Source organism: Tachypleus tridentatus, chromosome 8 (assembly GCF_004210375.1).
Source record: "Tachypleus tridentatus isolate NWPU-2018 chromosome 8, ASM421037v1, whole genome shotgun sequence".
Classification (NCBI taxonomy): domain Eukaryota; kingdom Metazoa; phylum Arthropoda; class Merostomata; order Xiphosura; family Limulidae; genus Tachypleus; species Tachypleus tridentatus.
Window position 1 is genome coordinate 2,516,549 of NC_134832.1, and position 72,089 is coordinate 2,588,637.

The window sequence follows — 72,089 nt, forward strand, 5'->3', positions numbered from 1 at the left end:
GCCCCGCACGCCATAAGTCTGAGTGCAGCAGACCAAGGAAGGCATGAACACATCCAAAGGAGCACATAGGACCTTATAAATAATCTTTGCATCCACATTCAGGAGAGAAATGGGTCGCCACAGTAAAGATCTTCAGACTGGCTGGGTTCCTTACAAATAAGTGTAATTAGGCCATCCAGTGTTTCCGGCGGCAGAGACCCTGCAGTCAGACAGTCGTTAAAAAGTCTGACGAAAGAGGGTCCAACAACACGCCACACGTGGCTGTAAAATTCCACTTGCAGCCCATTCGGCACAGGACACTTACCAAGTGGCATGGACCGAATGGCCGACCAACACTCACCCAAGCTGACGGGTTTCACCAGCTGGTCGTGAAAGAAAGGGTCGAGGGAGGAAACAAAAACGAGTAATGTCGTCCCACAACCCCTCGTCCACGGGTGAAGCCGAAAATAAACGGCGATAGTAGCCAAGGCACGCGTCGAGTATGTCGGAGATGTCAGACGACGATTGACCATTCTCCAACACCAGACTGGAGATGTGTCCGGTTTTAGCCCTTTCCCTTGCCTTTTGGTGAACCGAAACTTTTCACACAAGGTAAACTTAATGATTTTGTAAGAGATTTGAGTATTGCAAATTATTCTTCAGAGATTTTTGTTTTGAATCTTAAGGTTAAAACTAACTTTCTCGCGAGACATCCTTTAACTGGTGCTGAAATATGGAGAAAGAGTTTATATTCTACTTTTCGCAAAAAGGTTTATTGGATTTTTAGAACAAATTGCTAAATTAAAACCAATGCAAGGAGCTGCAATCTATAAACCATGTAGTTGGCGATTAAAAAGAATCCTAAAAGGTATTTTCGTTATATATGCATCTGTTCCTTTTCATTATTCGGTTCATTTCAAGAAAACGTATGGAAACCCTGTGTATTTGTGTAACATTTATGGATATAAAGATATTTAATCTCAATTTCAACGACAATGAGAGATTATAGGAATATAACTAAACAATTAAAACTGAAGTAAAGACTTTTCAAGATCTTCTGTAAATGTAATTATACAAAAATACATATTTTAACTGAGGATAAAGTTAGAACATCCTACCCCCTAATAGCTAATGTTACCCTCTTTGGCTGAAATAACTGCAGTAAGACGCTTCTTGTAGCCATCTACCAGTCTCTGACATAGGTCTGAAGAAAGTTTGCTCCACTCCTCAATGCAGAATTCATTCAGCTCTGAGATGTTTGATGGGTTTCTTGCATGTACAGCCCGTTTCAAGTCACCCAACAGCATTAAGATTGGGCTTTGACTCGGCCATTCCAGGACTCTCCATTTCGAAGTTTTCAGCCAATCCTTGGTGGATTTACTGGTATGTTTTGAGTCATTGTCATGTTGCAGGGTTCAGTTCTGCTTCAGCTTTAATTTTCGTACAGATGATCTCACATGATTTTCAAGTACTCTCTGATACACAGTAGAATTCATGGTGAATTCTATGATTGTGAGATGTCCAAATCCTGCTGCAGCAAAGCAGCCCCAAACCATTACATTTCCACCTCCATACTTCACAGTTGGTATGAGGATCTTTTCCTGGAATGCTGTATTTTGTTTACGCCAAATATATCCTCTGTTCTGGTGCCCAAATAATTCAAATTTGGACTCATCTGTCCAAAGAACATTATTCCAGAAGTCCTGGTATTTGTATACATTCTCTCTGGCAAACTTCAGTCTGGCCTTGATGTTTCTCTTAGAGAGCAAAGGTTTCCTGCTTGCACACCTCCCATGCAAATTAAGCTTGTGCAGTCTCTCTTTTATTGTAGAGGCACGCACTTTCACATTAACAGTAGCCAGAGCCTGCTGTAGGTCCCGTGATGACATGTTAAGGTGTTTGGAAACCTCTTTTAGCATCTTGCAGTCTGCTCTCGGTGTGAACTTGCTTGGACGACCAGACCTGGGCATGTTGGCAGTTGTTTTGAAAGCCCTCCACTTGTTGACTATTTCCCGGACAGTGGAACGGCTGATTTCAAAATCTTTTGAAATCTTTCTAAATCCCTTACCAGACTCATAAGCTGCTACAATTTTCTTTCTGAAGGCCTCAGACAGCTCTTTTGCTCTCACCATGGTGCTCACTCTCACTTCAACAGTTAGGAGCACACCAAACTAAATGTCTGAGGTTTAAATAAAGCAACTTCATTCTAAATGCTGAGTAACGATCTTTTAATCATGTGCACCTGGTGTGATACACCTGTGTGTGAGTTAAGCCATTATAAGTAGGAATAAATGTAGGGGTGTCCTAACTTTTTTCCTCAGTTAGAATATGCATTTTTGAAGAATTACATTTACAGAAGATCTTGAAAAAGGCTTTTCTTCAGTTTTACTTATTGAGTTACATTCCTATAATCTCTCAGTATTGTTAAAATTGAGATTAATAAAAAAACCTCTATGCTAGACAACAGTCACCAACACTGAATAACATGTGGTCTCCTTATAAAGTGCGATTTTTTATATGTATATAAAGTACTTGGTTTGGTATTTTACTTTCTATGTTTGTACTTTGTTTTGGTTAAATTATCGTTATTGTCACTAGGTATTTGAGGTAATTGCTTAAGGGTGATGTGATTCTTACTTTGCTGTAAATGTTAAAAATACAATTTGTAGAATTCTTAAAAAGTTTATTTGTGTCTCAATTTATTGTAAATAAACAATATTGTTCAACTGAAGTTTCATAATTCTTTTTGTTGTGGATCTTTTCATATTTTTGGTGAATCTTATAACAAATTTATTGACGTTTAAGATATAAAAATTAAAACTCTGTAGCGTTATATAGTAAGAATAATAATAATCATGATGAAACTTTGTAGAATGGACAGCAACTGCAAGGTGACTACGAAAGACGGAGGACTTTCGAACCGTCGTCCTCTACACTTGTATCTTACAACAGGCAGTATTTTGTGGTAACATTTTTTCCAAAGTACAATAATTTGATTATCATTTCCACACAAATCATATTATTGTGTGTCCTGTTTGTTTTGTTCATGCAATAATTCGACGGAATGCTTAGATATTTCCAAACATTAATAAGCTGTGTTCTTGGAATTATAGATATGTATTTGATATTGATAATAGACAAAATGTATTTCGATATGAAAACTGTAAATACGAGAGATTTTGTTGTGAAGAAGAAAACGATTGCATTTAAATGAATGAAATTTATAAATCTTTTTTCAGGACCATCACATCACATCATGAGAAAAAAAAACACTATAAATAAACATATCACCAACACTGATGAAAATTTTATCACTTCTTATACTTAGCATAAACATTAACGTTAATTTATTGTCTGATATTTTAAGGTTTATACATCTTCCTTTGCAAGACCGACGTTATTAATGCTTTGGGTGTACATGAATTTTCAAGTATGTCTGGAAAAGTCAGTCCTTGCCTTGTTTATGTTTTAGTAGCTGTCTTAAATTTTCATTTGGCATTTGTCTTGTATCTCGAGGTTATCATAAAGAAGATACACTAGTTACCTAACCCTTCATCTTTTCTGAGGTTTCGATTTTATTTGTTAAAAATTGTTATTCTGGGATTAAACACTGATTGTAACTGACAAATAATAAAGATTTGATATTCTTTCCTTTAGCGTAAAAGGTAAAATATTATATGCTGACGTAACATTGTTTATAGATCTGTATTAAAATGTATCGTGATACGTTCAGCGTTTGTTTTCACTCAGTCTTTAGCAAGTGAAAAATAAACTCTAAACGAAATAGTAATAAGAGCACAATAAACAAAAGTTGATTGGAAGCTGATTTAGTATTTAATGAGTTGAGATGTTTATATTATATTTATGTACCTTGTGTATATTTGTGTAAATAACTTTATCAAATTGCTTGACAAATTTGTGATTTTACGTCGTTGGTGTAAAATGTATTCTGTAATAATAATGAGAAAACTTGGTCTGTTTATGAAATGAAAAATAAGATTGTTTCATTGTATCGACATTTTTTACTTGTTCTACAATAAATAATTCCTGTATTTTGAATCAGAAAATGATATCCATTTCTCTCCATGACGTACATATTTTTACATAACTGAATTATTTTTATTGAAATCAAGTCAACTTTTTTAGTAATTATTAAGTGTTTAGTCTACCTGTCTCTATTAGTATGTTCTAAAACTGCGAATGTTTACTACTATTATTAAGATATATATTTATTTTTGTTATTACAATCATAAACTGTAATTTTGGCTTAATTTGAAATATTTGAAGTATTTTAATAGAATCTGTTGTATATAATTTTGTTTATTTACGCTCTTTCACATTTCTTTTTTTAAGAAATGTTTTAAAGCCGTACAATTGTACTTCGATCTCATGATTTGTTAAGTTACTGATTTGAAATGTCAAATTAAATATTTTAAACACACATCATGTTATAGAATCATTTGTCACCAACTAAATGGGCAGATTCTCAACTGTGTCTTACAACTTCAATAATAAGATATTTAATGTAAAATTTAAAACAAAATTTAGGAAGCTTTCATTACATACCAGTTACTAATATCACCTCACATTAAAGACTTGAGATAAATGATTTAGGCGAAATTCACATGCTACTTAATACTAAGGGAAAATCATAAGTTTCATTCAACAATTTGTTTTTTACACATTAAGGTTGAGAGTCTTTAGCAGTGTAATAGTAGAGAGAAGTCTGCTAGTCATCACCACCTACCGCCAACTGATGGGTTATTCTTTTACCAACGAATAGTTGGATTGACCGTGACATTATAACGCCCCCACGGTTAAAAGGGAGAGCATGTTTGGAGCGACGGGAATGCAAACTCGCGTTTCTCAGATTACGAGTCGCATGCCTTAACCCATTTGGCCATGCGGGGCCTGAGGCTGGGTTATTTATCCTTTTGTCTTGGTGTTGAATTATTGGATATATGTAGTAGCAGTGGCATAAAAATATCATTATCTCTTTCCTTGTTACTGGGACTGTTTGTTGATGTATGTAATTATTTTTTTTGTGAACTACTGACAAGGACTAAAGTAAAGCACAGTTTCAACTAGAGACTGTACTTTAATGCTAAATTGATTTTTTTGTGATTATCAAACAAAACAGCCCGCAATTGTTTGGTGTCTAGTTGCTAATAAATAGATAGAGAAGCTGGGCAGATTAAAAAGAAATACAAATGATTAAAATTTTTCAAATAATTAATTAATATTTGTTTGGGAGAGCACTGTTGTCTACTTTGACTTAGTCAAACTCTATATACAAATCGCTGCAGTTCTAAATTTGCAGACTTAAAACTTAATTAACTATTAATTTCTATCTGAGAATGCCACAATTACTCTACAGTCATAAGATTGTTTAAACCATGCTCAATTTGCACTTGATAAAACTAAATACTTTCTTAAGACTACTTCTTTTTGTTTTATAGGTTGAAGCTAATGAAATTTTTACGTTAAGAGTAAAACTATATTACTTGAAAGAGCGAAAGAAACAGATAAGGTTTTCGTCACATTGTGGTGTAATAAAATTCGTTAGGTATTTGGTTATCAAAACGTTTAAAGTATTTTATGTTATTGATAATGAAATAAATGATAACATAGTGATAATTTGTTTAATATTTTTATTTTAGCACAGAGTTGCACAATAATCTGTCTACTCTCCGTCTTCGACTGGGGATAAAACCACAGTAGATAAGCTGATTGGCTTCGACGGGGGGGGAAGGGAAAGATAGAGACTATTACAGCATTGTGTCATGAAGTGGGATAAGAGGGTGCATTGCTAGGGAAACATTGCTAAGACGCCAAGAAAGAGGGAAGATCAAATTGTGTCGTGACTACTGATAAAGAAAGTTTCTGCGGACAGAGAGTGGATCGACATTCAAACAAAAAACAAATTAAAATAAGAACATTGTCCAAGATTTATGCAAGTTTGTTTATTCTGATAAAATTATATCTTTTTATGAATGTTTTTTCGTAACTTTAATGAATCATTAGTTATACCCCATTTTAGTTTCTATAGAACTAAAAGAAACGTTCACATTATTTTGTATTTTCAAATAATGTAGTGTGTAAATATAATTTAATATTCACTATACATTTATCGTATTTATACATAAAATTTTGATATTTTATTTGTTTTTAAACATACAATAGAAAACCTGCATTAATAATATCTTCTAGATGAAAAATAAATATCTTATTATGAGTTAGCGATAAGATTTAAACAACGTTAAAATTTGATGATAAATCTATAGTACTTATTAATCGTGTTTTAGGGTAAGCTTTCCAAACAACATAAAAATCTAGTTGGGAATCAAACAAATAATATTTTATCTCTTGTATTTTTGCCGTTATCTTAAAATACCTTTGTCTCACGTCTGTAAATAAAAATTTTCAGTTTGTAGTTGTTGCTTTTGAGACAGAAGCAACTATTTTCATGGTTAAGCCTTATAGTAAACAGGATACGGAAACATGGAATCACAGAAGAAAATATGTGATTCTAAGTTCAATAAATTACAAAAGACACATAAGTAGTATGACTATGAACATATTGATTTAAGGTGACTATAGCGAAAGAAAAAATCAGAATCATTAATTGAGCATTTGAAGACTATGCTTTATTTTCAGCAAAATTGGACAGTATAGTGTAAAGTACAATCTCTCATTCAAGCTGTGTCCTAGAGTGGCACATAGGAGTATCTGTGGGTTTTAGAACACTAGAAGTCGTATTTCGTTACCATTGATGGGCAGAGCACAGACTGAACATTGTGAAGCCTTATACTAAACTACAAAAGAACATTCAAGAGTTAATATAAAAGCTTGTCATCAAACAAACATCGTAAGAATAACCTAATAACCTCATTATAAAGTATGTTCGTAGTTATAATTTTGGGCTCTCCCCTTGTGATTCTGGAATCTAACAAATTATTTATCATTCAACAGAGGGAAATAGATTTTTTAATCTTTATTTTTAATACCATATAGCGATAAGGAATCGATACCAATCTAAACAAAATTGAATAGCAATGATTATGGTTAATGTATGCTGTTTAGCAATATTATAACTGTTTAGACAGTTTCTGTGTTTATAAAGAAAAAGATAACCAATACTATATACAAAATGCCCTATTGTAATGACTTTCAAATATCTACTTTTTCATAAATGTCGTTGTGGAGAGTTGTTTTATTTCCCTGTTAAAATAATAATATTATAAAGAAGTGATTATAAGCAGCCCCACTGGAGTATAAAGAAATGTTTGAATGAACCCATGATGAAACATTCTGAAAAATAACTGTTACTATCCACTATTTGCTGAAGTAGTCACCTTAAGTAGTATTTGTTATTGTAAAATAATGGTTAATATTTATCTCTCGTAAGCCAGTTTATTTGTTTATCTTGCTGCACACGTGTCTTTGCTATTGTTGACTCTTATTGGAATAATACACTGAGAGAATACAGTTAAACAACAGTACCGAACATTAAATCTTGTTCTACACTTTTCTGACTAAATACAGAATCTGAGCATTATTTAGAAAATGCGCCAATCTCTCCAAAGTGCACGGTGCAATTTTTTTTAATATAATAATTATTCTCAGACTTGCTCTTCAAATAATTTCACAAAACAACTTCTTGTTGTATTGTAAAATATCATCAAGGACATTTTATTTTCGTTATATATAAAATGTCAATTAAATTCTTTATATAAAATTCTGTTGAATTTGTGTTAATTTGCCTAATTCAGTTTAACATGTTTTAATTTTAGTAGACTGTACTGGATTGTGCTGAAATGTCTTTTTTTTTTGTAACCGCTGATGTCAGGAATTAATAATGTACGTTGTAAGAAAGTGTCAAGTAGTTAAAAAACTCACCCACTCGCAAAAATATAATTAAAATCATAAGTATTTTAAGATCACATCTCACTAAGAATCTTCTAAATTTTGTTATTATTGATTTTTATCCCAAAAATATGTTCACTCTGTCCATCAAGTATAGCCAAACCGCGTGATTTAGTTTTGTAAGTACGAAAATATGACAGTGACGTTGTTAAACTACGAACTACGAACACTATTGAACACAATTTTATCACCTTATATCTCAATACAGTTTTTATCAGTTTGAATATCAAATATCATGAAATGTAAGCAAGTTATTGCAAATTTATATGAAAATTTTATTTTCTGTAATTTCTGGTTTTATACCACATATTGCTAGAAAATAGAGCAAGTTTTACATTTGCATTTTTTTCTTTATGATAGTACATCACGAAGTTACAAAATAGGCTTAGTGTATTCTGTCAGCCGTTTGGTAGATAAACGAAAAAATTATTCTTCCTCCCGTTAAAATACCAGAGTGTGGAAACTGCAATAACGAAATGTGATTGTGTAAAAATATAAACATCTAGGCAGACAAATTAACACAGTTTGAGTAACTGAGAAGATGTAGGCTTTATAATTTTTATATGAGCCAAGAACATGTATAAAAATGTATAAGGACGTACATTATGTTATGAAACAATAATAACAGTCTTTGAACATTTTACAGTCATACAATTATTATATTTTTCTTTAACTTTTATCATACCAGATAAAATTATTTCAAACTAAAAATGTTTGTGTACCTCTCTCTGTACATGCTTTAACATTTCTAACGTCTAATGTGTTTTAAACACACTCTTTTGGCTTATAACTCAGTTACGCAGTGTCGATACACACGACAACGGAGAAAAAGTAGGTCGTAGTGTAGCTTTATCCTTTAGATGTATCTAACATTTACCCAGAATACTTAAATGATACACGCTTCGCTAAATATTCTTACTGTTTTAGTATTCTAGTATTTCTATGATCTTAAATTAAACATCGAGGTTTGCACAATATGTGATAATCGTAACTAAGTACTTAAGTTGTATTAAACATTATTTAATACTCATAAAAAAAGCTTATATCTTTCTTTCACTCTCAAGAAACACAATTATCATGAGCCCACGAACACATTATTAAACCTCTAACAACTGCAGTTGTTTTTAGGTGTTATTCATTACGTAACAAGAAGAACTGTCCGATGAAAAATCGCGTTTCTTTGAAGATTCTTTTCATAATTATATAGTTATTGTATACTGTTAGTTTTCAACAACAATATTTAATACTAGTTCTTAAGCATAAATTGAAATCAATAAAAAAGACCATACGTTAAACACCTTGACAGGAAAAGTATATTAATAAATGAATTTTAATTAACGATGAGGGAGCGATATATTCGCTACAATATAATTCTTGGTTTAATATAATATACCTGGTGAGATAAACATATAATTTTAAAATTTTATATTCAATATATTATATAAATACCTAACTGTACTTTCTACTTAATTAACGCTCTTGCTATTTACTTCAAACGTTCCGTTTCAACTGTTTACATGAAGTAAATAAATATTTGGAAGGTTTCATGATCGAATTTAATTAAAAGCACTCACTTATGTCTAGAGTGTGTTGTTATCAGTTGTGAGGATAGAGAGGGTTTCTTACTTATTTATTTATTTATTTCATACGTGGATCGTTTCGTCATAAATCACAACTTTTCATTTTAAAATGTATGTTCTTCTCTGACTAGCTGGTCTATTACAAGTGTATCAGTACTATGGTGTTAATTTCTCCACTCATGCACGGCCCGGCATGGCCAAGGGTGTTAAGGCGTGCGACTCGCAATCTGAGGGTCGCGGGTTCGCATCCCCATCGCGCCAAACATGCTCGTCCTTTCAGCCGTGGGAGCGTTATAATGTGACGATCAATCCCACTATTCGTTGGTAAAAGAGTAGCTTAAGAGTTGGTGGTGGGTGGTGATGACTAGCTGCCTTCCCTCTAGTCTTACACTACTAAATTAGGGACGGCTGGCACAAATAGCCCTCGAGTAGCTTTGTGCGAAATTCAAAAAAACAACAAGCAACTCTCCACTCATGCAGATAAACTACGACTTTTTTTCTTTATGTTGTTGAAACACATATTCAAAGGAAATGTATAAATTAATATTACGTAAAGAAACTTTTATTATATTAAATCAATAATAGTTTTCGCATATAATTTAATTTAGACATTGTTGATATATTGAGTCAATGACCTCATCATCCTCCGTTTATAAGGCCCTGCATATCCAGATGGTTAGGGCGCTTGACTCGTAATCTGAAGATCGAGAGTTCGAATTTTATCACACCAAACGTGCACGCCCTTTCAGCTTTGGAGGCGTTATAATGTGATGGTCAATCCCGCAATTTATCAGTAAAAGAGTAGCCCAAAAAGTAGTGGTAGGTAGTGATGACTAGCTGTCTTCCCTCTAGTCTTACACAACGAATTTAGGACGACTAGAGCAAATAACTATCCTGCAGCTTTGTGCTAAATTAAAAACAAAGACACAAAGTCACCGTTTATAGCAGTGGTTCCCAACCTTTTTTATGCCCCACACCCCTAAAACATTTTAACATGTTCTTGCACACCTCACAGTAATTAGTTATTTAAGAATAAAGGTGAAGGTGGCCAAAACAAATTTTTATAATTAGTTTTTAATGATATATAAATAAAAACGAAACATTTGGGAAAGAAAAAAATATTACAACAAACTAAAAGTTGCACAAACCCTACATGGCCTATAAAAAACAAATTTTCATCCATGCATGAAATGAAATTTCTTTGAATTTTAAATGTTCAAATGTTCATAAGCCAATTTAAATTTATTGACTCTTTTGTTCCTGTTTATTTCTTTCGAGTTTTTCAAAGCGTAGCACTTTGTTGCTCATAGCAATCCGCAAGTCTGCTTGTGCACCCAAGCAATTTCTAGATTTTGTCTTGATTGACAAAAGGGCACTAAATCCAAACTCGCATAAGTATGTCGTCGCAAGTGGGATGAGCACATTTAATGCTTTTTCACAGTCTTGGAAACATGTCCATTGCCGAACACCAATATTGTACCAATGTTTTGCTTTGAAACTGCATTTCAAGAACTCGATTTGTGCGCAGTTTAACAAGATTTTCCTTCAGTTCTTCATCATCCGACACATTATCCAAATTGAAGGAGTATGGTTCCATAATCCATTATTCAGAAGTTTCCATTTCTATTCCAAAATATCCATAAAATAACTTTGATTGTATTTCAAAATGATCCACAATTTCTTCACACACACATGGAATTAGGGACTCATCCTCACCTACCATTTCTTCGAGTGATGGAAAATTTGAAAGATTCCCTCTTTTAACTCGTCGACACCAAAGATGTAACTTTTCGTTGAAAGCATTTAACTTTTCCCAGCATTTCAATATGTTTATGTTTTTCTCTTGAAGAGATACACTCCGGTCATTCATACAAGTGAAAATATCACTCAAATAGGCTAGCATTTGGTTAAATTATTGTAATTCTATTTCTCTGAGCAGATCATAGTCACGTTCCTTCAGAAAAGTTTTGACTTATTCTCACAGTTCAAAGAAGCGCGTTAAAGCTCTCCCACGTGACAACCAGAGGACTTCTGTGTGGAAAAGCAAAACTGAATGCTCACTTCCAAAATCTTCATAAAGCGACTTGAAGAGGCGATGGTTCAGAGCGCGACCCCTAATTTAGTTGATGGTCTTCACAGAAGTGTCAAGGACCTTTTTAAACTTTGGAGGCAACGTTTTTGATGCCAAAGCATGTCGATGCAAAAAAGTGAGTACCTTGCAAGTGCAGAATCTCTTGTTTCATCAGTTTAAAAAATCCTGATTTATTTCCTAGCATAGTAGAGGCACTATCGGTACACACAGAACCAATAATTTGTATATCTAAATCATATTTTGCAAAGAAGTCCTTCACACACTGGAAGTTATCTTTCCTTTTGTGGTTGTTTTCAGATCTTTACAGAACTGGAAATCTTCCATTATGGCACCATCATGGACATACCTCACTAGTGCGATGAGTTGACTGCAACTTGCAACATCAGTTGTTTTGTCCAATTGGAGAGAGATTTTCAAGGGACTAGCCCTGATATCTGCAATAACTTGGTCTAAAATGTCCGAACTCAAATCACCAATTCGGTTTTGAATAACATTATTTAATAACGGCACTGATTTAAGCTTGTTTGAGGCTTTTTTTCCCAGAACAATTGTTGCCATTTCTAATGCACACGGTTTTATCACCTCTTCTACAATTGTATGGGGCTTCTTTGATTTGGCCACTTTATATGCCACGTGGTAGGAAGCCACGTGGAAGGGTTGCTCGAGAATCAAAGCGGGTCCTTCTACCTTTCAACGATTTAACATCATGGCCTGCAACAGCTGCTCCACCATGCTGGTTGTTGAAGTGTTCCTGCAGCTTAGATGGCTTCAAATTTGCGTTTGAAAGGACAGCATCACAAAGCCTGCACTGGGGTTTTTTGCAAATCCTCAGTTGTTCCGATGCAAGTTAAACCAAACTTCACATAATCATCATTCCATTTCCTTTTCTTTGACATAATGAAGTTTTTTTGCACGAACACAGAATCGATAATGCACTGACTACCATAGCATCACGCATGGGTTTATATACTCTGCGAAACTTTCTAGAACATTCTCGAATATACGTCACATGACGTTATTGATTAATTCTTGATACTTCTGGAAGTTTCCCGAGTCACGATCACGTGAATACATAAAATAACTAAATAATAAACACTTTAAGACGACGTTCACAAACGTCACCTAATTAGCTGTGCCGAGTATTTAGGTCACGTTTCGTGTGTTGTTTGTTTACAGTTGTACATTATGATTTCGGTCTGCGCCAGTGACGGTGGAAACGACAGTTTATCGTAAAAAGGTAAAAAGCTACATCTGTATCAAGAAACATAGAAACAAAAATCCAACTTAATTTTTGAATATATATGACAGTACCCTTAATATAAACAAAAAAAAACAAAACTGAAATGATATCTCATACCTCCTGAAACGCTATCTCGCACCCCTGGTTGGGAACTACTGGTTTATAACAACACTGTTTCCAAATACTAGTTATATGGATAACATAAAGACAAACTAGTGAAACAGTAAGTTTCATGTTAAGTTATTTGAAGTCTTAAATTAACTTCCTTTTTCATATTTGTTGATCTAATCGTGATTTAATGAATTATGACGTCATGTCTGCATGTGAAGGCGGCCTTATAATATGCTTTCCGGTAATACTTTGTTTACATCATTTCTACCTGTCATGACAGCCTATCAATGCGAACCTAGAAACCCGCCTTCTTGTGGAACTATGACGTCATCTTTTCTAATCCTTCCGCCAATGCTCGAGTACGATACACATGTGGCTTTCCGCATGGTAATACTGAAAACTGTTTCAAGCATTACAAAACCGTAAAATATGTAATATTAAAACCAGTTATATATTGTAGAAGCAATGCAAATTTGTAAATTCCACTCCTTTCATGTTACTATAGATACTTCCAACATAAGTCAACATAAGTTAATAAGAAGCAATCATTTCAAAGACGTGAATAGAAACAACCGAATATTTAAAAGCGGATTTGCGAATAATGAGTTAAAGGAGTATAAGTAATATATTTTCGTTATTTAGAAACTAAAGAAGAAATAACGAACACACAAAGTTATGCTTCTTTGACGTTAAACGCAAAAAAGACAAATTGTAACAGAGCTCGACTTTTAGTGTTACAAGTCATTAGACTTAACCTTGCATCTCAGAGAATGGTGGAGTGGGGTAAATAATACGAATAAGGTCATAACAAAAACGAAAAAGGAATTTAATCATATATTACAGTTATATAGCTTATCACATTTATTTAGCTGTAATTGTTCCTGGAACCACAACTATTTGCATCTAAAGAACTTTGCGATATGAATACAAAACGCTTGGAAGAGGAGATGCATGCATGTGAAAAATTAATGTGGTTTTGAATTTAATGTTACATGTGTGTGTGTGTTTTGTATAGCAAAGCTACAAAGGGCTATATGCTGAGCCCACCAAAGGGAATCGAACCCCTGATTTTAGCGTTATAAATTTGGAGACATACCGCTCTACTAGCGGAGGGCTAATGTTACATGTCTTGATCTTTGGAGAAAATGTTTTAATGCAGTTAAAGTTTAGAATCACAAAATATATTTAAACAATGTTCACTTTGGACTGTATAAGTTTAAATAACCATATTTAACCTAGTTATAATTGTTTTATGAGATACAAAAGAAACTAAGATCCTTTTAAGGTATTTAACTTTAGATGTGACATTTCCATCTGGCACACGAACTCTGGTACTTGGTAATAAGTCTTGTCCATTATCGATTACTTATGTTTTCAGATATTCTTATGCCTTAATAAAGTTACTACGTTTAGCATAGACTGAATATAAGCTTTTTGGAACAATAATGTCATCATATCTAGTGACATAATTGTTTCCCCCCTCGCCTGAAACCGATCTACTAATAGCGCTTCTGGCGAAGTACGTCGCAACTGGAGGTAACTACTATTATGTAATAGAAGTTGATAATCAAATAGGCAAAGTATATTTAATACAAAAAAGAACAAGAACAACAAAATTACTTTCATTCCAGTTCATTTAAAAACAAATTATGAATTACATACTGTTAAACACCATACATGTATTTTTAGACATTACAATTATTTTTAATACTTATAGAAAAGAAAAGTGAGAGATGAATGCTCACAACCTATAACTACCTAACCACCAGTAGTTACTGATTTGAAAATCCAGTACTCCACTTATAAGCCATGGTGAACTGTGTATTTAAACTTTTTAGAAACAATTTCCAGTTTATTTTTAATATTCATTTCATACACTGGCGAACTTATTCAAAAACTGACAAATCCAAGTTGTCAGGCTAGCCTACTAGATTAACAGGCAATATTTTGCCCACCATTTACGATGTTAGGACGAAAAAGATACAGTAAATTATTATAATTCAGAATTCTAGAAGTTTAGATAATAAAACACCAACGTATTAAATATTTAACACAGGTGTATTACAATAAAGAGGAAAAAAGAAATTTAAATTTTGACAGAAAGTAAGGATCGTTGGTTCTTCGTAGAACTGTAATAATAAGTGCATTTGTTAATGTACTTTATATTGCAGCGTTTATTTTATTATTATTTTAGATACAAATTAACCATATTTTCTGTTAAAAGTTTATTCACTTCTTCCTGTTTCTTTTCTCAGTTTCTATAAGTCCATGGAATGAACATAATATTTGTAAATTTTCAGATTAAATATATATCTAAAAGCTATTACTTTTTTAGAATGAAAACCACAATCACAAATTTATAAGTATAAAATTTATTTTTTATGGAGAATATGTCCCATGTCTATCCATCGATATATCCTGCCATCTGTTGGGTTTAAAAGATATTGGAATATGTGTATCATATGTTTACCATTTGTTTACAAAAAACGTATTCTTCATTCGAATATCAAAATCAGACCAGTCAGTAAACTGGAAAAATCTTGTATTAGTAGTCCTAACCGTCTAGGGGATAGACCAGGTGACGAGATAAATTCAGTAGTAGACAAAATAGTTACAGTTTTAAAAATATTGAATTGCTTATTACGTTGGAAAAGTGAGTGAACTTGTTAGCATTTTATTAGTATACATGCAAATAATATATCGTAACCGATACTTTGAATGGTCGATTTTTTTCTGTTAGAAATTTGGATAGCAAATTGTTTGTAAACCTTGCTAATCTCTATGATTAAGTATTTAATAACACTTTCTGAAGTCTAAAGAGGATATATGATGATACACAATTCTTAATATATTAAGAAGTATGACAATTAATTAAGTTTTAAACATTAAATGAAATAATATACACACATTTTAAGGTCAGAATGATTATTTAATATATAAACATAATATAAATAATGGGGAGACTGGAACTAATTGATCTTGTACTCGTGTATTTTACACGTGAGAATTAAATTTTAATATTTATGTAAAAACGCCTTGGATTGAGAAAATGTTTTATGTAGAGAAGCGAACAACGTTTTGACCTTTAAAATTTTAATATTGGAAGTCATGTAAGGATTATTCATGTATGGCTGCTTATTATACGTATATTTTTGCTTAAATTATTTTTATCACTACCATTCCTACATCATTTTACATGTACAAAATGTGTATTTTAGAGCAAAGCTACAGTGGGTTATCTACTGTGTCTACTGGGTGTAGTCGAAGTTCACATTCTAGAATTGTAAATCATTAAACTTAACATTGTACTATAGAGGATAATTATTTGTAATAACAGTTTCTAAAGTCTGATAAAATATCTTTTATTATATACATTTCTTGAAGTATTAACAGGTACATATTAGTCAACTCTTAAACCATAAAATCAAATTATATATATCCATAGATTTATATTTACATATATTAAAAAGTAAATTTTGAAATGATACAAAACGTTATGTGTCATGTAACATTATACGGTGTAACCGTGTTGTACGACATTCGAGAAACAGTTTAACAACAATATTTTAAACAAACGTCCTACTTTAGATGTAACATATAAAATTAAAAAACTGAAAATCGTTTTAAAATGCGAAACATATAAAAATTGAAGTTTGATTCTTATTTAGTAAACATCTTTACAAGGTGAATAATAATGTTTTATGTTTCGAAATAAAACGTATGTAAGCACATAAAGTATTAAATGATTGGGACGAAATATTCATCATAATTATTTGTTAGTTAAGAAAACGTTTCATATTATATATATGTAATTCAGGTTTCTAAAATAGAAAACAGTTCCACACGGGTCACCTGCTGTTATAGCTGTTTTAGTAAAAAACTAAGTGTTAAACATAGAGAGAAAAGTAATAGGATAAAACAATAATATTCAGCTTCTGCATAAATGTAACTGTGTAAGTCTATACAGTTGTAGTTATATCTCATAGTCCAGTCTACTGATGTGTCCTGGTATTAATCAAAAAGCTCATTAGACAGACACTTATAGGAAGCAAAAGATATACTTAGTACACACTTTTTACATTGATCCAGAAGGAATAAATTAAGAGAAATATGTAAGAAACATTGGTAGTTATTTTGTCTATATAACGATGTTAGGCTTGTGGTTTTCAACATTCATCGGCTTTCGGTATTTAAACCATAATTATATAACACACCTGTTCAGTATGAAGATCTATATTTCTTTTTGTTAAATCTTATATCTTTCTTATAGTTTTGAAACTACCTGTGTTACGTATATCTTTCAGTGTTAAACTTTTTAGTCCTACAAGGAGCTGTAAGATAAAATCACTGTTCGTTCTTTACTTTTACATATACTTCACATTCCTCTGTGACATGTTTATCGTTAATATTTTACCCAGTTATTTACAGGCCCGGCATTGCTAGATGGTTAAGGCGATTAACTAGTAATCTGAGGGTTGCACTAAACATTCTCACCCTTTCTGCCGTGAGGGCGTTATTATGTGGTCGTCAATCCCACTATTCCTTGGTGAAAGAGTACCCCAAGAAATAGAAGTGGTTGGTGATGACTAGCTGCCTTCCCTCTTTTCTTGCACAGCTAAATTAGGGACGGCTAGCGCAGATAGCCGTCGTATAGTTTGGCGCGAAATTCAATAATAAACAAACTAATTGTTTATAACAAGTGTCAGACAGGTGTGGTGAAGTTCCCAATTTTATAAATCTTATATTTCTGTATTTATAAATAATACAAAACTAACAGAATATGAGAAGAATATTTTGTTCTATTTTTTGTTATTAAATTTAAATTTACAGTACGTTTTATTCCAGAATCATTCACGCTATAGATAACTTTAGGTTTTGTAATCTTTTTAATGATTGAACCTTTATTTACTACTTGACACAATAAATAAAAACTAACGTCATAAATTAAAGTAATAATAAAAGTGTTTATTGCGTTTTGACCATTTTTAAAAGTAAACGTTTTAACCAGCTCTTAAACAACTGGTAGAAAGATGGATAAAAATAAAGGGCCTGTTACAGTACCGGCGATGTGATTACTAGGCTTGAAACCCTAGATGGTATTAGTGTGACATACATTTTTCCCTCTTTATTAATAACGTTTTTAAATCCTAAAATGTCAAAATCAGACGTACTCCATAGTTCAGGATGATATACCACATACTTTGTTATATTGTTTACCTTCGACAAACTTCAACCAAAATTATATTCTACTTATACAGAAACAGAGATCGCTTTTCTGAAATGTTTGCAGTTACTGCTGTGATTCTTTGCGCTAGCTGTTCGATTGCACTTGCCGTCCTTAATTTAGCAATGTAAGACTAGAGAGTAGCTAGCTAGTAATCACCATCCACCGCTAACACTTGAGCTACCAACAAGTAGTGGGATTGACCCCAAGACTGAAATGGCGAGAATGTTTGGTGTGATGAGAATTCGAATTCGAGTTGAGCGTCCTAACCATCTGGCCATGCCAGGCCTCTGAAACAGTGGAAGGCCTAGAGCAAAAGAACTTCAAAGTATCTCTAAAAGAAAAGTTGAGGTATGTAGCAAATGAAATCGTTATTGAGACAAAAATAGACGAGAAGAATTATAGAGTCACAAATGAAAATAATATGTTCAATACCTTCGAACTAGGTCTTACGTAATATCCGTTAAATATAATAGTTATTTATAAATATATGTAAAACTTCTTCACATTGGAAAAAACAAAATAAGCTATATAAGGAAATAAGAAAAGAAAGTGAGTTAGTGGAGTTATTGGTTATTCCTCCTAGAGGGTTATTTACTGATTAAAATAACGAATTAAATAGTATAACAGTTAAAAAGTGACACAACATATTAAGTTCTGAATGATAAAATATTTTGTTGCCTTACATTTATTCTCCTGTTCTACACGTCATTGCTAGAATAGAGGCTGTAAATTCGGGAAATTATGGCCATATGAAACAGTTATTTAGAAGTAATTTGAATAGAGCTTGGAGGAAAAAAAGAAAGAACGTTTAACGTAATTCTTTGCAATGTAAATTGTAAACAAATTTAGAAACATAATCGAGGAATATATAATATATTTAAATGAACTGTTTATAATATTAAGATAAACGTTACCATTTGGTACTTGAATTATTTTGGATTCTCAAACTACTAGAAACACCACACAAATGTTTGATTACTAGTGAAAGTTAAATAAAACATGTAAATAAATACTTTAATATTATCAAGAAGAAATGCCTGGTGTTAATCATTCATTATAATCTCTACTTCTAGAAAAAAAACCAACGACAGAATCAAACAAATAGATACTTCTAATTATAGTAACTTTAAACTAGTGTTCAAATTGATAAAATTACAAAGATTCTTTTTTTAGCAATTTTTGGTGCCTTAATAATTCTTATAAATTACTGCTCTGCGTCAGAAGACAGAGAAGTTTCTAATAAAACGTCACTGATGATAAATTCCACTGTTTAGGATTAAACGAATTATTACAGTTAACGTACTTTTTCTACCACAACACATTTGTGCAACTTGGCAAACCCACCTTACAACAAGAGTAATGAATTCAGTGTACAAGTTGCACAATTAAATTTATCAAAACCGCAGTTTTCATTAATCTTGATGAAAATGACTGTGATAAAGCTTTGAACATATGTCGGCTTTTAACTGTATTTTAACATCCTTATATCTAGGTTATTTTATATTTGATATAGAAAAAACTGCTCACTGAATGTCTCTTTTGTTTTCTCTCTTGAAAAACATTAAACTGTATGGGTTTATATATTAAGATTACTAATCGAAAAAATGAGTTCAAAATTTTAAGTAAAGAAAGAGACACTTTCAACACTGAAGATATCAACTATCCTCTTCCAAATACATATATTCCGAATAAGTTATATTACAATATTTACTATTCACAGCTTATTAGATTCAATAGAACTTTATCAACCTTATAAAATGTCTTGAATACAGCTCGTTAATTCATTAACACTTCTTACAACCGAGATTTCTATAAATTCATTTTAAACATAAAATTCGATTAATTTTTGATGAGAATTTAATGATATTTTTGGAACTAATTATTGAAATACAAGTATTAAGATACATCATGATATTTCGATAACTTTCACATTAACATATTAATACTTATGGAAATTGTTTAATGTGATAGTTCATAGATTTATTTTTGACCAATATTAGTTTTACTAGTCATTAGCTTAAGTTATTACTCAGATTAGTTAGAACTAGCTATAAAATTTCATTATAAGGTAAATAATTACTGTATTTTTTCCTGATAATTACTGAAGACAATTTGTGAAAGGTATGTGTATTTTTATTAAAGCTTTGTTCCAGTTAACAAAATGTTCTTTATTTCTTAGACTAAAAGTCTTTCTTGTATTGCAAATATGTTACAATTATAAGCACAATAATACAACCTTCCTAATGAATAGAAACCCAGTCGAAGTAAAAAAAAAATGTATCTCAAACTCAAGACAGCTGGTATGAGTATTAAAACTTTTATTAAAATAAAGTAGAGAGTAATGATTCGACCTGCTTAGGTCATTTTCAGGTTAAGGAAGGTTAACTACCTGTTTGCTGAAAAATATACATATGCTAGTTTACAACACTTAACCTCTATACACTGCAATGATACAAGTAGAATTTTCTACAGTTATTTAACTACTTAACACTTAAAACATTACGTTATTAATTCCTGAAATTAGCGGTTAACAAGGAAACTTTATACAATTTAGTACAGTGCAGTACAATATACTAAAAACAAAACATGTTAAACTGAATTAGACCAATTAGAACAAATTCAGAAGAATGTTACACAAATAATTTGTGTAACATTTTGTATTAATAGAGAAGACATTGCCTTGATGGTATTTTATAATACCACAAGAAATCGTTGTGAGGCCTAGTAGATGATGTAGATGTATATACTCATTGTCCGAGTCTCATTATAACCACATAACATTGTACCCTTAGCTTTGGGATCATTGGTACATTATTAGCATGATGCTCAAATACCATATTCGGTCAGAAAAGTGTAAACAAGATTTAGTGTTGGGTACTGTTGTTTAACTGTACTCTCTCGGTGTATTATTTCAATGAGAATCATTTGGTGCAGACAGGGTTGTGTAACTCTGCGTGAGTTTTTCCAAAATAAAAGAATAAACAATAACCATTATTTTACAACTCCAGTTAAACAACTACAGATCTAAATAAATCTTTAAATGCGTAATTATTTTCCTGCTGATGTCGGAAATATATGGTATGTAGCAGTATATTGTTTCGTGACTTTCTAAATCGTGGGGTATATTTACTTTTGTTAGTTGATTTTGCTTTTTGTTCAGGTGTGCGTATAAGTTTTTCTACGGTTTGTAGAGAAAACTTAATGGTGTTAATGAAGTATTCTTTTATTTTGTCTAATTTGTCGTTACTTTTATCTGGTGAGCATAGTTTTATGGTTGTTTATTTGGTTTCTTAGTATGTTGAGTTTCTGTTTTGTTTCATGTGCTGAGCCCCAAGGAATGTATAGTCCAGTGTGGGTGATTTTCGTTTTAAATTGTGTATCGGTTCTTGTAATTTTGAGGTTAAGAAATTATATTCGAGTGCTTTCTTTCTGTTCACATGTGAAGTTAATGTTGGGATGTATAGAGTTAACGTGATTGAAAAAAGCAGAAAAATAATCAACATTTGTCAAAAACTAGTAACCAAATATGACATTCCAGTTAATATCAAATTTATTCAAAACCAGGCACAAAACTAAGGTCTTTACTTTGTAAAAACTACACTGAACAACACCACACCAACATTATTTATAAAATACAATGTGATAACTTCCACGAGCTTCTATATTGGAGAAACAAGTAGAAAAATGTAAACCAGATTCACAAAACACAAAAAGTCATCTTCACAGATTTTTGAACACTACAAATCAAATAAACACAACACAACCATAGAAAACACCCAAATACTAAATAAAAAAACAAACATAAACAAACACAAAATTAAAGAAGCCTTACTTATATGACAACTCAAGCCCAAAATAAACCAATACAAAGGAACATCTTTATACCTATATTAATAAATATAATGAAACATCTAAGCACGCCCTCTACATTCCTACACTCAAATATGAGGTCAGCTATTGGGCAGTAACCTCTTTCTTTCTTTGTGAACCTGACGATGACCGAAGTTCAAAACGTTGTTCGCTCTACTACATAGAGCTTTCTCTACCCATACCAGCCGTTTTTTACATATATACATTTTAATTAAGTCTATAACGACACAATATTACGCTACACATATCCCAGAATGGTAATTATTGATATACCACAATAGTCTCAACATAATTAACTTTATCAGTATGAAGGTTTGGTTAAAGAAACCAAAGCAGATGATCAAAAGGAGAACGTTCGTGTATAAACTGATAACTCGAGTGAGCTTGACTTATCTTTTAATGAGGAAGAAATAACAGAGGCAGATGTAGAAACCCTAACGTTTGAAGATGATAGTGTCGCATTCTGTGATGAGGTTATAATGACATAGGGTGTTCCAATTAGTAGCACTGGTAGAAAAGGTAGGCTACCAGTATCTGAGAATTCACGATGTTAGAAAAACATATAGATACAATAAGTATTGATAAAAGTGAACAAGAAACCTTATGACCCGAGTGCTATTGAATGGTGAACGTTTCTTCTTCAGGGAAAAAGTGGGAATGGTGGTGTAATCGAACGAGTGACATATATGTATATATAGAGAGAAAGAGGGAATTTAGTGACATCATGAAGGTTATACGGTTTTACTATTGTAAGCGTTCCATTTCTGGTAAATGTAGCCAATGACGAGAGTGTATGAGAAAAGGTATTATGGATATTTTATCTAGAAGTGGTTAAATGTACACCTTGTCGTATATAAAGGTTTTTTTTTTAAGAACATGATAATCACAGTAAACTAAGTGAATGGGTGGTGGTTGGGAGCTATACAAGTTTGTTTAGATAGCTGGATGGGACGCTTAATGCTGGTATAGTTCGTTTGCTGTTCTGTCAATTGATGCCTTGCTACTATATTGGGGTGCTGGAATGCAAACTTACTTACCCCCTAGTGGTAGTGCGTTATTTTTCTTATTTTTATTTCAAATTTTTTTCTTCTTTGCTTGGGAGAGCAGTCACCTTCCCACAACTGTCTGCAGACAATGAAAAGTGATATAGATGTGAAACATTGTGGGCTTTAGCACCCACATCTCGTTCTCGCAATTTCTAATTTCTATTTCTATATATATTGCTTGTATTCTACTTGTTATGCGACACCGGCAAATAAAGGTTAAGACTGAAAGATTGTGTATCCCCACAGCAATGTGGGTCTTACCACTTCAGTCACCTCCTAAACTTAGGGAGCATTTTATAATCTCACATTACAGCTTATACCCTGGGATTTTTTCAACAAGTGCAGCGTTTTCTGTTTTATTTATTTTTGTTTCGGCTAGCTTTTTATGTTATAATAAACTAATGTATATTTAAAACAATGCTTAAGTAAAATTAAGGCAACACCTGGAGACTGATTGAAAATGACATGTTATAGTAATCAGTTTATAAAACAGGTTTGAACAATTATCTGAAACGAATAGTAAGTTTTAAGAAATTCAGCTTTTGTATTTTATGAAAAAATTACGCAAACAATAAAGTTATATATTTTTTTGCTGACAGAGATGAAACCACGAAACGGAGATCACTGATTCCAGGATCTAGATTTATTCTGAAAGGTTGAACAATGTTTAGATTAGCAATCCAACAAGTTTCATTTATTTCTCAATCTGCTTTAGTTTTGAATCCTGTTACAATGCCAATGACAGTAACACCGTCATTGGAATGACCGGTTGGTTAAAGTGTTGAAAAACAAAGAGGTCTTTTTCGGTGTTAATACGGGGTGTTCGGAAAGTCATTTTGCAGTTTTGAAAGCAGCGATAACAGCATTTATTCAGTCTATTTCAAGTCAGCAACTGATATCGGTGTTTAGAAACAAAATAAAAAGGATTCAAGCCTGTATTGATGCAAACAGGGGTCACTTTCAACATTGTTTATAATGTCATTCATATTTACCTCCTTTATTGTATATTGAAACATGTCTGTTAATAAATATATAAGTGCACAGTGACTTTCCGAACACCCATTAGTATATTTATGTTTGTTGAAACTTTATATAAGAGTTGTTTATGTATGTCATACGTATTGGTGATTGCATTTTTTTTACTCTATAAGATAACTAGTGTTCTTTTTTTGTTTCACAAGTGATTTTTTATGTATTTTAAATTTTCTTTGATTGTACTTGTTAGAAAAGGAGTCAGTGGTTTCTATGAGCTCGTAGATTTCACAATCATTTCTGCATGGAATGTAATTCAAGTTTGTGTGAAAAAGGATATCTTTTAGACTTCTGCTTTGTTGGAAGGAGCCGACAGAAACTTCAGGAAATATCTCTTTAAGAGGATCGTTAAGCTGCAGGAGATGAAAATGTTTATTGTTTTTTTTTAGAATTTATCAAACGTTTTTGAGTTTAAACTGATAGATGATAGTAACAGGAATTCATTTTGAAAGTTAACTATTACTCTGTTTTAAGATATTTTCCGCTGAGTGTTGTTAGCTTTTGTATTAAAGATATTGTGGTCTGTCTGTATGTTTTCGTGCAAGTCAGTGTATAAAATTCCGTATATTTAGAAAAAATGTGACGTCAATGAAGTTAATCTGTGCAGGTGAGTAATCACAGGTAAATGTGACTGATCAATATGAAAAATATGTCGTCTATATATGAGAATGATATATCAAGTACCTCACTGACGATATCAGCTGATATAGTGACTTATGACTATAAGTAGTTCTTTATCAACTCGATCAGAAATGACTTCTACACGTAGGAGGAAACGAGTAAGATTCAATTTCAAGTGGTTGTACTTAAGCTTAAGAATGACGTAAAAGTAGTTAATACTGACTTTAATGACAAGAGATTCAGTGTATTAGAAGCCTTAAATAATATTATAAAGAAATTACAAAGTTGTAATTAAGTAAGATAAGTAGATTACGCCTATATGTATATCATTATGTACGGTATATACGTTTTGTTAGATAATTTTATATATACTAGTAGTAAACAGATTGATAGGTATACCAAGACACTTGTGCTGCTGATGGTAGAAGTTGTTCCAGTAGAGAATAAGTTGGGTATGGTGTTTGTTGAGAAAGGAAATTTGTATTATCTGTAGATAAATTGATAATTGTCGAAGATGTGCCATTTACATTGTTTGTTTGGTTGTTACTCCGTTTACAAAGAGAAACAGTATAATTTGAAAATTTGTTTGACGTTAGCTTTGATACGGAAAGCATAATGTCACATGATAAATTTAGGACAACTACCTAAAAATTAGTAATAATTTTACAAGGAGGACTGATTGAAAATTATAAGACACTACTTCAAGGATATTATCATGATACACATGACTTTTTACTAGAATTAACAGACATTAAATATATCGTTTCGACATTTATCCGAAATCAACAAAAACGTGGATTGAAAAATGCAGGTAGAAGTGCTTGAAATTTTTGTTCGAAACAGTGATCTGTGATAAATTACATGAACTAAATAAGAAAATCAAGCTTCAGAGACAATAACCTAGAAAATGGTTCATCTTAAAGGTGAACGGGCGACTATAATGAATTCATAATCATTAGATTATGGAAGCATCTGGAGCACTAGTAAATCATTCATAAATACACACAAGCGCTAGACAGGCTGAACTTCATAAAGCAGTAACTGAGATGATAGTTTTCAACCCTAGGATTCAGAATAATCAACAACAATTATTGTTTACTGTGAGAAGTAGCAAGACTGAGTTAGTTAAGTTGGTAAAAGTACTGTAGGTAACTCTAGGTAGTTAGATAGTAAAGTAACTTAAAAGCTGAAATTAAAAGAATATTACCCCTACACTAACAGTTTTGAGAAAACAATTTTACTTCAAGTCGGTTTCTCGTCATCACGATGATTTACATTTGACATACGTAGGCTAATGTTCATAGTTACAGTAAGGGATACTTTGAGAACATTTACCGAACTACTCTTGAAAGTAGCATATAGAATGTTTATATGAAATACAATTTATTATGGATTTACAGCTATATGTTTATTTTGATGCCTACGTTTGTTTCGGTTTCATGCACATGTCGTGTATTGCGCAAGTCCTGCCTATTCTTTAAATTTGTGGAAGATTCTTGAAAGTAAGAATCAACAATATGTTTTAACAAGAAGATTAGCATTTATGAATTTGTTGAGCGTTTTACAATCTAGCGTGATTCGTATAAAAAAGCTAGCCGAAAGACAATAGTAGAATATTGTTGGTCAGCTAGAGTCAATTACTTTTATCCTTGGAAAATATAATTGTGATTAATGTCTATTGATAAAAAAAAACTACAGAACTGGACTAAGAACGTTAGTCTTACATAAATATTAAACATGCGTATAATTCAAAACCACCTCTTTATTGAAAATATAGCAACAAAAGTTCAATAAACAAATGAAACTGACGATTTAAAAAACACTAAATAATTCTATTGACGAAAGCATTAATAAAGAATTAATGGTGTATATTAAAGAATTATTATAATTATTTCTGCTACTTGAATAAAAAAAACGTAACTTAATCATTTTAAAACTCTTAAGGTGTCTTAGAAAATCTATAGTGAATCATTATGGTTATATATTTGTCTTCATAATCCATCCCGAGTTTTTTAACCCAGATAAGGTTATAAAATCAGTTCGTGACGATCTAATCTAATGTTTATCGACATGAGTATTTCAGGACGTCTTATTATAAAAGAGAATGTACTTAAGAAAATATGTTCCCAAATATCATTCTCTCTAAGATTTTCGAATGATTATTCAATGTATTCCAGTCATTAAGAGAGTTATTTTCTTTTATAATGACTTATTACATTAATTATTTTCAGATATTATGTTATATAAGTTTACCTCTACAGGATGATTACGAGTACCTTATCTGTTTTTTGACATATATAGTACTTTTTTCTAATAAAAGTTATTATTAACACTTAAGTTATTGAAAATTAAGCATTTGTTCAAACGTTGTGATTTGTTTATAACCATCGTCGGAATTCATTTGTAGTATTGAGTTGTCAATACTACAACTCAATACTACTCAAATCATTTACTTGTAGTCGATATCTTTATGAAGTTAAAGTCACACTGTAATAAAAAAATATTTTTCACACACTGTAACTTACAGTTTGGGAGAACTCGAAACATGACTTATTTTGTATATCACATATCATATGATAGCTCTTGTGGCCATAAATAGTAATTTCTAGCTGTATTTTACTGTCAAGATGTTAAGATTATCGCTTTCTTTTCAAAGGGGAAAAAGATACACCCAAGATTTAGGCACCTTATCGTGAATGGTATGTCTAGTTATGGAAATAGAAAAAAAACAACTTTAACTTCATTATTTCATGACAGATAAAACTTTTATCATTCTAAACAAGTAATCTATTTTTCATGAGACAACTTTATCTGAAGTTAGTCTGTAAAAATAATGGTAGCAGCTTTCTGAATATTATAACGGATCAGTCGATGTTAAAGCCGAGTACAAAGCATTATGTAAATTAAAGCTTTTCTTCAAAGTGAAATTGGTTAACTTTTTAAGTGTTATAAATGTCACATGTATAAAACTTTTCAAAGCCATTTCATAAGATGGTATTTACATTATGTTTGAACTGCATAACATTCATTGTATGGCGCTTTTCTTCCTGTGAAATCTGGTAAGCTTTAAAAATATTTATTATGTAAATAATAGTTAAAAATACATTCAACAGTGCTTAGCAGTGGTTGTGCTTATTTTGCTTTTTGTATTCTACAAATTTTAAATAGATGGCGCGTTGTTAGTCATCCGTGATGTAATATGGTGAATATTATTGTTTGATAACAGATAAACAGCTATATAATTGATTTAAATCACTAATTTATTAGTCAATTAAAATCGATTACATTTACTCCTTCCTACTAAGGATGCTTAACAATAATTCATTAGTTAATTAATTCATTTATAAATAAATCATTCTCCTCATCATCTCCTCTTTAATACGTTTAAATCACTAATTTATTAGTTAATTAAAATCGATTATATTTACTCCTTCCTACTAAGGATACTTAACACTAATTCATTTATAATTAAATCATTCTAATAAGGACGCTAAACAATAATTCATTAGTTAATTAATTAAATTATTTATAAATAAATCGTTCTAAAGAGGATTCTTAACCTCCCAGAGGCATAGCGGTATGTCTATAGATTTACATCTTAAGAACCCGTAATATATTTTACATCTCCTCACCATCTATATGTTCTGAAAGGATGATATTCTAATTAAATCTTATGTTAAACTCCGTAATTACAAATCAAATATTTCAACATTTTCACTGACATCAATACAATATAATGTTCCCGACACTATATTTCTTTTTAGTAATTGATTTATTTAGTCGCAATAAATATTTTGCAATTTGATATACATAAAAATAACAGTCAGTTTAGAAGGTATTAACATGGAAACAGGTCGTGAAAGATATTCCACGAAAAAGAGAATATATTGCTAGGCAGGTGGTCATAAACAATGACGAAAATAATTTATGTCTCAACATGTTGAGATTTAATAGATTTAAATCGCTAATTCAATAGCTATAAAAAGGCGATACCATACAATTACTAAAACTTATTACTTTACTAATTCAAGATTAAAAACAATATATTACAGTTTACATCATCAATGTTCATGATGCAACAAATTAGAAATAAATAGATTTTTCATTTTGAAAAATTATTCTAAGCGGGATGGGTACAGTCGGATGGTTTGTCGAACATGTTTACTGAATTTAAATTTTAGTGACATACAAAACGTTATTTTAATTATAGCGAACATTAAAATAATGTAAAACTTAATTTCAATATTAAATATAATGTAGAAACTCTGAGAAAATATATTACATTTTACTTTGTTTTAATAAAATTTCTCCCATCTTCTTTCTAGGTATTGATGTCGTCATCAACTTTGATGACAGACAACCAGTGACACAGTGTTTCTGCGGACATACACGCTATAAACCGGATTTATATACTCGTGGCGGGTAGAGGACAGATAGCCCTTTGTGTAGTTTTGCGCATAACGACAAAACAAATTAATTTTGATGGCATCTGCTCTCTCCTACCAGAATTTGTTTATTCCTTTGTAATTAATCCCCAAGCTACACAATGAGCTATCCCTAATCTGCCAATCACATGTATTGAAACTCGATTTCTTGTGTTGTAAATACACAGACATATAGTTGTAGCACTTCTCTCCCACCTGACTCTGACACAAGTGTAGATATATAAAACGTAACTAATGTTAGCAAATAAACCTATAGACCACATTAAGTTAACAAGAAATAAGCTCTACAGGACAAACATGTAACAATATCAATTGCTTTTAACAGTAGATCTTTTGAACTTACCTGACTTATAAAGCTAAATATGAAAATAACCATTGTTTCAGGATAAATCGTCTAACACATAGCAACACTGATTCCAGTTGTTACTGTAACATAAATTAACAGTTATTTCGTATTCATTAATTATAATTTTAAGTCTATGAAAATTATAACCTAATTAAACTGAATTTTTTACCACTTGTCACAAAGTATAACAAATACATGTTATTAACACTCTTACAGTATTTGTGGTACAGTATGTAATAATTGCATGGTAATTGAGTAAAGAAATAATCATCTAAATACTGTGTAATGAACTATGAACACTGACTGCATTTAGAATTTGTTATTAAATATATTGTACAAAGATATATAAAGATACTGTATTATAATTGTTTGTTGCAATCTAATTGAATACATTTAGCAATGTGGAAAGTGAACATTAATCTGTGTATAATTTTATTTTATTATCTAAGTGAAAGCTTTGGTAGCTGTTATAATTTGTTTGCATCAAATTAAATCACAATCCTGGTGTAGATTAAATACATTTAATACAACAAATATTTCAATAATTATTTTGTTGATTAAACTGATAAACAAAATTTATGACTCATTAGCAATATCGTTTCAATTTAAAATATTTTTGAAATAATGTTTTCAAATTACTCTATTGGTAGTGACAGAAAAGTACACAAAGATATTTGTTTATAAACTATAAGTGTATTAACACGGAAACAAAATTATATCAGTAAGACAGCATGAATAACAATTTAAACTACAATTACATAAATGAAAGAGTTTTCAGAAGAAGTTAACAAATCTTTTGATGAAGACAAGATTGTAAGTTTAATACTTATAAATTTGTCTAAAGTGTATAATACTCGAAACCATAACTTATTATTATGTGACTTACCAAACACAAAATATGATATATTTTACTACCTTAGGAATTATAAAAAATGAAATGTTTAATTTCCACGTCGCCTGAAAACTAAAAACGGAAGACTTTCGAAACGTTATCCTCTACACCTATGTCTCCAATTGCCGCTTATTCTACAAAGTTTTATCAACTTATTGACTATTTCTCCATTGATGTAATGAAAAATAGCAAAGATCCTAAGACTGAGTCTTGAATATCCCACTTGCGATATTAATCCAGGTCTATTGAACTCCATTTGTAACAATGACTCTTCTATCAGATTTGATTACTTATGCCTCACATCTTTAGATATGTATTTTAACCAGTCTTTTATGTATCACTTCGTCAAATACTTTCTGAAAATCCAATTGCACAAAATGTGAACTCTTACCCTCATATACGTAACTAGTAATCTTTCCAAAGAAAGTAAAAAATATTTCTAAAGTAAGATTGTGTCTCAGTAAAACCATGTTGAATATCTAAGAAATTTCTAATTTTTCTTAAACTACTTCACTAAATATCTTTTAACATACTGTTTAAACTTTTCCCAAAACTTATTGAATATTAATGGGTTTATAATTACTTTCATAAATTTTGGTTTTCTGTGAAATCAGACTGTGAAATTGGGCGCTGAATTTTACCTCATAAAATTTTTCCTCATCGAAATTTGCATATATTATTACGCATCGTGTCTTCAAGAAAACTATTCTATAAAACTTTTGACCTTCAACAAAGTACATAATATCATGTAGACTATTTAGACGCGCCAATAAATGATTTATATTTTCATAACACCAAAGGTGATATTGGATTATACATGTCTATTCAATGGCATATAAATTTCAATACTGAAGAACGATAATTCAGCCGTTCTTTTCCATTGTCACAAAATCAAGTTAGTAAGCAATGTTTCAAATATTGAATCCATCGCTACACTAGTAATGTAGTTATAAATGGTATTATTGAGAAAAAATATTCATTGATTGCATACTTCAATATTTATTATGAAAATATTTTGTTACTACTTCCTTATTTTAACATTTATGTAATAAATAATTGTAAAATACTTTTAAATAAATATAATTGGAAATAGATTATACACCAGGAATTGGGAATGTTCCATTATAACAATATTTTCTTGTTTGTTTACTTCATTTCTCTTTACAGATTCAAGTTCTTCTTTACCCTTATTATCATATATAAATTGACGGTAATAATTATTGTAAACACAAAGGGTTTACGAATCCTGTCAACTTTTTTGCAACAGTCACACTAAATTATATCATTACTTGATCTAATAATTGCGTATATAACAAACTATAAATTTAAAATTTAAATTTCATTTGTACTATATCAAACTTATCGTCAGGTGAGAAATTATGTAACTATACAGAAGCAGTTTTATTTATATGACTGTCAGGTGAGAAATTATGTAACTATACAGAACCAGTTTTATTTATATAACTATCTTGAAGAAGTCTTCACACCAACGTCTGGTTCCGTTTTTGAAATTGTAATTTTATATTAATTTCAAAGTTTAATAAATATTTTAGAATCTGTCGATAGTGTTTAAACCTTACCACTAGATAGATTCAAAATGAACAAAATCGTGTACAAGTTTGTATTTTTTAATTGTGATTTAGTTGATTTTTTTCGAATGATTAGAATCTCAACGACTTAAAACTTTTATTCAATTTACTTGTTTAATTTTGGTATAAATATTGTATACTTAAATCTTAAAAACTCTAAATCCTTTTTAACTTTATCATTATTTCTTACATCACCAGTAACAGTTATTTTCTAATAATATTGCTTAGTTATTAGTAGATATGTATTTCATTTTTCTTAATAAAATATCGGCAAATTACTTAATATTTAGGACATATTTTATGTAACTTTATAATATCAACTGTAAAATTTTTAGTCGAAAAAATTCGAATTGGTTTAATTATTTTCTTAATATAATTTTCACTTCAATATAAGCTATTACAAAATTGTTCTGAAGAACATATTTTTTCTTCGTTTTTTCCATTTCGCGAAAAAGTAACTCGAAGGGTACAAGCACTTGAAGATCTTAAAGGTAAAGTATACTATTGAAAGCTAGACAACATCTTCCACTAAAATCTTAAAATAATAAAGTATTAAAACTTAATTATATTAAACAGCCACAGTAGATTTGCCATAAAAAGAAATACAATAAGTATGCTTCTGTTTTATACAGTTGCAGCAAAAGAAGTATTTTAAAAATAGAAAATGCCACATTCTTGATGACGAGGTAAAACTGTAACTTAGAACGGTTGGTATGGTATTAAACTTTTTAATAAAGCAGAGAACAACGTTTCGACCTTCCTAGGTCATCTTCAGGTTGAAAAGAGAGAGAGTTTGGAACTGACTGTTGCCAAACAAATGTTTTAATGACGAGAGTGTAAAGAGGTACGGAATTATAGGGGCGTTGCAGTTAGATGTAAGGTTATTAATTAGTATAAGTATAAAGATGTTTCTTTATATTTGTTTAACTTTGTTTTTTGTTGTTGTATAAGCGAGTTACTTTGATTATGCGTTTGTTTATATTTGTTTTCCTACGTAGTATCAGGGTGTTTTCTATGGTTATGTTGTGTTTATTTGACTTGCAGTGTTTAAAACAGTGTGAACGTGTTTTTGTGTCTTCTTTGAATCTGGCTTCCATTTATCTGCTTGTGTCTCCAATATAGAAGTCGTAGCAGTTGTTGCATTTTATTTTATAAATAATGATGGTGTTGTGTTTGTCAATGTAGATTTTACGTAGAATAGACTTTAGCTTTTTGGATAAATTTTGTGTTTAATGGCATGTTGTGCTCTGTTATAAGTTTTTGTTGTTTTTTACAAATATTTATCATTTTATCATTCATGTCGGTAACATATGGCATACAGCAGTGTAAGATTTTGTAGTTTGTTGTATCTTGTGATTTATTGTCGTTTGTTTGGTAGTGATTGTGTTGTTGATCTTAGTGTGTGTGTATAATTTTTTAGCAGCTTTTGGAGGAAATTTGTTGATTCTGATGAAGTGTTTTTTATTTTGTTTTTCATTGTTAATTTTATCGGGAGAGCAAAGATTTTGTGGCAGTGTTTATTTGGTTTCTTAATATGATGAGTTTTTGTTTTGTTTCATGTGCTGAGTCCCAGGTAATGTGTAATTCAGTATAGGTGATTTTTCTGTGAATTTATGTTTCGAATTCCATATTCATTTTTGTCATCTTGAGGTTGAGAAAAGCTCTTTGATTGTTTTTCCTGTTAAAAAAAAACAAAATGTGTTCTGTAGACGTGAAACCAGCAATTGTATCGTTAACATACCTGTACCAGTACAGTTGTGAGTGTAAGGCTGAGTCGATCGTCACAGATTCAATGTATCATAAAAAATGTTGGCTAGAACTGATGATACGGAATTCTCCATACTTAGGCCTTTTATTTGTAGGTAATTTTGGTCATTGAACATAAAGTTATTTTTGGTGGTAGTGAATTTTATAAGCTTTGCTAATTGGTTGTTGGAGATGAGTTTCAATGGGTTAGGATCTTGAATATAAAGTTCTAAAACTATGTTCCAGGCTTCAGTACATGAGAATTCTGTGAAGAGGGAGATTACATCAAAATTGCCATTTGAGGCTTTATAATTTAGTTCAAATTCAAACAAACACACTATTATAGATAACTTTAGTTATCTATAACAATTAGGCAACTTTAGCGATATTAAAAGGACCATTTTTTACGAACTAGTAATCATTACATAACCTTTAATAACAACATACTTACAATTAGAGATGCTAATAGTTGATTTTTCACAAAACAACCGAAACTATGCTGATCACCTACATATAATTAATAAATAAAATAGTAGAGACCCTTAGTGGCACAGCGGTATGTCTGCGGACTTACAACGCTAAAAAACCGGGTTTTGATACCCGTTGTAGTCAGAGCACAAATAGCCCCTTCTGTAGCTTTGTGCTCAATTCAAAACAACAACTTTTGACAAATATTTTAATTTCTGTTGATTCCGTTCAGCGGGAAATAAAATATATCATCTTAATAATGAGTATAGATAATTAAATATACTTATCTTTCAGCAACGTTTCATCAGTCGAGTAACCACGCTGTTAACGAAATTTTCAGTTGTTTACATTGTGAATAAATATATATTTTGTAGAAACGCTTTAAATATTTATGAATTAATAAGAAATTTTCATCGTAATGTATGACTTAGTATTTTAAGGTATTTTTCATTTACTCTTTTCAAATTAATCCTTTTATTCTTTAGTATTTGGTGTTTATTTCAAATTAAAGAAAATATTATATCTAATATGGTTATTTTTCGACACAGAATTGTTCAAGTTGAACAAAGTATTCCTGTATTAACCCAACGTTCCATAATGATAGTATACTTATTTTATTAAACACAAGATATTTAATGTACTCATTTTATTCACTATTTCTCTGATTTTTTGCTTATACACCTTAACGTTTTTACTGTGATGTACGTTTTATGTTGTTTTTTTTTCTTAAGGTGTCAACAAAATGAGCTGTGAACAACGATATTATGAAATTATTCTGATAGTGTTATCATGTTTTTTTAGACACTATCATAGGGGTTTTGATACAATCTACCAAAAAAAGAACACTTATGGACATTGTGAGCTTATCACAGATAGTTCAGATGATTATTCTTTTACACCTGATAATCCTTAAAGACGTGAAGTTCAAATTCAAACTGAGAACGAGTCTATTGATTTCTCTTCATTGTCTCACTGGGTTATTGGTTTATTTTGGGTTTAAGTTGTTGTATAAGTAAGGCTTCTTTCATTTTGCGTTTGTTTATGTTTGTTTATTTATTTAGTATTTGAGTGTTTTCTATGGTTATGTTGTGTTTATTTGACTTGCAGTGTTCGAAAACGTGTGAAGGTGACTTTTTATATATTCAATTATATATTCAAACATCTAACACTGCCCTCTACATTCCGACACTCAGTTACACAACCCCTTTCAAACATGTGGTCAGCTTCCGGTCAGTTACCTCTTTCTTTCTTTGTGGATCTGACGATGACCGAAGAAGGTCGAAACGTTGTTCGCTCTTCTATGTAAAATATTTTCTCAACCCAAACGAGCCGTTTTTTGCATATAAATTTCTCAACAAGTGGGTTTCTCGACATCACTGAAATTCCTGTATATTAATTTATTATTCAAATATAAATTGCATGAAATACGTAACTTAAATCACAAATAAAATATAGAAAAAGAGAATTATTTACGTTGTATGATTAACAATAGATGGGACACAACTACTAAAATTATACGAGAGCTATTTATGCATCCAGTAGTACAGTGTGACCACCCTACATGGTTAAGTATAGCTAAAACGTAACGAAACAAACTACAGGAAATATAAAGTGACTAATAACAAAAGCATACGAAGTTCCTTTAAGTACATTTGTATACTGCCCCTCTGTGGGCTTAGTTATAAGAAAACACAAACACACATTTATATACAACTATGCAAAATTCCTACGTCGTCAGATAGATTTTGTTATCGATTAATTCAAGCAAAAATGTGTAGAATAATCCCTCATTAAGTTCACTGAAATACCTTATCACGTATAATGATCATATACTTTAGTACTTTCCACTAACTCCAGTAAACTCGTTATGTAATCAACTTACTTCTGGACAAACCGTTACCTGGTAGACAAGGTGAACGTAGATGATAATTCGATTACCTCAATACAGTAAGGAAAATACAATTATAGTAATATACAGATAAGTTAAAATGAACTGTGAAATTAATAGCACAATTTTATATCCGAACAACGACAAATAATATGTTTTTCTTTTTTATAAGTAGTATATATGCAGTGTTGAGTAATCGTTTGCCACTTTTGATTAATACCGACTCGTAAGGTGCAGTCTTTCATTGAGATAGCAATGAGTTGTGTTTTTTTCACTTCATTAGGTGTTTCCTTCTTCGCCTGATATTTTTGCATTATTAGGTAAGTTATAACTTTGAATTATGAACGTGAAAACCTATATCTGATGTATTTATAGCACAATAACAAAATGTGATTTTGACGTGGTTTTTCTCTTTGATACGCTCTCCGCATTTACCAAAATTAGAAATTGATGATTGTTCTCAGACTAAACACTACACCATTGCTTTGAGATTATCGATTTATTAGCTTTACTCGCCACTTCAAAACATTGCTAAAGCTGACCCAAGTAGTATATCTATAAATTCTTTCGTCATGTCTGATTATATTATTAAATTACATATGTAAGTACTATCTTAGGTGGTGTGTGAATTTGTACATAGTGTAAATAACATCAGATTGGTAATTATTTTTACATATATTAAAGCTAACTGACAGAACCTTTAAAACTATTATCGGTCTTTTCAACGAAATATTTTCGTTAAGAAACACATTTCAGTTAAATATTATCACTTTATTATCGAAGTTAATTTTTATAAGACTAGCTTTATTGCGATCTGTTTAAAATATACACAATTAATTACAAATTATACTGGTACTAAAGAATTAACACAAACACAGGTCGAAATTATTAAACCTTTAAAAATAATTGGCAGATGGTTACAAAGCTAAGACATGCAGGTAACAAAACTGTCTAAACTTCACCAAGAATATCTCACCGAAATCGCATAGAAATATTTCTGAACATGCTTGAATAAAGGTTGTACTATACCAAGAGGTCACAACTACTAAAATCATTATATTAACTACACAACTACTAAAATCATTAAATTAACTACACAATTACTAACTAGTAACTCAACTACTCAACAACAAAGAATATTCAAACGATTGTCATAAAAACTGGATTTTTGTACATTTTATACTTTCTGAAGTTTAGAAGGGTGAAAATTCTTAATATTCTCTTATCAAGTTGAATGTTTAAATCTATTTTTGCTAATTACTTACCTAAATTCAAGCAGACAAGCAGTGATTGGGCTCACTCTCGTCACACCACCAAAGGGCGACGAATGTGTGTGACAATCTCGGGTGTTCAGGGAAGGGATATATATAATGTGATTTCACCAGAGACTGTGACGTTGTCGTTGCAGTAAGTGCCACTAGCAAACATGTTGCTAGTCTACTATTATAGATGGATATTGTTTCATTGATCCAAGAAACGGAAACACAGTCATGATAACATCACCATATACATGTCTGAATGTGCAATCAATAGCTACATTTAATACAATCAGTTTAACACTTATTCATTAGTTCTATATTTAATCATACTTTTTACATTTCCTGAGCTTTCACATGTAAATCACTTACTATCTGAAAAGTGAGCTTATTTAAACTTCTTACTCTTTTACTAGTTTCTCTTTATACTATACGTATAACAAGTTATTAAAAGTATTGTTTTTTTTATAAACAGAGGATGATGAGCTTATTGACTCAATCAATAATGTCTAGATTAATTTATATCTAAAACTATTATTGAGTTAACATAACCGAATATTCTTGACACAGTATTTATTTTTAATACTTGTTTTCTCCCAAACCGAGAGACGTTTTCATTTCAACAAAACGGAAACTCTGTTTCCGTATCTTAACTTTAAACGTCTTAATTTTCCAAATAAACATAAATATTTTTAGTTATAATTCATACTGTTATTTACAATTTTTGGTAACATGAATTATCTTTTCACACAAAAATGGTGCAGTCCATATATAGAAAAAATTTAATGTGCTATAATAATTATAGTTCATAACTTTATTCGCTTAGTTTTTCTACAGACCATGTTCATTCAAACTCATCCTATAAGATTTTATATAGTTTTATAAAATAATGAATAGTTATCGTACCTTAAGATAAGAGCATGTTATATGCTGCAATCATAATTGTTAAACTTTCTGAGGAATTACAAAGGTCATTACAAGGTCAGCCTCCTTTTAACATGAGTATTTACACACAACAATATTTTACAACATCAACTTCGAACAATTGCAAGATATTAAATGTGTGAAATTTCATTATAAAAAAGAACAGTAACAGTTCAGTCTCTAATAAACAATCTGGCTTTACTTGATTATTCAAATATCAAGTGTATTAAGACCCACAGTTATGGTAACATTTAAATATCAGTGCAATTGACTTGAATGACATTAGTGTTTTTCGTCATTTCTAAAAATGAATAGTATGACATTCACATTCCTTTACTGCTAAAAAGATTTGGTAATACATAAAATGTATATGACGGCGAACTTTCTTTGTAGCATTTATTTTATTATTTTTTTGGATACTTCTTATCGCAATTCGCAATTGTACGAAGAACTGTAATGTAAATCACTTTCATGTATCAGCCCCCCAAATATAGTTTCCCATCATGTTTTCGTTACAAGTCACAAAAGCTAAGTTTGAAGAGAAAAATAGGTCTTTTCCATTTACTTCAGGCATAAGCAATTAGAAAATAATACTTTCTGCCCAGGAACAAGAAAAAGTAAAAATTTTGTTGCATAGTGTTATTTGTTTATTGTTGTTTTGTTTTAATTTCGCTCGAAGCTACGAGAGAGCTATCTAGTTTCTTATATTCACATTTTTGTCCTTTTTTTACGTTATTCATTCAACATTAACCTTTTTAGTCTTAAAAAGGAGCTGTTAGATAGAAACACTGTCCATTCCTTACTTTTGCACGTACTTCCCATTAAATATGCTAAACAGTGTTTATTACCGTGAAAGGTAACATCATTTTTGTGTATGTTCAGCCAGAATAACCATCCTCCAAGTAAGCTATTGCCTTCAGCTATATCATCTCTTCATCTTGTGTGATATTTCTGATTAACGACCCTTTTCAGGTAGATCTTACAGTTTTACACTTACACAGTTATATCTGTCTAGATTGATGAATAATTCTTTCTTCCTTCTACCTTTCTTCATTGACAGTCTATTGACCATACTTCATACTGTTATTTACAGTTTGGAAACGAAATGTGACTTCCTAATGTATCTCTACCTGAGATTGTCAGGAATGGACATTTAGTTTTCTACATTATTATGTAAAGTGTGAGAATATATAAATTCGAATATTACTGATTGTTAGGTTTGGTGACAATTGAAAGTGGGTTCTTCATTATTTGACTTACATAAAACGTATTTTAAATATAAAGCACACTTTGTAAAGATAAACAGTAAACGTGATGTATTTATAAAATGTTAAATAATTGTTTTCCCTTGTATACCGTATTTTTATGGTAACAAGCAACAAAACAGAAATATTTTGTCACAATCTCTTAGGAATTTTATTCTCAAAAACTTCAAAGGTATTATCTATGTCCATTATTTATGAAAGATCTAAGCAAAACTTATCATTTCGTTACTTACATTTTGTTAGTAGATGTTTTAGTTATTGTTAACTCTTTGATTTAACTTACATATAGTAAGGATAACAGGAGTTTTATTATAGGAAATATAAATGAACACTTGTATATTTGGCCCGATATGGTCACGTAGTTCGGGCGCGCTGGGTGGTGATAACTAGCCAGCTGCCTTTTCTCTCGCCTTACACTGTTAAATTAGAAGATTAATAAATGAGTAATCGTATTTGTTACCAGCATGGTCAGGTGACTATGGCCTTTGTTTCGTAATCTGATGGTTGCAGGTTTAAATCTCCGTCACACCAAACATGCTCGACCTTTCAGCCCTTGAGGCATTATAAAGAGAAGCCTCAGAGTTAGTGGTGGGTGGTGATAATTAACTGTCTTTCTTCTAGTCTTTCACTGTTAAATTAGGGACTGCTAGCGCAGATAATCCTCGTGTAGCTTTGCGAAAACATCTAAATTAATTATTCACGTGACATCTAAGTGCCCCCCGCTAGTATAGCGATAAATCTACCGTTTTACAACTCTAATATCAGGGGTTCGGTTTCCCTCGCTGGGCTCAGCAGATAGCTCGATGTGGCTTTGCTATAAGAAAAACACACACACAACTAAGTGCAACGCCTCCTATCTTCTCGGACCCGGACACACTCTGGTCACTAAAAAATGTGCCCAGCAACGGTTACTTGCAAACTTTCTTTGTTAACTAGAAAATTACCTAAGAAGGTCGAAACGTTATTCTGTACTTTGTCGTTTTTCAACCCTGCATTTCTGATCACAGAAAGGCTCCACGTTATTATTTAAGTATGAAGCTTCAGCTCATAGTTCCCTTATCTCTTAATAGATAAGAGATCTAATTTTTGCCTTTCACGTGGTGAAACACTTTCGATCAATGTATATGGCTCCGCTAGAGGTTTCAAAGATTAATTAATTCTAATCCTGACGAGAAAAAATTCTATTTCAGAGTAGGTTACTTGCGATCCGAATGAATAATAAAATCGCGTAGAGAACAGGCGCTTCCCAAACTTATTATTGCTGGCGCATAAATATATAGCAAATAAAAAAATGAAAAGATATAATTGATTAATTAACAGTAATTCTACTTCAAAGAATTTGAAGTGCAGTGGAATGTTCAGGATTTGTTCTACGTTGAATAAGGCTCGGCATGGCCTAGCGCGTTAAGGCGTGCGCTTCGTAATCTAAGGGTCGCGGGTTCGCGCCCGAGTCGCGCCAAAACATGCTCATCCTTTCAGCCGTGGGGCGTCATAATGTGACGGTCAATCTCACTATTTGTTGGTAAAATAGTAGCCCAAGAGTGGGTGGTGATGACTAGTCTGCCTTCCATCTAGTCTTACACTGTTCAGGAGTTTTATATCATCATTAGTTGGACCTCTAAAACTGCTCAAAGAGAATTTACTTTGTCAGAAAACCGATATGAATCTGTTTTATTACGTGTCAGGTTGTAGGTATAATCTTGCTTGAACAGTTGAGATTGCTAAAGGGAATTTCAAGAAAAGCCGAAGGAAAATAAACATGAGCATGATAATCACCTCAGGAAAAGGATCCTAAAGACAGACGATAAGGTTCTTCTCTTGTTGCCTATTTCAAGTTATGCCTAACGAACCCGGTATTTTGGCCCTTATGAAGCTTAATCAAAGTCCAGAGACATAGATTATATTGTCAAAACTCCGAGGTGAGGGAAACTCACGAACATAAAAGTCAGTAACAAAACCTTCTTCACAATACCGTGATTAGTAAAATTTATTACCTGTTTATTACCATTATAACTCACTTAAAATTTTAATTTACACTTTTCAAATTGAAAACAACAACAAGAAACAATCACTGTATTAAAACTTTGCTCTAATTGTTTGAGATTTTATGAATTAAAAAAAAAATTAATACATATTTTTACACTTTACATATTTTGCCAACACTATAGCAATGATGATTAGTCTTCAAACTCCACATGTGTCATGATACAGTAACAACCTACACTGATTGTGAGGCTATTTAGTTATGTGCCATGTCCTTAATACAGATTGTTTTATTTTACAATGATTCATCACTGACCGCTTCATAAAAATGAAGCATGAGACAATTACATTATTATTCTACAGTTAATGTACTGTAATTGAGATTTTGCTTCTAAATTAATTTACATACAAAACTTTTTATAACTAATATGCTAAAAGGTACGGATTTTTAAAGATAATATGATTATTTAAATGCTTAAATAATATACAATAATTAATGATGACGAGAAACCTACTTGAAGTAAAAATGTATTCTAAAGACGGCTGGTAGGGGTTAACCTGAAGATGACCTAAGAAGATCGAAACGTTTCTTTTTACTATATTTTAATTAAAGTTCTTTTTTTTATCCATGCCAGCCGTCCTTAGAATACAGTCATTCAATATGCAAGCATACTGTTTCATTTCATAAGCATATATATATATTTATCTGTATAGATATATAAAGCTATTTTAATTAATTATAATGTTTGACTTAAAATATAATCTTTCGATAACCATTCAGGTATGTAGTTATATTATCTCCAATTTAAAATTATGTCTAAAATACGGTAATAAATCATTCAAAAATAAATAAGCATGATAAATGAATGACTAATTGAGCAGTGTAAGTCTAGAGGAAATGCAGCTAGTCATCACCACCCACCGCAACTCTTGAGTTACTCTTTGACCAACGAATTCGAACCCGTGACCATCAGATTGCATATTGATCGCTGTAACCACCTGGCCGAACACAAAAGAAAATACTTATTAACTAAAAAATACTGGACAACAAAGATGAAATTAACTTTCCTACAAATATAGTGTATATCAGCTGGCATACATATCTTTTGTACTCTCTGCTCAGACTATCTTACTTACCTTCGTTCGTTAGTTATATGGTTTTCAGTTACCTCAACTTATGGATCAACCTGTTATGTTGTCGTGCAACATTTCAACATGAAGAAAACAAGAACTGGCATATTTAGTCTGATATGTAACAACACAACAATCGGTATAATTTGAGAATTTGTAAAGGTTACAATGTTTAACAATATTAAACATTTACTGTAGTAACAGCAGCGCCATCGCTTTGATATATTATTATTAATTTATATTTCATAATAGGTCGTAATGTTTTATGACTGAACAAAATATGTGATGTGTTGAAATTTCTGAAGAGGTAATGTTAACACTATCAGGTTCTTGTTTGGTGTAAAGGATACAGTATAGTGAACGTTTCCAATATGGTGATATTCTTTCAGCGATTTCACGAAAAGTGTATTGTCCACAAGAAAAGACTTGTATATTTTACATGAAAACCATTGTCAGACGTTTACCAACGTGATTAGGTTTCTCTTTATGGTTATTATAATTAAGACAATATTATATCTATAGTCTAATATGATATTAAACTTTTATTTTTTACATTTTAAATATCAACGGAATTGTCATAAGATTTACTATAATTAGAAAAATTCATTGTAGTAATAAAAATATAGTTTCACTAAAAAAAGGTAAAAAATATTACAGACATACATAAACAGGTTAGGGAAATGTATCTTGAATGGAAAATATAAACTTTAATATGAAGTGAAATACAGTTTGAATAAAACTCCATATAATTTCCAAAATAATTATATAGAATATTGTTTAATTACGAAGTATTATGATTGGAAAAGCAATATAATTATACGTTAGTGTTGTACTTTTTATAAACTTATTAAAGACAACACGTTAAGTCATTATAAACAGGAAAATATATCAGGTAATTAACAATGAATACCTAACATCAGATGAAAGGAAATGTTAACAATAAATTTCTGTGACGTGATAATTTGAGTCATAAGTTAACTAACCCTAACCTCAGGTGAATTGTATTATCAACACATATCTTACGAGAAACATTTAAGTAGCAGTATCCCATGATCCCTGTTTGTCAAATAACAGTGACAAACGTTCGAAAGTGTAACGTTCGAAATTATTTCATATGGATGGATGATATTACTAATGTTAATTTTAAATATCTTTATTCATATGTGTACATGAACGTTGTATATGTTTAATAATATCAGCATTTTTAAGCTCAAAATTTAGATTCCATTCACGTAAAAAAATAGTTTTTGATGGTCATACATGAAGAAGCAAAAATGTAGTATAACCGTATACTAATTTAATATATTTTTCTAACTTTTTTGTTGTTAGGTAGGTTATTTATAATTATCTTATAAAGAAATATATTACTAAGTGACTACCTTACTGTATTAATGATTTGTTAACAACCACTCTCAGGTGTTTTTTATATAATATTGTTTTCACATGTTTCAAAAAACTTTAAAATCATGAAATTTCTAGGCATAAAATATTATAACCACGCCATGCCCAATCACCTTCTACCGTACGATACTTCTATATTGAAATATTAAAAAAAAACAGAGTTCACAACGATATGTTATTTCAACAAGCGATTCTCGCTTCTATTATTGGTGACATTTCTCTTTTGAGCAGGACTGATTTTTACAAGAGAAAAAAAAAACAACGTGTAACACAATATCGTGTTTGATTTTGATTTTTAAGTATCCGTAAATATTGTTGGTTTTCCGAAATGCCATCGTGCAAATGCTGCTATTTATCGATTTTCCATTTTCTATCTTGCTTTTAATTATGAAGAAAGTTAAAAAATGAATGGTAGAAATGTCATGGGAAACGTTGTTTGATATTTTTTTCTTTGGACGGATACACGTGGTTACTACTTCAACAACGTGTGTATAATTGACCTGTTACTGTTATCATTACCCATACGATATTATCTGTATCTGTAAGATTTGATGATGTTATCAGATTTGAGTTATATGTATTTTGTTTTTCTAGTTAAAAACTACTCAATCTACACTTTGTACACCTGGGGTCATTGAACTCTTATTTTTTCCACTGTAACTCCCTAGAGTTACCACTTACCGGCAGAAGAATTTAGAAAAATATAAATAAATATAAGAAAATATATTCTTCAAATTTTTAAATTAAAAACGATTTTATTATATGTTTAACCTAACGACTAAAATATGAAAACATCAGTACATGCTACACTGAATTGGATCAAGTATTTTGAAACTACTTTCAAAAATAATTTGAAAAATATATTTGGTTGAGAAACGTAACATGTATGTGTTTGTAATATGCAGCCACTGTTACAAAAAGGTAAAATATTTTTACAACTGTTAAATAATTCGCACTTTAACATTATTTTTTTACAATTTGAAATGGAGAAATAAACAGTTGCCGTTTGGTAAGTATAGAATTTATTTTTGCCCTAAAATTAATACCTTTTTCGTAAACAGCTACATATAGATTCGTCTCACCTATTTTACTTTTAAGTATCGGTGTGAACTACACACAAAAACGCGCACACATATTTATTGGTGCTCTTTATTTAAATACAGTTAAACTAAATGTTTATGCGACATGATAATGGAGCGAAATTTTAAATATAGTAATGTAATATTATATAGTCTTTTCACCTTGACGGCAATGCGAGCAAAAGTAAGAGAAAGATTTATCAAATGTAAAATATCTTATGATACAAAATGATATAGAATACTTAAAACTCTCTACACGATTAGAAGTAACGAACAAAATAACATAGAATCACTAAAAAATAAACAGTCATTAGAAAAGATGAAAAAACGAAAAATAGCTGTGAACAGCATACAAAGTGATATTGGTATAAACGTTCCTGGTCGAATATATAAAGACTTTTCATGAAAATGACTGTACTTATCTTGATAGTAATGAAATATTACTTTTCAATTATTACTTTAAATACATACACAGAAAATTAGTAGTAACAAAACAGACACTAAAATTACTACCAAATATATTAACAATAAGACGAACTAAACTAAATCAAAAATAATTAAAATTCAAACAAATTTATTATTCCAAATCTCTGCATAGTAAATAACCTTGTGTACCCTTATTCAACAAACAACCGGAATCGATGTAACTTCCTGAGAAATCTGACAGTTTTTCTCGTAACCGAAATTTTAGCTTTATATCGATCTGTAAAGATATTCACAAAATTAACACCATTACCACGCATTAGAATCTTATTACGGGCAGAATCAGTTACAAACTTAGCTATTCCCTAAATAAACGTAACATCCTAAAGTGATGCGAAAACAACTGAGGTACAAGTCCAACTGAAGCCACTTGTTCTTTTTCATGATCCATTAACATTAGCTCACAGCCTAAAACTGTCTTCAGCAAACTAAAAACTAAATTTCACGTGTCCTGTGCAATAAAACATTGGAAAAAAGCAAATGAGTAATAATTTCTGAAGCAGCATAAGCCGATTGGATGATGGAACATGTGAACAAATCAAACATTGCTAGCAAACGAACGATGCCAATTAAATAATCTAAATTTCAGTATCGATAACCAATAAACAAGTTGAAAACAGTGTCAAATATTTCAAGTTCTTCACCTCATAATTTGTTGCATCAAATTTATAAATTTTCTTTAGAATCGATATTTTGATTTTCAAGATTTTAAAATGACCCCACCTTTGTATGTAATTTCATAACTGTAAATGGTTTAATTTTAAATCTATTGCCACCTCTACAATTTTAGTAGGACAAAATATATGGGTGGTCGTAGCTGTAAAATCAATTTTGCAGCTATCTCAGAAAAATCTCAAACCTTAGTTTAGTTTTTTACTTTGTCCGACTTGTGCTCTTTTATGTTTTTATCCAGTACAAAATATAAGGGGATATAAAAATATCGAGCTATTATATTAACAGTAAATTTAAATATATGTAATCCAGTAGTGTTAATAAGTGATTAATTAAAACGTTGGAAACTAAGTAGGTCCTGAGTACTAATATCTAGAATTTCTTTTTTATTATTTATTTTATATATTTTTTTTGAAGGAAAGACCTTCATATCTAGTGAAGAAGTTTTTATTCAGTACGTTTTATTTGTTAGTTCAGTGTTTTATTTCCCCATTGGTTGTTATCAAACAATATACCAACAATTTTAATATTTTCTTATCTTATTTCATGTCTGAAGACGTAGATATGCAAACAAGTAAATAAAACAGGAGTAATCTGTTGAACAAAGATTCAAATAAACTTGTTGAACATTACTTAACAACTCCATAATGTTTTTGTTCCTTAATTTAAAACGAAAACATTTCCTCTGGAAACAGAGATAAATAGCTTAAAATATTAGATGATTAAAACGTCTAAAATTCACAAGTATCGGACATTACTTCTATTAACCACAGTTACCAGAGATATCATGTGAGACAACAGTTTAAATAACACTTCTACTAACACGTTTTCTACCTATAAAATAATGCTTCATGAAAACTAATAGAATAAAGCAATGTTTTCACTCTACTCAATGATAAGTTGATCTCGATGATTTATAAAATCAAAATCAAAATTCGCGTTGTAGAATTAATAAAAACAGGTTTTAATATCCAGGGCTCTGTTCTCATATACATTCTTCATACTGTACGTTTTAGTCATTTTACATTGATAAATGTAGTTCACTTGAATCATTTGCATTTTGAAGCATCTTATATTTTGTGCTCTTCTCACCGCTTACTTATTGGCTCATGTCTTTAGTCGTATTATCGGACATACTATTGTTATCGTGCACTGTATTTGCAGATGAAATATAAACAGCTATGGTGATTAGTACAGCCTCAACAATACTTACAACTCCAGTGCAAGAGTTTTGAGTAAAGAGCTGAAGGATATAAGCAAATACAATGATAGAACAAAGAGCTACACAACTTGTACCAGCTTCAACTAGTTGAAATCCTCGTGGGTGAGTAATAACATTCAACAAATCGACCAATCTTTTACCAGTGATGTACAAATTAGTCCGGGAACCGTCTGCAAATCATAATATGGGAAAACGTTTATCGCTTATTAAACTCAAAACCCAAAATAAAATTATATTTATAATTAGATACATTGTAATGAAAAGATGATTGACGTTACCCTAAAGGTTATTAAAGTAAAAGACAGTGAATCCAAAATCCAGAATGGTGGCAACTATTGCTGCGGTATTTTCTTTGTAACTCAAAAAAAGATGTTTGTCTAATACAAATAAAAAATAGCTGACAAAAAACAAAACCAACACCAAAATACAAAGGAAGCTGGGAACAAAATTCGACCATTTGCACAAACGTCTGAAAAGGAGAATCGAGAAAAACACCAGCAAAAACTGAATTTGTGGAATAAATAGCAGATGCGTCACCAACATGAAGAACAGTGTAAGAATAATATAATAACATAACTCTTAACGCTCCAGTAAGAGAATGGAGAAAAATGAACATGATCGTTCTTCGGTTATAGTTGAACTTTATATTTTGCAGAACGATCAGTATTGAAATAATAAGTATTCGGGCTACCTAAAATAAGCCCATTAAGTTTATAAATATCAATTATTTGGTAAAATGGACTAATACACCAATGATGGCGGTGAAAACCCTAAGAAAACAATTAAGCCAATTCCATAATATGGCGGTTCATGATTCACTTGGTTGACATCTTGAAAAAATAAAACAAATGATAACGTTATTTTATAACTCAAATTTATTATATTTACACTTTAATTAAGTTTTTCTTCAAAGATATTCAATGGAAAACTATAAGACTAGAGATGATTTTGCTAATTTCTAATAAATACCAAATATTATAGTGTTAGTTGGTTTAGACAGATACACTGCTGGCCAAAATCTTAAGGCCAATGAAGATAAAGAAAAAATATGCATTTTGCACATTTTTAGACTCAACCACTTATCTGAGTAGGGCTTCGAAAGATGAAAATAAGAAAATGGAAAATAAAAATAAAAACTTTTTTTAGCATTTAATAGGTAAAATGTGAACACTATGAATTCAGCCTAAATACTAGCTGGTCAAAAAGATGATCTAAACAGGGTAGGAAATGCCCAACAAGAGGCCTCAGTAGTGAGTTGCACGGCCATCATTGCGAATAACTGCAAACATTCGCTTTGGCATGGTCGATATAAGCATTTGCAGAAGGCTGGCTGGAATGTTATTCCAAGTGGTGAAAATGGCATCACAAAGATCATGCACTATTTGGAAGTGACGTCCATTTCTATAGACTTTCCTTGCCATCTACCCCCAAACATTTTCAATGGGGTTCAGATCGGGCGAAAACGCTGGATGATCCAAAAGAATCACGTTATTCGCCATGAAAAAGTCCTTTGTCCTGCGGGCATTGTAGATTGCAGCGTTGTCCTGCTAAAAGATCCAGTAATTTTCACATAAGCGAGGGCCTTCAGTCAATAAGGATGCTCTCTCCAACATGCCAATGTTGCCAGCTGCTGTTTGACGTCCCTGTATAACCTGAAGTTCCATTGTTCCATGGAAGGAGAAAGCACTCCAGATCATGATGGAACCTCCTCCACTGTGTCATGTAGAAAATGTCTCCGATGGGATATCCTTATCGTGCCAGTAACGTTGCAAGCCATTTGGAACATCCAGGTTAATTTTTTCTCATCAGAGAACAAAACTTCTTCCACTTTTCTACGTCCCATGTTTGGTGCTTCTCAGCAAAGTTTAACTGAGCTGTTTTGTGGTGTGTGACCTTTAAGGACATTTACGTTTTTTAAAGACATTATCTCCTAGATGCCCTCTTTTTGTTCTTGAGCTGCATTCTGCATCCGTTAGGGTCTTCATGTGGTTCGACGATCGGCTGGTGTATTGACGGACAACCCGTCGAATCTTCCTGCTCAACGCCGGCAAAATTTTCTTGAGCTGACCACTTGAAATTCTCTTTCCGTATCCCTTAGGGTATTTTAAAAAAAAATTGCAACAGCAGTTTTACCTCGCCCAATCTAACTAGCGATGGCACGTTGACAGACACCTTGCTTTTGCAGCTCAACAAAGCCCGGCATGGCAAAGCGTGTTAAGGCGTTCGACTCGAAATCCGAGGTCGGGGGTTCGAATCTTGGTCGCACCAAACATGCTCGCCCTTTCAGTCGTGGGGGCGTTATAATATGACGATCAATCCCACTACTCGTTGATAAAAGAGTAGCCCAAGAGTTAGGGGTGAGTGGTAATGACTAGCTGCCTTCCCTTTAGTCTTACACTGCTAAATTAGGGACGGCTAGCACAGATAGCCCTCGAGTAGCTTTGCGCGAAATTCAAAAAACAAAACAAAGCAGCTCGACAATTCTGCCACGTTCAAACTCTGTCAACATTTTAGACATTGCCATGTTTTTACCGATTGTAGCACTGGAGATGTCAGTGGGAAACGTTCATAACACTAATACTTGAACACCAATAACTAAATATTGTTACGTGTTTATCGATTAACGGTTTGTTTCAGTATGGTCTTAAATTTTTGAACAGCTAATATTCAGGCTAATTTCATAGTGTTCACATTATGCCTATTAAATGCTAACAAGTTTTTTTTTATTTTCATTTTTCTTATTTTCATCTTTCGAAGCTCTACCCAAATGAGTGGTTGAGTCTAACAACGCAAAATGCACATTTTTTCTTTCTGTTCATTGGCCTTACGATTTTGGCCAGCAGTGTATCTACTAAACTACTAAGCCGTATAAAATCAAGTGTGTATATAATTATATATCTATACATAAAGATTCACAGATATATTTTGTATTACATATATAAAAATAAACAAAAAATCTTTCTATCTTGAAAGACTTTCCATTCCTATTTCATATTTATTTATTTAGTCCTTAGGGTCAGGACTTTTTCATTTTAAATTGTTATGAACTAAAAATCGAAATTTATCATTTGAATAAATATCTAGCGTTTATAAAATTCATAATAAACTATAATGTAAACGTGATACAGCAAAAATAATATATTTTTAAATATAAATTTTCAGTATACAATTTCTCTAAATAAAAATATCAGCGAATTAACTTAAATCATTAATTTTCGTATAAAGTATTAACAATACTTCATTTCGTATAGTTATTAATAATTCGAAGTTTCCATTTTTTTACTTCTATTTATCTTCAACGCATTGTTAAACCTCTCTAGCCAGATGAGTGACATGAAATAACATGCAGAGTTATAGTAATTGTTTTTCCTGAAAGAAATGAACACGAATTATTAGGGAGAAACGAAAAAGCCTTTAATGTACAAAAGACAGAAAAACACAATTCAGTGAGATATATTTACTGAACGCCCAGCGCAAGTTATCTATAGAAACTAGATAAATATTACATAGATTATATAGAAGAGTTACTGAAAGGTATAGCCATCATGCAGAAATCATAACAGGATCATCTATCAAATATTGCTTGTATTACAAACTTCATTCTTTGTTACTTCATTAGTAAATATATATTAATCCAGTGAGCGACGTTAATCATGCTTCTCCAACATTATTTTAAAGATCATATTGTATACACAACTATACTATATTTAAGACCGTGTTTTTCTGGGAAAAACATAGTGTCATAAAAAGGGGAATATTTTAGAGCAAGACATAACTAGAATGTTAATAGTTTAGCCACAGTGTACAAACAGCTTTCTATTGTTAAGTACATATACACACTTATATGAGATAATTTGAATAGGTCAGTTGAATATTCCATTTTCATATTTCATAATCAAAAGTAAAAATAAACATCTAAAATGTCTCACATTACTATTTATCGTAAGAGAAAACATTTAATAGATCACTGGACAATGAATGTTTAAACATTCTGCAACATGAAGTTGTTACAATGGTTAAAATCAACTAGAAATAGTTAAAGAGAACACCAACTATAAATATAGTTTGTTTCCCTACTTTTGAAGGATAGTATAGATCGATAGCTTACTGATTCTCATAATCAGAGATACGTCATCCAGCGATTTACACGTTGAATAAGGTAGGTCATGTGATGAATAACATTTCAGGAATTAATTGTGAAACCTCTCAAATATTCAAAAGTTCAAATAAATGAAGGCCTGGCATAGCCAAGCTTGTACGGCGTGCGACTCGTAATCTGCAGGTCGCGGGTTCGCATCCCCATCGTGCTAAACATGCTCGCCCTTTCAGCCGTGGGGGTGTTATAATGTTACTGTCAATCCCACTATTCGTTGGTAAAAAGAGTAGACCAAGAGTTGGCGGTGGGTGGTGATTACTAGCTGCCTTCCCTCTAGTCTTACACTGCTAAATTAGGGACGGCTAGCACAGATATCCCTCGAGTAGCTTTGTGCGAAATACAAAAACAAACAAACAATCTTCTTGAAGCCATCTTCACCACTTGGAATAACATTCCCGCCAACCTTCTGCAAATGCTTATATTGACCCTGCCAAAGCGAATGTTTAACGTTATTCGCAATGACGGCCATGCAACTCACTACTGAGATCTCTTGTTGAGTATTTTCTACTCTATTTAGAACTTCTTTTTGGTATGGTCATAAAATTTTGACCAGCTAATATTTAGACTAATTTCATAGCGTTCACATTTTCCTTATTAAATGTTAAAAAAGTTTTTTTATTTTTATTTTCCCTTTTCTTATTTTCATCTTTCGAAGCTCTTACAAAACGAAGTGCATATTTTTTTTATGCTCATTGACCTTAAAATTTTGGCCAGCAGTGTATATATAATAGGGCTAATTGTTTCCTGCTTATTGATTCTTTCTTTTCTGATAGTTGAACAACTGTATACTTTAAGTCTATTATTTTAATACTATAGTGTGTTTCTTAGTATCACAGTTTATGGTTTAGTTTGTTTAATCGTGACTTCGATTTGTTGTTTCTTGGAGCAAAAGCGCCTTGGATGTTGATATGTAGAACGGTAAATTTAAGAAAAGAGTACATATCCCGTGACTGATGTAATAAACTGTGGTATATATGGTATAATGTGTTTCTTGGCAATGTTTATTAAGAGTTTTATACAGTTTTTAATTTGTGTAAATGTTGAATATACTTGTGTGAAGTATGTGAAATGTTTTGGATGATGTCAACAAACATCTGTATTTATCCTTTGTGTTGGTCATTTTGCTGTATCGTTATTTTTCTGTGTTTCAACTGTTCGTGTGTTTCGGTGATGATCTTGTGGTATATTTTTGATGGTTTTCGATGGTTTTGGTTGGTCATTGATTATTGGATGTTATGGTTTGTTTTTTGTTTTGAGCGTTTTATCCAAACCTGACTTCTATTAAAAAGTCCTGTGATTACCTATGGCTTCCACAGCATAGAAGACCCGGCATGGCTAGATGGTTAAGGCACTCGACTCGTAATTTGAGGATCGTGAGTTTGAATCACCATCGCAACAAACAAACTCGACCTTTCAGCTGTGGGAGCGTTATAATGTGTGACGTTCAATCCCTATATTCGTTGGTAAAAAAGTACCCCAACAGTTGGCGGTACGTGATGATGACTAGCTGCCTTACCTCTAATATTACACTGCTAAATTAGGGAAGGGTAGTTTCGATAATACTTGTGTAGCTTTGCGCGAAATTCAAACACAAACAAAGAATCTATAACATAGAAACAACATAGTACATCTTTTCGTTTAAGTACAAATGAACAAATACCTCTTTGCGAGAAATACTTACACGAAACAGATATTTCTAAATTCTAAAGTTCAATTAGATATAAATAGAAAAGGACAATCTTTTAGAAGTAATTTCTAATAAGCTATCAGGGAATATACTTACAATGAATGCAATTATTTTAATTAGCAGGATAATTCCATTACGTCTAAGAAAAAAGTACAAATAAAACGTTAGCTTTTAAAGCTTGGCTGATTATTAATAGTGCTTTTATTCATACTCTTTGTTTATTTTAAATTAAGCATAAAGCTACGCAATGGGATGTCTGTGTTCTATCACAAAGGTATCAATATCTGGTTTCTAATGTTGTAATTCAGCCGGCATTCTGCTGTGTCACAAAGAGGCTAATTCGTACAGTAAATTTTCACTTGATTTAAAAAAAAAAATAAGTATCTTAAAACTTAGATTTTAGCTTCTATTAGAAATTACAATCAAAGATTTTGTATCATTCATCACTGGAAGCTACATTTATTTTCATCGTTTATCCTCTGACATAATATTTTTATACCTATTTGATTTATTGTATACACTAGGAATATGGAGCCTAATATTACAGAACTTATTTGATATTGTTATAGTGTGTGCTTTTGTTTCAAGTAAATAACCTTATACTTAAAATTAAAAATTGTATATTTTCGCTACAACACATAATAATAGAATTAAAACAATAACTTTTAGTAGCTCTTCAAATGATCTTGCTTAAGTAGTAAACTCTATATGTGATTTAATTGTTTCGTTGTTTTGAATTAAGCACAAAACTACACAATGAGCTATCTGTGCTCTGCCCACCACGGGTAACGAAACTCGGTTTTTAGCGTTGTAAGTCCGCAGACATATGTGATTTAAAAAATTACAAAATACGTTTGAGAATAACAGAGAGCTCTTTTAAACACAAAAATTAATTTAATATGTAAAATATTATACTCAAGATTAGGTCTGAAAACGATGGTCAGTTGGACACATATGATTTGTTTCGTGTAAACTAAATATAAGATTTATTTCAGACTAACATTTTCCATGAGAGAACATGAGGAAGTTTAAATGCTATTTTTATCACATTTTAATAAAGTGTATTGTTTGAGAGCTGAGTACTCAGATTATATGGGAAAGTCGGATACTTTAGAAATAAAACAACTGATTATGGGATTTCATACCTATGTGTATGTAAACAGGTAGATTAGAGGATCTAGTGACTGTACCCTAGTGAAGTGCTCAAACAACACATATGCAACTCATACATGTACTTTTACTGTGCATATTACAGCAACAGGTAATGCATGTGTATTAAGGCAGATGAAACAAATTTCAGACTTGGCTTGTTTAACAGCTGGGAGAATTTCACCTATATATTAATAGAATTATATCTATAAAAGAACCTTTGAAACAGACATAAGCTACAAGTTTGTGTAGTATTGTTGCAAAAATATATAGATATTTTATCTGTTGTATGCGAACAAAAAACTCTCGAGGTTTTAGAGACGACATTCTTTTCGGTATTATTTTTCTCTAATCCTTCGATAGAATGATTTTTTAGGACTAAGGTTTATGATGGCATTAAAACAGTGAAGCACCGTTTCTGATATTTCGTTGCTATGTAGTATATGTAAGTGTCATAAACCAATATGGAACTAACTCTTAGACACAGACTCATGTGCTTCGTGAAAAACCGTCAGTTACTTAGAACTGTAGAGCAAAAGGAAGAAAATATTCATCAGCAAAATTGGCCTCAAGTATTTACTTCTAATAAAAGAGTAGTTTTAACTGTCATTTTTATAAAGTACAAATGTATGAAACGTCTTTGGAACCATTACGTCTAGAATAATAGACTCTCGGATAATCAGTCCAATACTTTAATCATTTGTACACGGTTGAGTAAAACACTTTAAAAAATGTTGGGTCTGAAGTACTTTAATGTAAGCCTAGAAAATTTACAAATGTTTTATAGAAAACATTTCAGACAACCAAAGAAATTATCTATAAAATGTTAAAATTAGTTTAGCCCTAGAGTCTGAGTTAAACATTTTTATAAATAACTTATTCACCAAAGTATATACTTAAATATTATATACTTAGTAGAAGAGCTCCTCTACTAGTGCTTTCTCTACCTATACCAACCGTTTATAAATACGTAATTTTCTCTACAAGTGGGCTTTCTATTCATTACGGATTATTATTCACCAAAGTATTTATTGGTTCATGATGTTATTTGTTACAGTTTATCAATAAAATATGTACCCCATAAAAATGTAAGCAATAATACCATAAATATTAAGAGTAACAACTATTAAAACGGTTTTTATGTATAACGTATATAGATTTTGCTTTAGTAATTAAACGATTAAACTTGTTAACACTAAATGATTTCTGTATTTCAGGAGATATTTTTGTCAGTTTTATCTTGTTTTATAAACACATTAAAAACCGTTATAATTGTTATAAACAGGATAAAACTTAAAAAGTTATTTTTTCAGACAGGTATCAAAACCATTTCTGCTATGTTTAAGGATTATTTTTGAAAGAGGCATGTGTTTACCATTAAATAATATTTTTAATGGTTCTCTTTTGAAGGGTTTATTTATGTCAATCTTCATGAAAGTTCAAAGTTTTACTTTTTTGGATCGCATGTGCAGTTTGACATAAAATATAAATCACTGAAGCTACGGAGATTTTTCATTCCATTGTCTTTTTCTCTTCGTAGTTAATCAATTCTCGTCTTACATTATATATTTGTCTTTTCTTTCCAATACTAGATAGCACCCACTTGTTACAGAATATATTCTAACCATGATCATGAAACTGATTACCAAGAAAACTTGGCCAATTTAGGGTCTGTACAGGCTTCACATATATTAAGTAACCAGGATAGCCTAATATCTCCTTTTGTGACCAGTCAAAGGAGACTGAATATACCACAAATGCACATCGTCTAAAAGAAGGAAAGGCAGAAAGAGAGAATATAATATATTTATCATTTGAATAATTGTATGATTCTATTTATTTTGTTAGCCAATTTGAGGTACTTAAAATATACTAACTTTTATAGCAAAGAATGTCCTTGACTTGTTGCCTTTACAACAATAAGTGACTCTTGTTGGTCAATATGGTTCGCAGGTGAAATATTTTTCAGAGTTAGTTTGACATAAGAACTGACAGTCAGCATAGTTTTAGAAGAATACGAATTAACACAGAGTCTAGAGGAAAAATAGTCAAAATATGTTAAAATTTTGCAAATAACTGTTGCCTCATAATGACAAATAATACATCTGGTTCCTTTCTATTAATAAAATGATGTAGTTGACATGTACCTGTTCAAAAACAAATATCTTGGTGTGAAATACCCGAAGGAATTAAAATGAGCTAATTAGTGTATTACGACAGGCATTTATTTTCTGACTTGCTTAAAGTATTGGACATATTTAACATAATAGGTAATACTGACTATCAAGCAGTTTCTTTTGATGTTATTAATATTAACATAATCAACTAGGATGAACACTTATAATACACAATAATAGTGGATCATCAATTTGTGCACAAGTTCATTGTCTGCTTCCTGAAAATGTTCGTGTTTTCTTTCACATTGTGCATGTATATCAGTGTAAATTTGTCATATTGCTTCCTGTCGTGATTAGATGTAGGACAGATAGGAGTTTGAATGAATATTTTTAGTGCTTAAGGTTATGATGATTCAGAAACTGGGAAATTATATATTTAATTACATTTTTCAGAAACTGGGAAATTATATATTTAATTACATTTTTATTTCCAAAAATGAAAAAGGTTATAAGACAAGATGCAAATTCAAACATTTTTTGTTTTTAAGAATAGAATATAGATTTGATTACATACAAAAATCAAGTTAAATGGTTTGCAGCGAAATATCGAAAATTAAATTTCATAGTTCAGAAAAGCGTCAATAGAGAGTGAATTTCCGTTAAGATACGTAATAATAAATTGAAAACACAAGTTTACACCATTTTCTAAAGATCATCCTGAACTATTAAACTTCAAATATAATCTGTTATACTACATAATAACATTAATAATAATAATAAAACTCTTCTTAATAAAACACATTAAGATGATCTGCATGTTATGAATAATTGGCATGCATTCCATGAACAGCTTTCCTTTCAACGAAATGCTACTTTTATTTTTTCAACGTTAAGAACACTGCTTGAATAACAAAGGAATAAATACATTTTCTGCGTAGCCTTAGACAAAGCAGACACTTAATATTATATCTTAAAATCCGGGAAACATTTTGTATCATTGTATACTATTTCATATGATACTAAATAATAACAGTTCTATTCAAAATAGGACAGTGAAAGAAAACAGCACCTTAAAATTATTCGCAGCTTCTAAACTAAACCGTATACATCAAAACTACCAAACAGCTCACACTTTTGAAAATATAAATCTGTAAAAAAGTATTTGAAGTAGTAAACGTCATAAATCAGAATAAAAGATCTCAAACCCTACTGTGATTAAAATGCATTGAATAATCTGTTGGGTATCTGGTTTTATTAGTAATATTTTCCAGCGTTGTTTACTTTTTAAATACACATTTTCTTGTAAAACACGTCACGAAAAACGTCGTTAGAAAATATATTTCCTTAAAGACATAAGAAATCTGATCAAAACGTTCTAAGACTTCTTCTATTACAGGTGCCAGTACAGAATAAGTGAGCCTCACTGAGGTGTGTACAAAGTACAAATAGTGATATGCCCAACGAACAAGCCATTTCTTCAGACCTTATACCAGTGCTGCAAAAAACGTGTTCAAAGACAGACGTATCTTTTATCTATGTCGTAAAGAAAATGGACCAAAAAGAACGTTAAGAATCTCCTTTGGTGATGACTGCTTAAGTAAGACTGTTGTTCTTCAGTGAACAAAACACTTCCAAGATGGCCGGGAATCGGTCACATATACCCACGTTTGGGCAACCGTCGACTTCGTATACTGATGTCATTAAGGTGAAAGAAAAAATTTGAAGTGATCAACGATTAACTACCCTCGAAATTGCTAATGAACTGGACATTTCCTTTAAATTGTGTCAGGTGATTTTAACTGAAAAGCTCTGCATGCGTCTTCATCATGACAACGGACCTTTACCCACTGTTATATCTGTTCAAGAACATTTGGCAAAAAAAAAAAAACATTTCTGTTGAAAAGAAAGATATTTTATAACATTCCAACCATCAATAATAATGTTAAAGCAGAACTTAGTCGCAAATCAGTTGAAGACTTCAGACATTGCTACCGAAAATGGCAGGAACTTTGGTAGAACAGTGTATTAGTTGAGGAGATTACTAAACATAAGTTTAGACATATTGAAATATGCATGCAATTTTATGGATTTATGCTAGCAAAGTCCATCTATAGAAACATTATCCACTTTTGTAAAAAATCTAATATATTTCTAGTAAAGCCGTTTGCCTATAGAACCAATAAATACTTTTCGCCTAGTAACACCATCTGCCTGCAGAACCTGCGAAACAGATTCCATCTATTAAAGTATTTGTATAATACAAATATTAACTAGTAAAAAAAATGTCAAGAAACAGAAATTTATTTCATATATATGTAAGGTATAAAGAAACACTGTCGACCAAAGAATCTTATAAAAAAGTGAACACAAACAAGCAAACCACACTATCATCTAAGAATGAAATGAACTTGAGACACATGACACGGGTTAACTAGATATACATGCCAGATTTGACCTAAGAAATATGACTAATATCATTCAAAAGTTCGAATGCTGAATATACGTGAGACTGAAAGAAAACAGTAAGTGTTCATATTAAAAAAAATATCATTATTACAGGAAACACTGATATACAAAATGCTTAAACGGACTTTGAAAAGAAACAAAAGTGGCATAATGTGTATGAAAAGACTACAGTTATATGGTTTGTCTATCCACTCTTTGTGAATTGTCAATTGGCAAGAGACGGTCACATACCAACCATGAACAAGTGATTGCGATTTAATTGAATGTTCCAGTTATAACAATTTACTCGAGGGAACTACTTGTGAACGTAAATCTGTTGAACATCTTAAAGAGTTGCACAAATGCGAAGCATTTTATATAGAATGTTATAATTCCAGCTCTTTTTCTTCACAGTACAAATACATTACTGAAACAAATAATCGAGACAAAAAAAAATTACCTTTAAAAGATCAATGCCATTTATTACATACAACAAACTGCCGATCATTTTATACAACTATTTATATCCAATACGTCAAGACCAAAACAAAACAATTAATGACTCATCTAGTGTACAAGTCAATAGCAATAATAAACAGCTGTACGGATCCTGAAATGTGTGAGTGAATAAATGCGAGATTAGCGTCATTTCCAGCTCTGTATACTCTATTTACGTGTATCATCTAACCAAAAACGGGCAAGTTGTACAACATTCTAAAACTTTTACCCTGATATACCAGAATAACAATATTTGGTTTGCCTTTTTCTTAAAATTAGATAACAACTCACACATTCCAACTAAGCACCTTCATTGTCAGAAGTCTTGGTTATCTATCCTATAATATTTATGATGCAAGTGTATATTTTGTATCTTATAAACCTACTATTTTCTACATCTTCAACAACTAGTATTATATATATCTTTATTGAGTTAACTTTGAAAGATTCCAATTCGGTGTTTGTGTACAGGTTGTCACATCCAAGTTGAGTAGTTGTGGCGGTGTCATAAATATTTACTTATAATTTGAAACTGAGAATGTCTCGTACAAGTTTTAAACATTTTTGCAGATCCGAAACATATACTGCAAAAAATAATTTAAGTGTCACTACTTACCAAAACGTTATTACACACAGGCTTGACGTATTTATAAATGTTCTTCGCTGGTACAGCAGCAAGTTTACGGATTTAAATAACTAAAATCAGGGGTTCGATTCTCCTCGGTGGACTCAGCAGATCACCCGATGTGGCTCTTCTATAAAAAAATACACACACACCTGCTTATAAAATTTGGATATTTCTATATTTTTTTCTATTTCATCTCTCTCTTGATTTTAAAATTTTCTTTTTCTTGTCTCTTATTTTTTCATTCTTATTTAGCTCAAGCCTTTTAATATGAGATAATATCTGATATTGTTACGCGGTAACACTTACTAACCTTTAACTTTTAAACTTTATATTAAACATTTTAATCTCACATTAAGAATAATGAGAGTTGAGAGCCCTCCGCCTAGTTAATGAAATTATGATTCTGTGACACATTTTGTGTTAGAAATATTTCACAACAAATTTCGAAAAGAATAGTTTAAGAAATCATGAGATCGAATAAATTTCACAGCCTCTAAACATTTCTTGGGAAGAAGTGTAAAAACGGGTAAATAAACAAAATAATTTACAACAGATTTCTTTAAAATACTACAAGTATTTGAAATTAAACCAAAAATATGGTTTACAGTTAAAAAAGAGGAAAATTGAAATATATATTAATAATACTGGTAAACCGTCTCAGTTTTAGGATAAATTGAGTATAGAAAGTTATGAAAAACCTGCAGTAAATAGTTACATTACTCCTTCCTTGGCAATTCCCATGATTTGCAATTACATAGATAGGAAACTCCGACTCAATTTGGGAATTGAAAAATGGTGGTTTACTAGAACAGATGAATCCCAAAATTAATTCCTTGAAGAAAGCTACATTTCAAGAATATTACACATTACGTTCCCCTATTCTGTGATTGTTCGCATATAAAAAAAATTATATTGCTTCAAAAACCAATTTTTAGTGTTGAATAATATCGGTGAAGCAAGAAAAAACTTGAGCCAGTAGGTAAAGACGGGATATTCTGGAATCATTTAAAAATTATTTTAATAAAACTACACATGTACACAACAGTCGTGTTTCTTGTTTTCAAAGCTTATAAACAGCTATTAAAAGATTATTTTTCTATAATTCAATGGCCAGGTGGTTAAGGCAATTGACTTGCAATCTGAAGGTCGCGGGTTCGAATCCTGTTGCACCAAACATGCTTGCTCTTTCAGCCCTGTAGGCGTTATAATGTGACGGTCAATTCCACTATTCGCTGGTAAAAGAGTAGCCCAAGAGTTGGTAGTGGGTGGTGATGACTACATGCCTTCCCTCTAGTCTTACACTGCTAAATTAGGGACGGCTAGCGCAGATATCCCTTTGCGCGAAATTCAAAACAAACCAAATCTGTTATTCAACAGAATAAAACAAACAAAAAATGATTAAATATTAATGTGGAAAAGCTATATAAAATATTTGCATAATATTAGGAATGTCTGAGAAGTAATATAATTTTAAAAAGTTTAAACAGAAACTAAAAAAATCAATGGAAAAAATTAGCTTCTGAAAGAAACCGTGAAAACAGTAATATCCTCATATTCATCAGTAACAGTGCATAAAAATTATCTCAAGAAATCTAACTAATAATGTTAATCAGTGAATACTTTGAAGTCTCGAGATTTTTTATTGAATAAACTAAATGCAGAATTTTCGCTGAGAGAAGAGTGGATAAGGATCGAAATCTTGAGCGAAGTATATACATTCAAATATGGCAAATATCGCTAAAGGATATTTTGCATGAAAAGATAGACATGAAGGATGATTGTTTGGATATTTTATAGCACAACCACTTTACGTTAGTTGTTGCCTTAATCGATGGTAATCAAACCTCGTACTTTAGCGTTGTAAGTCTATAAACTTACCCCTGACTTACTTTGGACGTGATTATGGAATAAGCGACAAAAATGTTAATAGAGAATACAAGAATGGGAAACTGAAAAAAAAGATCGAATATTTATTGACAAAAATGCTTTCACTGTTATGTCCATGAAATAGAGAAATTTTTTTGTGTATATATATATATATATATACATATATATTTCTTAACTTAGATAATTGTAAAGAATTATTTTAATTTTTAGAGTAAACATCTGGACGTTTATACAAAGATTAATACTCATTTCAGAGTAATTGAAATTAACATTACTGAATATAATACACATTTATATACGTATACTTTAAATACGAAATCGATGTCAAGTAATTAAAATATTAAAATACAAAAATAAAGATTGAATAATATTTTTACAATACTTTCATTTATTGGTAGTCAGAATTTCAGAATTTTGTACAATAAAAACATAAATTTCAGCTAGTGAAATTCATCCATTTGTACAATAAAAACATAATATTTCCAATGTAAAAAGATCAAAATATTTTAACATTTACAGCTTTCCTGTTTTAGCTCCCACGCTGGCAATATTTAAACATCAATACTGTTGATAAAATTATTACAATATTTTGTGTAGTGGATCGTTTTTACCTCTTAAAGTTCAAGTTTTAGAATAACCATACCTTTTAATGCATCATCATAATAGAATATGGTTTAGTTGTGAAGGAGGCAGTATTTCTCTGTCTTATTTCATGAAGAGGTCCATATGTAACAAAGTGAAGAAAAGAGTAAACAATTATTCAAATAAAACTTAAGAGAAAAAATTGGTGAACACGTATTTGAAAGCTGGATAATATTTTATTGGCCCTTAGGTTACAATGAAAATATTCCCATAAAAACCCAAGAATATATAATAAAATATTAGATGTTTTAGAAATATTACATTTATATTTAAACCATCCACATAAAGTAAGTGACGTTAAATTTATTAACGATATTTACCAGATATACCATTTATCATTCTAGTTTCAAGAGTATATCTTCTAATATGTTTTCCTCACACAAACTAGTTGTTGTTAATAACATATAGAATAAAATAATAATTTAAAAGTAGTAGATAATAAGTTGTTCTCAACAATCTATAAAATCAAAGAATTGTAACACTATGTCACACTTGATATAGTAGAATACAATAAACAAGTTGTTAAAATCAAGGGCTTCGTTCTCATAAATACTCCTCGCACTATAGTGTTTAGTCCTTTTCCAAATGAATGTAGCTCTCTTAAATCAATTGGTTCTTGAATTATGCCACTTCTTGTGATCTTCTGTCTCCTCACTGATTGGATCATGTCTCCAGTCACATGGTCGGACATTTACTTCTTATCATGCACTGGATGCAGAGATGAAAAAAAGATAGGTGTAATGATGATTAACACAGCCTCAACCACACTTACCAGTTGTATAAACGAGTCTCTAGTAAAGAGTTGAAAGCCATAACCAAATACAATAAAATAACTAAGAGCTACACTACCTGAACCAGCTTCAACTACTTTAAATCCTCGTGTGATAGCAAGGATTTTCAACAAACTAGCTAATCTTTTGCCAGAGATGAACATATTGGTTAAGGTACAATCAGAAAACCCTAACATAGGAAAACGTTTATCGCTTATTAAACTCAAAACTCACAAAGAATCATATTTAAACTTAGACACATTGTGATCAAAATATGATTGACGTTTCCGAAGAGGTTATTAAAATTGTAAGAAAAGGAGTCCACAATTACATTTATTTTTAATTCAATGAAAGATTTTTGTCTAATGAAAATAAAAACTTGGTAGAGAAATAATAACTACACAGTAATATAAATGATGCTGGAAACAAAATTTCACCATTAATCGAACATTTGAATATGAAATGTGGAAACATAGAGCAAGAACTGAGTTTGTAGAACTTCACATTATAACACCACTACGGCTGAAATGTGAGCAGGTTTCACAGGATAGAGATTCGAACCCACGAGCCTCGGATTTCAAGTCGAGCGTACTTTCCACGTGGTAATGCCAAACCTCATGTTTATCTATTTATTCTATAGCATCAGGTCCATTTTACTCTGTTCTATCATGACATAATTAATAGAGTAAAGAAAGTTCGTAATGTATCACTTGTATACATTACCAAGATTATCATACTTGTTATTAATCTATAACGCCAAAGTGAGATAAAGTTATTGTACCATTAACCTTGAAGAATATAATTTATCTAAACAAAAATATCCTATTACAAAGTGTAGAAAGTATGAAAATAATCGTTTCATTTAGTCATTAGTGTCCCTTAAATGGGCGGCCCGGCATGGCCAAGCGTGTTAAGGCGTGCGACTCGTAATCGGAGGGTCGCGGATTCGCATCCCCGTCACGCCAAACATGCTCGCCCTTTCAGCCGTGGGGGCATTATAACGTTACGGTTAATCCCACTATTCGTTGATAAAAGAGTAGCCCAAGAGTTGGCGGTGGGTGGTGATGACTAGCTGCCTTCCCTCTAGTCTTACACTGCAAAATTAGGGACGGCTAGATCAGATAGCCCTCGAGTAGCTTTGTGCGAAATTCAAAAACAAACAAACCCTCAAATGAAATACATTTATCTTCCACTCAATGTACAGAGAGCTACAAAACCAAAGGGAAAAATAAACATCTAGCCGACATCACGCGTTTATTTATTATTAAAGTGAATATGTAATAATTCCCTCAAAATGTTTTGTAAGGAGAACTGAGTGACAGCTTAGTAGGTTTCAAGATCAGCGATATGCTATGCAGAGCTTTAAATATTGGATACACTACTGATATTAGTTGTGTAACCACCAGGATTACAGTGGTATGTCTTTGAACTTATACTACTAAAAACCTGGTTTCGATACCCGTGGTGTGTACAGGACAGATATTTATTGTTTTGCTTTGTGCCTAACTGTATACAAACAAACTAATAAACAATTAATTGTGAAAATGTTTATTTAAGTCAGTTATCTTGAAGCTCAATTATTCTATTTAAAGAAAAGTTTTGGAGATAATTCTCACTCAGCTATATATAAATATGTTTTACGAGAAGCTTTAAGAATATGTTTATAATGAATTCCGATTTATTTGTAAGTAAGATAATTCTGTTCTGTTACAGGAGCAGAAGCTTGAATAAAACTTAGCTCTTAAAACTTGGACAACTGTTAAAATAATATAAACTCTCACTACCATGAAGGAATAAGTTTCATGCTTGTTGCTCGTTACCCAGTAATATTTTTTTATGTTTTTGCTAATAACTTCATCTGGGGTGTAAATTATCTTGTTACCTATTATGATTAATGTGCGTTCACAAATCCTTGACTAATTTTAGTCAGGTGATGCATTGCTAAGAAAAAAATAAAGTAAGTGCTTAATCAGATTATTATTTCCCAAAATAAGAAAAGTTGTAAAACAGTTATAAAAATTCAAAGACATTTTGCTTTTCTTATCTTTAGAAAAAAAATTGAATCAAACTTTTGTATACAAGGGCTAATTTGACTGGTTTTCTTTCAAGTCCTAAAATTTAAATTTCATAATTTAGAAAATCTAAAGAAAGGAAAATGTTTCTGCTTAAAAATAGTACCTAGAGGAGGATTCCTAGTAGTAGTGTGGGAACTTCCTAGAGAAAATTCTGTACTTTGAAGTTTACCTTCAGTGGAATAGGAATATCCATCCATGTGTTTGTTGGGCATGGAGATCTGTGAAGTGGTTGAGAAGATCGTGGTGGCTGAGTGGTGTCTGGGAATATTGCAACCCACCACTTTGTCTTTGAAGTCCTATAGATGGGTGGTTTTGGAATGTCCCAGCTTATTAGACAATTGAGTGGTCCTCTTGGAATAGGGTCATATGAGTATCAGTGTCAGAATCTGTGTCATTGGGTTGTTGTGGAGATTGTGTTTGGTGCTGGTCCTCAGGTATAGTGCTCATGAAGTCGTGGAGTTTCTGCAATGTTTTTGTTTGGCACCGTAGTGTACCTCTTGTAGGATTCCAGTATGGGTAGGGTTAGAGGGTACTAGACCATTTGCTATTTATTATGGATCTCTGCGCAGATAGCCCTCGAATAGCTTTGCGCGAAATTCAAAAACAAACAAGAAATAACACATACTATTCAGGAACAAAATTTGTGTTACATAGTGTAATAATATCTCTTTTTACGAAATGTGCAAAAATTTTCCCCAATATTAGGTAGACAGAGAAATAAACTAAGAATATATTTTGTTCAAAAGTCAAATTAGTAAACAATAAGATTGCGTGTAAACGTATTTTATGACATTTAGAAAATTCAGTCAAGAAAAATCCTGCTTTTGCATATAGTTTTACACATCATGGTGAACGTAAAAGGAGGGTTTTACGTCTTTGTGAAAACCAAAACAAAACATTACAAATAAAAACGACATTTATAGTTTGGTAGAAAAATTAACAATAGGACATTTAAAATCAAAAGTCGATATTTTTTTAATGGTTTAGCATCTTACATAATGATAACACTATTATCTCACACGAATATTAATTATAAAGTTTTTCTGCTCAGCACAACTAGGTTCAATATTTATTTTTCGTTCTAGCATATATCTTGAGTGACAATAGGTCTCATTTGCATTCCACAAACATTTAACCGTTTCATATGGATAACCACAATTTTGATTAGATCGAACTGTTAGTTCTGAAGATTTCTCTTGAAAATGAAGGTCATTTTATGGCTTGGCTCAAACATTACTTGTGTGTTCAACAGTATAAATTTCTAGGTAAAATTAACCAACTATAAAATGAAATATGTAATTATAGCCTCTAATACTATCATAACGTTTAAGCCTCAAAATATTTAATGTCAATATTTATTGGAAAATTTTAATGGAAATAATGTAATCCTCATATCCTTAAAAGTTGTTATATACATTTAGAAAAGAGTGAGGATCAGTACATTCCCAAAAATAATACTAAAGATGATTGTACACTGTCATTTCAAAAGAGAATCTAGTGAGTTAAATTGATGTATCTACATTCAGATTAATATTATTCTAGCTTTTAATGAAGTTACAATCGGACGCTAGCTTTTCTCTATTGGTACACGTACATAACCTGTTTCTACAATATATAAGAAAATTACATCAACAAGCTTGTTCTGTATATTGGTGTTGCTTAACTGTCGCATAAACGTGTATTTGGGAAGTCATCCTGTCTCCATTTCATAATATAAGTAAGTTGTAAAATGCATGCAGAAATGTTTATTTTACAATTAGGAACATTTTAGCAATCGTATTATTGAAGTGTATTTAAATTAATTCTGGTGTTTTAATTACACTATATAAATTAAGCTTTTCTTTTCAAAACACTCAAGGTGTTTCAATAAAATCTAAGGTGAATCATTATCTTTATACATCTGTTTTCACAATTCTTTCCAAGTTAGTGTTCGAGGTTGTCCAGTTTTATTTGAAATTGGTAATATAATTTTTAAAGTTATCTTTTTATAGATGTAAGGCAAAACAAGTTTAACTCAACACAGTATGAAAACTCAGAATGTGACAAGCTAGATGTATTGCAATATAATTTTAATTATCCTTCATGTAAGATAACAGCATCTTACTTTAAATATATGCATAACCGAAAATCACGCCCTCCTACTGCACTTCGGTACATCTGCAAACTTATGACGATAGAATTCGGTTATTGATACCGAATGTTTGTATCTTTATGTGTAACTATAAAAAACAACAACGACTATCACTTAAACTTCGGGCCCTGCATGGCCAAGTGGTTAAGGCACTCGAATCGTAATCAGAGGATCGCAGGTTCGAATCCTCCACGTCACACCAAACATGCTCGCTCTATCAGCCGTGTGGGCGTTATAATGTTACGGTCAGTCCCACTATTCGTTGGTAAAAGAGTAGCCCAAGAGTTGGCGGTAGGTGGTGATGACTAGATACTTTCCCTCTAGTCTTAAACTGCAAAATTAGGGACGACTAGAGTTGATTATAATATAACTTTGAAAGTGTTTTGCAATTTTTTTATTATAAAAAAAGATAAGAGTACTCGTTCTTCAAATATGTGAGCTAATCAAAAATATATTACTATATACGAGGAAGCAGACGAAAGGTATTATATATCAGTTAAGTAAAATAACATGTGGGAAGTATTCGCTAATAAAATGTGTTACCAATATTAAAAACGAAGTTATCCTTGGTTATATAAATAGAAGAGTTGTTTTTACATAATGTATATGTGTTGTTGTATATCAGGAAGCAAATGATAATCTATCGGAAATATTCGCAAATAAAATTGAGATGTGTGGTGAAATTTGAGTATATATTAACATAAATATACATAAAGGTCGGATATCTAGTTATCAAATATCGAGCATAGTATATCAATATATACGTTCAAATATGATTTAGTTTATGTATGTTTTACCAGTGAGGTGTAAAATCAAGTATACAATAGCATGTAAATTTAAGATCCACGTCATATTCAAGTATTAACATACCAAAGCTATACAGTTGTAATGAACATATCAATAAAAAAAAAATTTAGAATCTTGGTCTGGTAATGTAGATTATAAGAATAAAAGAAAGTCTGATAATGTATATACTGTAACTGAGTTTGAAAACAAACAAACAGAATTTGAAACATTCTAGTACATGTTCTGCACATTTATCAGATATTTATATGGGTGTTTATTCATTTGTTTCTTTGATTACATATTGTCTGTGTTGAAAGTAATACATATGTAAGAACTTGAATTTTCTAGCGTAGACTAAGAGATTCATTAAAATTGGCAGTTCAATAGATACATGACTCACACAGGTCTTACTAGATTGACAATTAGATTATTTTGTAACAATAGTCTTGACAATGTCATAGTTAAAAATAGTAAATTTTGACTAAGTTTTAATATTTTATGCTCCATATTTTGACCCAAAAGGAAAATCAATAAAAGTGTATGAAGTTGCTTTCTCGATCCACCTTCATACGCTACAACAACACAAAAACTAATAACAATGTCCACAAGTCTATGCCAGTTTCTTTATTCTTATAGAACTATCAGTCAATATGAATGTTTTTCGCAAATTTAAAGAATTAATGGTTAAGCCCTATTTTATTTTGAATAGAATTTTGTGTGTTTGCGATTTCTTATAGGAAAGCCATATTGAGCTATCTGTAGTGCTGTCCAACATGGTGAAGCGAGCCATTGATTTTAGCGGGAGATGATCAACAAGTTTGAAAGAAATAACAACATTATTCTATATATCAAAATAATGTATTCTGTAAATATAATGTAATATTTATTTACGTTTTTGCACTTATAGAAAAAAAATTAATATTATATTTCTTAACATAAAATATAAAACTCCAGTTAATAACATCTTGTAGAAGAAAGACAAAAACATTTACCGTGGCTCAGAGATAACATACATATTTATACATATATGTTATATATGCTAATTTTAAGTATTAGCACTCGTGGTGCTATTTGTCACGTTACCTTGCTTATTGAAACTGTAAAGCTAGCTTCACATAACATAGACTGGTGTTAGTATTGGTAAGTTTTCAAAACATATAAAATTATCTTTCTTTCTTCAAAAAACAACATATTTTTAACTTGTGTTTTCTTTTAGCTTTTCATGTTTTATCGTAGCTTTTCATCAGTTTCATTAACCATTTTAACAACTTTTAAACATAGTATATTTATACTATTCAAAGTGTTTCTGAAGATCTATCAAATGTTTTATTATGACTAATGAACGAAAGATATTATAGTTTTGTTGTGTTTTTTCTTTCAGTTACTCATTAAGAATATTGTAGTATATCTAATATAATAAATGTTTATTTTCTTATAACTTTTAAAAATTAAACATTTGTTGGCCATCCAACATTTTGTAAAGTTTTGCACATTTGCGCTTCGAGACTTAACAATAGAAAGCTGGATATGAAATGTGACTAAATATCCGCCATTTTATTTGTACATTTTATTGGACAAATAATTATATTTTGTTGTCCCTAAATTAATCCACAGAGAACGCTGTGATAAAAGTATCATGTTATTGTGTGGTACGTGTGCTAAACTCAAGGTTAGTATCCAGTGTGCAGGAGTTAGATCTGGTGTACTGTAACCTCAATATACCTTCTTCCTCTACAACTTTAGTTCTACATGATTTCAAATAGTTACCATCCATTATAATAAATTTTCAATATTATAGGAACCTGCAAAACAAATGGAGAAAATTTTATTTCAAAATAAACGTTATACTAATAAGTATTTGTTAATGTGCTAAAATATTACCTTTGCAGCTAGTCTGCGCAACTTACATCCACTAGTGTCCAAAAAGCCCATGGCTATAGCGTGATGTGATGAGCGTCCAGATAGTTCGCGAGTGAACCACTAGGAAGAACAATATGTCATCGACTTTGTAAAGATAAACAAAGGTTTATAGCTAGTAATTTAATCTAATTTGTTCAACGTTGTGTTTACAGCTATCAGTTCAGAAACATTTTCATCACTTTTTTTATAAATTAGACATTAAATCTACTATTTTATTCTTATCAAGTAAATTGTTTTTGATTACACATTGTATACATCTTACAAAGGCATATGATGCCTTTATATATGAATAGAACTGGATACTGGTTTCATTCAATATGTCTCAACGTATATTTATAGTTTCATCACAACTTAATATGTTATCATCAATATATGTAGGTTAAAATCAGAAACTCCTCAAATGCCAAATATGTTGAAATATGCATTGAGAAACTTGAAGTTAGAAAATGGTGACTTTATCTGCAATATATCAAAAAATGTGCATGCATTCTATCAAAGTTTTTAAGAACAAAATGTTTGAAATTTTTTGAAATAATATTTAATGTTGTTAATTAATACTAGGCCTGGCGTGGGGGCGTATAATGTGACGGTCAATCCCACTATTCGTTGGTAAAAGAGCAGCCCAAAAGTTGGCGGTGGGTGGTGATGACTAGCTGCCTTCCCTCTAGTCTTACACTGCTAAATTAGGGACGGCTAACACAGATAGCCCTCAAGTAGCTTTGTGCGAAATTCCAAAAACAAACATAATTAATACAATGAAAGATATAGTCTACAAGAAAAGCTGATTACACAGGCCTACGAATTTAAACTTCATAAAAGTCGTTTTGGTTTAAAAACGGATTTTTTCAAATTCAGTTACAGAGATTTTGAAAACAAAAATCGTTTTTATACTATCATATTAGGAATTTTTACATAAAGATTCTTACAGAAATCAAATTCATAAAATTGTACAAGAGGTATAATAGAATATGATTGAGTCATTTATGAACCATTTGTTGTCACAGCGATAAAAGTAATGTTGAAATAAAATAATGTAAATGATAGTAGAAAAACATATACTATCCAGAAATGACTAAGCATGGGCCCAGTTAACAGTTTGTATATAAGATATGTGTTTCTCGTGGGTTATAAAAAACTAATGAGACACTGACGTCGCGATTGGTCTACAGAAATCTATAACTTGTGTTTGTCAACATCTTAAAAATAACAAAATCTGACCTGATTTCAATGAAAATAATTCAGTTATGTGAAAGTCTGTATGTGATGGTGAGAAATGGATATTATTTTCGTATTCAACATACAGGAATTACTGTAGAACGTGTAGACATGACGACAAAATAAAACTATTGTAGGCCTGTGTTAATTTACCTTTCATAAATAAATTACGTTTAATCTTTATTATTTCACAATACACTTTACGACAACAATGTAAATTCACAAATTTGACAAGAAATCTGATAAAGTTATTAAAAAAACTTCAAAATACATAAATATATCTTAAATTAATAAATACTAAATCAGCTTATAATCAACTTTTGTATATTATGCTCATATTACTATTCCGTTTAGAGGTTAGTTTTTATTTGTTAAAGATTGAGTGAAAACAAACACTGAACTTATCACAATATATTTTAATACAGATTTAAAAATGATGTTATGTTAGCATATATGATATTACATTTTC